A 55,429-nucleotide genomic window follows, 5' to 3' on the forward strand; every position below is an offset into this window, starting at 1 on the left:
TTTCAGATCAGAAGCACATTGACTCCAGTGACCCTCCTCCAGCTTCTCAGAGCCACTGTGCATGCTGCTTCTCCACCAAGGAGGTCTCACTGTAGCAAAGCCAGCTCCTGAGCACCCTAACCACCTCAATGGACTCCCGATCACTATCCCTAGTATAAGTAGCGTGATGGTTAATTTTAAGTGTCAATTTGACTGGTTTAAGGAATACTTAAAGAACTGGTAATGTGTTAGTTTGGGGTGTGTCTATGAGGGTGTTTCCAAAGAAGATTGGTGTGTAAGTCAGTGTACTAGTGGGGAACATCTACCCTCAATGTAAGTGGGATCCATCCAACTGGCCGGGGGCCTGGATGGTGTGAAAAAGACAGAGAAAAGGTGATTTTCTGTCTCTCCTAGAGCTGGGACATTCTCTCCTGCCCTTGGACATTATAACTCCAGACTTTGGACTCCAGGACTTAATATCAGCATCTTCCTGGGTTCTCAGACTTTCTATTGCAAAGTGAGAATTACACCATTGGCTTCCTAGTTCTGAGGCTTTAGGACTTGAACTGAGCATGTTACCTGCATCCCAGGGTCTCCAGCTTGCAGATGGTCTGTCATGGGATTCCTCAGCCTCGAAAATTGCATAAGCTTATTCTCCTAATAAATCCCCTTTCATACAAGGGGTCATCAAAAAGTCCATGGAAAATGCATATTATGAAAAAATTATGCACGGATTTTGAATTATTTTGCACCAAAATAAACTCGTGCTAACTTGTTCTAAGATGTTTGAACAGGATCTAGTTTGAGGCACTAAGAGAGGTAAGACATCAGTTTGGAAAAAGCCCCTCTCAGAGCAACACGAATTCTTCTAAAACTGAAGCAAGAACAAACACCAATTTTATGGTGAAATTTGGGTGGACGAATGGTGAAATCATCAACGGCTTATGAAAAGCTTTTGGGGACAATGCCCCAAAGAAATCAGCAGTTTACAATGGATAATTCATTTTAAGAAGAAGTGAGACAGTATTGAAACTAGCACCTGCAGCAGCAGACCATCCACATCACTTTGCAAGGAAAAAGCTAGTCTTTTTGTGCCCTAATTGAAGAGGACTGAACATTAACAGCAGAAACAATAGCCCATATCATAGACATCTCAATTAGTTCAGCCTACACAATTATGACTACAAAATTAAAGTTGAAGCATGGTAGTGGCTCACACCTTTAATCCCAGAACTTTGGGAGGCCAAGGCAGGCAGATCACCTGAGGCCAGGAGTTCGAGACCAGCCTGGCCAACATGGTGAAATCCTGTCTCTACACAGGTTTGTCAGTTGACCATGCAGAACCCACTTATACAAAAAGTCAGCCCTCTTTATCCACAGGTTCAGCATCTCTCAGTGCTGGTTGGTTGAACCTGCAGATACAAAGCACCAACTCTGTGTGTGTGTGTGTCTGTGTGTCTGTGTGTCTGTGTGTGTGTGCCTAAACATACATCCTACTGATTCTATCTCTCTGGAGGCTCCTGACTAATACAGCAGGGAAGGAAACCTGGCTGCCAGATGCCCCAGTGCTCTGAGCTCACAGTACCTGACATTAGGTCTTCAACAAAAGGAAGCTGAAGTAATACTGTTGATGCTCTGCTCCATACCTTCAACAACCTGAGTTCACAACTGGTGTTGGAGATCCTAGCATCTGTCAGCTTCACACCTCTAGAGCTTCCATCTCAGGGGCAACTTCAGTGAGTGGGGAAAGAAACTGGTAGACAAACGTTCAGCCTCCCCATCCTCTGATATGAGAACAATGAGGTTTCTCAGAGTTGCCCCATAATAGTAACAGGGTCACTAGCATTTTCTCTATTGGATTTCCTGGAACAACCCCCTAAATGAGTTCCCTGCATGCAGGGTCTGCCTTGGGGAGAACCCAAACTAACCCAGTAGTTCAGTGTTCAAAAGCAAAATACTTGTATTCAAAAGATGGTTTTGATTCAAAATTAGATTTTGCAACTTTTGGAATTGTGTCCTTGGAGAAATTCTATCACATCCCTGATCCTCAGATGACTCATATGAAATGCATTACACCTTGCTGGGCTGTCATGTGGGTTAAAGAAGAGCATGAAAACTCCCCATAAGTGACAGCTTCCTGGAGCAACTGACCTAATGAGTCCCCTTTGTCTGTCACCAAGCTCCAGATTGACCTGTTTAGCTCAGTCAGCAATTTTGCTGTGACTACCAATAGATCATCTCGGATCTTGGCTTTTATGCCACTTCATCAATGACCTACCTGGCCAGCAGGAGAATTTCCTCCTGTTTACACCCTATCTCCTTCCCAGGTATTCTTACTACATGGTATGATATAAAAGGCCATTAAAATTTCATCCCAGGTAGCCCCACAGCCATCCCCTCAAGAGTGTGAAATCATGTGTAGCCCAAATTTAAAGGTGTAGCAGATATCCCTGAGTCAAAATTAGAATTTGGAATCAAGCTGAGTTTATAAAGAGGAGCTTCCTCAGGTCTCCATTAGCATAAGATGATTTCCATACTCAAAGAAGAAAGTTTGGAGCCTATGACATCAGCCCCACTCTCTCTACACAGAACTGAACACACATGAATATCTTGGGGGAAGAGGCCCAAGGTCCTTCCATAGGTATGAAGATGCAAACAGCCAAAACATATTGGTCTGGATGCTGCACATATGAATGCAAACTCATTTGTGACAACAGCTAAGATGTAGGTCCTTTAAAATTCTTATTTCATCCCATAGATACTTGGAGCTCTATATGGCCTGGGTACTTAGGCCACAGTGCCATCAGTGGAGGTGATGAGTGCTGTGGAGATACCAGATTGCTCAGGACCTGTACTTATTTCTCTCTAGCATGGAGGAAACATCCTTTATAGCCAAAAGGGTGAATGCTCCTGAGAAAAGACACTGAGCCAAATATGATGAAGGAAACTTCTCGCTCTGCAAGAAAAGAACTCTACGGGAGTAAAGCTTAGAGTTGCAGCCTTATCTCTCTTCAGCTATCCAGAACTAGACCTGTCTTGGGATTTCATTCCTTTGTCCATTCCTATCTATCCTTCATTACTCACTTCAAGGTTTAATATAGTCACCTCTACCCTGCAAATCTTTCCCAAATCTTATAGCACAATTTCCACCTTTTATTTTGGCTGCTATTATTCATGTATTGCCTAATCATTATATAAAATTTTCCTTGTTGTGTACATCTTTAACGCTCAAGGTGTACTTTATGGATGATACATTGGCATTATTTTGAAGCTTACCAGAAATTCAGAATCTCAGGTCCTACGGAGACCTACAGAATCAGGATCTAAAATAAAGGAACAATAAAACCACAATATGCCCTCAGCTGATATAGTACACCTTATGCTCAGTACTGTGGTCACACCAGCACAAAAATAAGGAAGTCAGTGCATAGGGTTGGGGCTGGGGAGGTGACAAGCTCATGAAATCTAGGTTGCCTTTCTCCAACCTCTAAGAACCATGGAGAGGACTGTCTTGGCATTGAACAAAGGAGAAGAGGGAAAGAAAAAGAAAAGAAACCATTTCTGGAGGGTCGTGGCCAGGAACAGACTCTCACAAAGATTTTCACACTGAATACTCATAGCCTCATTGAGCTAAAAACACTTAAACTGTATTTGATTTCATGTAGGTCAAACACTTTCCACAAGAAGCAAAAAGAAAGTCTCTCTAGAGGAGGGAAGAGTCACTTACATACATTTTCAAAGGCACAAGTCACACATAGTTAAAGATTACCAGGCATATGAGTAAACAAGGTCACAAGAACAACAAGAAAAAAGAAACAAAGCAAACAAAACAAGATAGCAGAAATATATCTACACAAACTTCATAGTTTGTAATTTTTTTACACACAGCTTAAAGCAACCATCCTAACCATGTTTAAGAAACAAATGACAAACATGAAAATATTTTTCTAGAACAGAAAACTATGGAAAGTGACAGATTTGAAGGAGTCAAGCAGAGCCTCTATGACTATATGATAAGTAAATTAAATTGAATAAGCCAATAGCTATATTTAGCAGTAAGCATCACACAACAGAAAAGAGAATTAGCAAATTTGAAGACAAATGAGAAGAAATCCAGATTGCAGCACAGACACAGGATAGCAGAAAAATACAGAAGAAGGTGGAAAAATGTGGAGAATAAGGTGAGAAGATGTAAGATATTGATTGGAGTCCTAGGAGGAAAGATAAAATAAGGCAGAGTAATTATTTAAAGAGAGAATGGCTGGGAATATTCTCAAACTAATAAAGACACCAATTCACAGTTTCAAAAACCACAATAAATGTCAAATAACATAATTTTTTGAAAGGTCACTTCCAAACACATTAGATTGAAATTTTATAAAACAAAAGGCAAAAATTAAATGTAAAAGTAGCCGATAATAAAAACTCATTACCTTCAATGGAGCAAAAGACTGACAACTGACTTCTCAATTACAGCAATGAAAGCCAAAAGACAATAGAGTGATATCTCAAAATGCAGAAAAGAAACTCTTCCAGTGAAATTTCATACTCTGCAAAATTTCTTAAGTTTTTCAGATTAAGGGCAAATCAAGAATGTTCTGAGACAGAAACTTGTGGTGGCAGGTTAAGTATATCAGGCCCCTCCCCTCTTGGAAGGAAAGCAGTTTGTCCTCACAGGGATGAATACATAGTCTGGGTTTGGGTTTGCTCTCCTACACTCAGAACCTCAGCTGTAACCACTATCCAGGGGCCTATGGAATCCCATACAATACAGCATCCAACCAGGGAGTCCAAAACAACATAGCATCTAACCAAAACACAAACCCTATAGTGAAGGAAGAGCTGAAGCAGGTCCATGATCATTAAGTGAACTTAATGGTATACTGGTACATTTTTGATAACTGCCTCTTCAGGAAAAAAAAAAAAAAAAAAAAAAGCCCTGATTTGTAGTATTTGTCAATTTCCTTGATGTAAATACTTCTATAATGGGCAATTTCAAGCTGCCAACCAACTCAAAAAATCCTGAAAATGTAGTAATTGACCCCTCAAAGTCAGTATAAGCCTGCTCCACTACTTCCCTGGACTCACTGGTCAACCCAAAAGCAGCAAACATGATGGAGCATTGAATGGCCTCCTGGAGGTATACCTGGAACACCATGTAAGTGGTAATACTCTGAAAGGATGGGCTGCCATCCGTCAGGATGCAGTATATGTAAGAGGAGGTATAGCTGCTTTTACATATGAAGACAGGGAGGTATATGTGTGTAATATTTGTGGAACCTAGGTGATCCATTTGGACACCTCTTGGTATTCCCTTGACTAACTAACTGTGACTAGACATGCAGTAACCCCAGCTCAAAAAGTATAGGACTGCCAGAGTGAGGGGTTTGATCACATCCCCAGGAAAGCCACTAAGACCTGCCAAGCTATTAGTTGAGGGTAAAGGAAATTTAGAATAGACAGTGGAGACAAAAGATGATGAGAACAAACTGTTGGCCCAACTATAGAAATGGGTGCCGTAGTCCATTCACTAACATTCCTCTGCTAAGTTTCCCTTCTGGTAGACACCCATGGGAAGCATGGAGGATCTGCTCCCAAACATATATAGAGGATGGGGTCCATGCAGTGTAAGAGTGGATTGTGAGCATGGAGGGTGACTCTCAGACTTCCCTTTAAGAGAACCTGTTACAAGGAGAACAGTTGGAAGACAACCTCAGCTGCCAAAATTTTGGGTTCATGGCAGTGCTCCTGCCAAGAACATTCTTTTCTTGGACTGCTCCCAGCCAGTGATGGCAGCCTTTCCTACTGATGTGGAATGCCTTTACAGACAAGCTTTTGCTCTAGGGCTCCCCCATGTGCCAGTGTGAGACTTTCTCAGAGCTTTACAGGTGCACTGTGGTCTGATGCTCTTCCTACCCACTCCTCCTTCCTTCTCTCTGTCTCTGTCTCTCTGTCTCTCTCTCTCTCTCTCTCTCTCTCTCTCTCTCTCTCTCTCTGACAGAGTCTCGAGATGCTCTGTTGCCCAGGCTGGAGTGAAGTAGCATGGTCTCGGCTCACTGCAGACTCCACTTCCTGGGTTCAAGTGATTCTCCTTCCTCAGACTCCCAAGTAGCTGGAACTATAGGCAGGTGCCACCATGGCTGGCTAATTTTTGTATTTTTAGTAGAGGCAGAGTTTCACTGTGTTGGCCAGGCTGGTCTCGAACTCCTGACCTCAAGTGATCTGCCTGCCTTGGCCTCCCAAAGTGCTGGGATTGCAGGCGTGAGCCACCGCACCTGGCCTTTCCTTTTCTCTTTTTTGTCATTGGTGTCAGCCCTGCCTCACAGTCTGAATGCTCTCCCTGCCTACTCCTGATCCCTTTTTTGCCCTTCAGGCATGTCCCCCATTAAATCTCTTAACATCTTCTCATCAAAGCACCTAAACTGACATGACATATCACCATGAATCTCAAGAATGTGAATAAGCAAGATGTAAAAGAATGCATACAGTATTATTTCTTTTTTTTTTTTTTTTTTTTTTTTTTGATTTGGAGTCTGGCTCTGTCGCCCGGGCTGGAGTGCAGTGGCCGGATCTCAGCTCACTGCAAGCTCCGCCTCCCGAGTTCACGCCATTCTCCTGCCTCAGCCTCCCGAGTAGCTGGGACTACAGGCGCCTGCCACCTCGCCCGGCTAGTTTTTTGTATTTTTTTTTAGTAGAGACAGGGTTTCACCGGGTTAGCCAGGATGGTCTCCATCTCCTGACCTCGTGATCTGCCCGTCTCGGCCTCCCAAAGTGCTGGGATTACAGGCTTGAGCCACCGCGCCCGGCCTAGAATGCATACAGTATTATTTCATTTATATAAAGTTTAAAGCATATACAACTAAAGAATATCTATTTTAGGGACATATACATAGATGGTAACACTATAACAAAATTTACGAGAATAGTTGCCATCAAATTTAGGATGACAATTACATCTGTGGGAAGGAAGAGAAGAGGATAGGATAGAGGATGGGCATACAGTTCTTCCAAAGTTCCTAGTTCTGTTTATTCAACTGGGTGATGAGTTTATATAGGTCCCTTTTATTCAGGCCTTGGATATATTTGTTACAAATATTCCTTCTTACCTACTCAAAATTTATCTTACACCATAGAAAGAAAATGGGTTCTAAAGTAATTTCCTGGATTTCCTGGAGATGATCAGGACAATACAACAATAAGTATTATTGTTTATTATCTTTTAACTGTTTTTGATATTTACCTCCATATTTATTTGAGTTTATTGCTATTCTTTATTGAGTGTTTACATAATCTCATTACGTCATTAAATTTCTATAGAACCTTTTCAAAAAGCCATATGTAAATCTAAAAAATAAAATAAAATAATAAATATTTAAAAGACAGAAATAAATCAGACATCAGTAATAAAGATGAAAAAATAAAGTCAGTTATATGAGAAAGCCAGAAAGTCTTTTATCTAAATCTTACAGAAAGAAAAACTAAAATAAAATCCTTTATGACCATTTTAAGTGTAAGTATACTATATTAAAATTTAAAGACATGGACCCACAAAGAACGAAAACACGTAGTCCCTCTGCATAGACTTGGATTCCAATCCAAGGCAACATCAGAGCGGGGTCCCACAGGCAGAATGATGGTGCATCCTTCCAGTGCAGAAAAGGAGGGTTGCTTTCTCAGGCTATGGCCTCCAACCCATTGGTAAAATTGACAATCACAATTTGCTTAAAACAGAAAGAGTATTAACAACAAAAGGAAACTATCTTAAATTCAAATATCAAGGGGTAGACAACTTACTTGAAAATAGTTCACTCAAAGACTATGAACACAGCCTGAGTTTTCCATATAGTACAACAATGAATTTTTTCATCAATCCTCTTGGCTCTGCTATTTTCATCTCCAGAAACAAATGCTTCACATAAATGTAGTCTGTTTTCTCAGGCTTCAAAGTCTTGTTACAAAACAGAATAGTCACCCATTATTTCCTGCTGCTCAGAGAAAACCAGTTTTTACTCTTTTAATTGTTTTTGATACTTGCCTCCATTTTTCAAAGTACTATGGGTATGTTGCTACTTTTTTATTTTTCAGTTTGAGCCATTACGTGTTAACATCCTTCCATGGAAAATAGTTTTAATTATCATACACAGCTCATCTAACTCACTACTACACACACACACACACTTTCATCCATGCATTCTTCCAAAATGTTTACATCATGATTTTGTATAGCGTATACACTATTGCAATATAAACATTACTGATAATTAGGCCACATAGTAAATTACGATTACATTTTGTCTCCTGAATAACTTAATGTTTTCTCTAGAATTAAGAACTGCTGGTGGGAGCCAAGATGACCAGTTGGAAGCAGCTACAGTGTGTGGCACTCATGGAAAATAACAAAAAGGGGTGAGTAAATACAGCATCTTCAACTGAAATATCCAAGTACTCACATCGGAACTGATCAGGGAAACAACTCAACCGACAGAGAACAAAGGAAAGCAGGGCGAGGTGACGGTCCGCACCAAGGGAAGCAGGAAACCACACTTCTCCCATGAATCTTTGCAACCCTCAGATCAGGAGGTGGAGTGAGCACACCACCAGGACCTGGGATCTGACATAGAGCTGCTTGAAGTCGCTGCTCAGCAGCTGCTCAGGCATGGACAGAGACCCAGGACCTTTACATACTCCACTAGGCCAGGTGCAGTGGCTCATACTTGTAATCTCAGCAGTTTGGGAGGATAAAGCAGGAGGATCACTTGAGGCCAGGAGTTTAAGACCAGTCTGGGCAACATAGTGAGACCCACCCTCTATTTTAAAAAAAAAAGAAAAAAGAAAAAAGAAAAAAATAGCCGAGATTTGTGTTGCACACCTGTGTCCCCAGCTATTTCGGAGACTGAGGCAGGAGGATTTCTTGAGCCCAGAAAGTTGCAGTGAGCCATGATTGCACCATTGCCCTCCTCCAGCCTGGGCAACAGAGTTAAGACCCTGTCTCAAAAAAAACAAAAACAAAAACAAAACAAAACAAAAACTCAAATAATAATAGTGGTTTAATTCTTCCTTTGGTATCTAATAAAACTGGTCTTTCTCTATAAAGTCTGCTATGTTCTGGTCTAGTTTCAAAAAGTATAAACACACTGAAATTAAAACATGAAGTATTAAGAATACAAGATGGCATGGGGGTCAAAAACCATGAATGAGGGAGTCAACAGTATGGCTTATATGACCCCCCACCCTGCACCTCACACTTCCCAGAGGCACACTCAGGAAGCCACTGGCAGCCACTGCACAAGGCTGCTCCAAGATTACATATCACCTGGACCTAAGAGTGATTTGAAACAGCAACCTAACCCACCACCAAGCTGGGCTGTTTTCTCCAAAGGAATTCCCAACTGTCTTCTGCAATAGAATTTCTGTGCAAGTCAGCCACAGACCCTGTGGGGACATAGTTTCTCCAAGCAGCAGTACTGTTTAGAGATTAATACTGAAAGCTGTGCTTTGTCTGGCTACCATCAAGAATCTGCTACAGCTCCTCATCTTCAAATCACCTCTCCAAGCTTGGAATTAGAGCCTTGGACTCCTCAGCAGTCTCTGGGCAAAGGTTGGCCAAACAGACCAACTTAAATTTATGAAGCTTTTTCTGGAGTAACAAGCTACAAATACTGGCAATGGTCTCTCTGTTTTCGAAACCACTGAAACAGTTTGTGTAGTTTCTTTGTTTACACGAAGACTTCTGAGAGTTCCTGTTCATCCTCTGCACTCTCGTTCTATTGCTTTCGATGTTCCAGAAGCATATGAATTTCTGAATTTACAAGTGTCTTCGCTGTTTCAAACTCTTCAGGAAACATGAGCTGTTAAGTGTCCTCCTCTACATTCCCAGCCTGCGGATCGCCACTGCCTGCTGCCATCACTGTGCCACCACCCACATCCTTAATTTCTTTTTATTGCTGAGTAGCACTGAATACACCACAACTTGTTTATCTATTCACTGCTTGATGGAAATTTAGGTTCTTTCCAATTTGAGGATATTATAAAATTTTATTTGAGGATGTGAACTTTTTATACAAGTCATTTTCCTTCAATTTGCTTTTAAATCACTCAAGGGAGAACTTTACAAAAGTAAATGTCAAAAAACAGCAGGAGGTATGTATTTTTACATATTTCTATAGAAGCACATAGATCATTCCAACCATGATTAATTTGTGTCTTTTTACACACAAAATTCCACTGGATGGTCCAGAAAAGTATTTCCCATGTTTACTTAATAATTAGCACTCCCTATGGTCTTCATTAAAATGTTCTTTAGGTCCCACCATAAACTTAGTAAGTTGCAATTTCTAGAGGTGGGGGTTTTAATCTACTAGGCATGGAGTGAGCACGAGCACCCTAGTTTTTCAGTGAATATCCAGGTGATTCTAATGTAGTTTCAAGTTTGGGAAATACAGGTGTGCTAAAAATTTCTGTACTTGTGTCACTACGTAATGACATTTGGGTGGCCACAGGTGCTCCACCTTGGGTGACTCCACCCTGGGTAGGTCATTTGCTGACACCCTGCTAGATAGAGACAGCCCTAATGATGACATGTTTCAGACTTTGCTCTGCCATCTTGCTCAAGGTGATTGTTGCTGATCTCTCACAGCAACAGTGTAAGAAACAAAACAATATTTTATTGACATGTATTATTAATTATGACCATTGTTTTCAGCACACTGTGGGCAGCATCTTCAGTCCCCATACCCAGTTGTTCATGAATTATGAGACAATGTCTTTCTGTCCAGATTCAGGAAACAGCCATTACCGTTCAGCAGTACTGACATGAGAATATATCAGCCCCAAAGCGACTTGACAGAGAAACATCCCACTCAGCTGTTTTATCTACAGTTGTGATCTTTGGTGGCATGGTTACAAGACTATTAATTCACCCCCTGCTGGAATCCCCCTTCCCCAAGTGCATCAGACCTTCTATAACACCAATTGCTAAAGGCCCAAAGAAACCAAATTATTCAATGAGTATTAGCCTAGAGCTTGTGCTTCCCAAATGCAAAAGTATTTGCTATAGCAAATGTGTAAAAACCAGGTGTGGACCAGACAATTCACCTGAAAATGAGGATATTACTCCTTACAGGGATCCTCCACAATTTCATAAACTATGGCATAATATACTATTTCTCATGGGTAAGGCAGGGAGCCCAGAGAAATTTGTGTTTTCTGGGCTCCACGTGCTTTCTATGAGATTACTATAAATTGGTGTTTTCATTTTGATTATACTCTGTCATCATAGCCTCTTCTGTATCACTAGAATGAACACCTTACCCTTGAGTCCAGCCACATGATGTCAGGACTCATATTTGGGCTTTTGTTTGAGGTCACATTTGTGCCAAGTGAAAGTCCAAGGTATCAGTGGCTGAATAAACAAAGTTTTTCACAGTAGAGAAAAGAGGTGGGAATACCAAATCATCACACATCCTGTAGCAGGATGGAGATGCTGTAACACTTACAACCATAATCATGTTGCAAGCTAATGTGTCATCAGCTTCCAATTAATAATGTAAATTGGCAGATGTTACAACCTGCCACCATTTATTAGCATAGTATGAGTATACGAGTGAATATCCAATGACTAATTCTTCTATTGGATATTCCAGAATTAATTAACTTTAACGTTCATTTTAATGTTGATTTTTATAAAACTGCAACGCCAACATTATATTCAATTGAGGAAGAAAACTTTAGAGGAGAGTGGCAGAGCAAGGAGGTAAAGTAGGACTTTGCATTAATCATCCCACACAGAAACTTTGATCAACTATCCATGCACAAAAAAAAAATCACAAGAGCAAAGGAAACCAGGTGAGAGATCACAGTACTTGATTTTAGCATCATCATATTAAGAGATGCATTGAAGAGAAGAGAAAGGACAGTTTTACATTACCCACATCACCCCTTCCTTAACCCCAGGCAGTGCAGTACAGAGAGAGACATTATCTCTTGGGAAAAGGAAAAGGAATTAAGAGTAAGACTTCACCTTGGAACTCAGTATCAGGCCTGCCACAGTAAAACCACCACTGGGTGAACCACTTGATCCCTACCACCAGGCTTATACCTGTAGATGGAGCCTATAGATATACCTAGCACCAGACAGAAACCTGTGGCACCAGTGAGATGGATTTGAGTTTGGCACAAGTCACTGCCAGCAGTGGGCAGGCCATAGTGGCCATGGTCTTGAGCATGCCCTCTTTAATGCTGTGCTGGTTTCAGAGACTTTAAGCTTTGGATGTGACCCAGTGCTGCCTCAGCCTCTGCTGCCAAAGGATTCTGGCCATCATGGTCCTGGACTTAGAGCAGCTCCTAGTGCTGCAATTGCTGAAATGGTCACAGGCTTACAGACCTCCCTAGTGAAACTTCTCTGAATCTCTGGACAGGCTTACTGCTAAAGAAAGTTATCAAACAAAGCCAGATTGCAAAGACTAGATAAGGTACCTACATCAATGCACAGACATCTACAAATGGCTACAAGAGTCAAGATAAATCAGATCACTTCACCAAGCGGGCAAAATAAGGTACCAGTGACTGACCCTAAAGAAATGGAGATGGAAGAACTGCCTGACGAAGAATTCAACATATCTGTTTTAAGGAAGCTCAACAAACTTCAAGAACATACTGAAAAACAATTGAAAGTTTTGTCAGAGAAATTTAACAGAGATAATGAAATAACTTTCAAAAACTCAAATAGAAATTCTGGAGCTGAGAAAAAAATTAAAAAATTAAAAATACAGTAGAGACCATCCACAGCAGAACTAAACAAGAAGAGGAAGAGAATCTGTGAATTCAAAGACAGGGTAATTCAAAATATACAGTCAGTGGAGAAAAAGGAATAAAAATAAATGAAGAAAGCTTATAAAATTTAGGGAGTAACATCAAAAGAGCAAATGTATGGGTTACTGGTACTCAAGAGGGAGTAAAGAAAGAGAAAGGAAAAGAATAATAATGGAAAACTTCCCAAACCTGGAGAAAGATATAAATATCCAAGTACAGGAAGATCAAAGATCTCTAATCAAACTCAACCCAAATAAGACTACCCCACAACATATAATCATCAAACTGTCAAAGACAAAAAGACTATCCTGAAAGTAGCAAGGGAAAAGAAGGAAATAACATATAATAAAGTCTCTATATGCCCAATAGCAAACTTCTCAACAGAAACCTCATAGGCCAAGAGAGAATAGAATGCTACATTTAAAACGCTGAAGGAAAAAAATCCTGCCAACCAAGAATATTCTAGTTAGCAAAGCTGTCTTTCAAATATGATGGAGAGATAAAGATTTTTCAGACATACAACAGCTAAGGGAATTCATCACCACCAAACCTGTCTTACAAGAAATGCTAAAGGGAGTTCTGCAAGATGAAAAAAAAGATGCAAATGAGTAACACGAAAACATCTGAAAGAATATAACTCATTGGTAAAAGTAGGTACATAGTCAAACTCTGAATACTCTATTAACATAATGGTGGTATGTAAATCACTTATATCTTTAGTATAAAGGTTAAAAGACAAAACTATTATAAATGATAACTACAACAAATTCTTAAAGAATATGCAATATAAAAAGATATAAGCTGATATCAAAAATTCACAATATTGAGAGAGGAGTGAAATTAAAAAGTAGAAATTTTTGCAATCAAATTTAAGTTGTCATCAGTTTAAAATAATCTGTTGCAACCATAAAAAGTCTTTGTAAGCCTCATGGTAACCACAAAGCAAAAACCTACACACCAAAAATAAAAATCAGGAATCAAAACATAGGACTAAAGAAAATTAGCCACAAAGGAAGACAGGAAGAGAGAAAGAAAGGAATAAAGGATCCACAAAACAACTAGAAAACATGTAACGAAATGGCAGGAGTAAGTTCTTACCATCAATAATTACCTTGAATATAAATGAACTAAATTATCCAATGAAAAGACATAGAGTAACTGAATTTAAAAAAACAAAAAATAAGGCCCAACTTACACAGCCAACAAGAGACCCACTTCATCTATAAGGATACATGTTCAATGAAAGTGAAGGGATGGAAAAGATGTTCTATGTAAATGGAAACCAAAAGACAGCAGAAGTAGCTATAGCTATATTGGATAACATAGATTTTAAATTAAAAACTTAATTTTTTATTTAAGTAAAAATGAGACAAAGGAGGTCATTATATAATAACAAAGGGGTGAATTCAGCAAAGAAAATATTAATAGATCTACAGAAAGGGACAGATTGCAATACAATAATTGTTAGGGGTTTCAGCATCTCACTTTCAGCAATGGAAAGATCGTACAGTCAGAAAATTAACAAATATCAGCTTTAAATGGCACGCTAGACAAAATAGACCTAACAGAAATTTACAAAATCGATTGCATTTAACCGCTACAGAATACACATTCTTTTCAATTGCACATGGAACATTCTTCAGAATAGGATATATGTTAGGCCACAAAAAAAGTATTAACACATTTTAAAAGATTGAAATCATATCACGCATCTTATCTGACCACAATGGCATAAAACTAAAAAGAATTAACAAGAGAAACCTGGTAAAATATGCAAATACATGGAAATTAAACAACATGTTACTGAACAACCAATGGGCCAATAACGAAATTTAAAGGAAAATTTTAAAATGTCTTGAGAAAAATGAAAATGGAAACACAATATACCAAAACTTATGGAATACAGCATTAGCAGTCCTAAGAGGAATGTTTACAGTGATAAACACCTACGTTTAAAAAGAAAGATCTCAAATAAACAACATAATGTTGCATCTCAAGGAACTAGAAAAACAAGAACAAACTAAACAAAAATTAGTAGAAGAAAAAAATAATGAAAATCAGAGCATAAATCAACAAAATAGAGACTAAAAAAAGATCAAAAAAATGAAGAGCTGATTTTTAAAAAAGATAAATAAAAAAACTATAAGCTAGACTAAGAAAAAAAGAGAATATTCAAATAAATAAAATCAGAAATGAAAAGGGAGATGTTACAGCTGATACCACTGAAATACAAAGAATCATAGAGACTATTATGAACAATTATATGCCAACAAATTGGAAAACTTTGAAGAAATAGATAAATTCTTGGACACGTAAAACCTATCACTATTGAAATATGAAGAAATAAGGAGCCTGAAGAGATGAATAATAGGAAAGGAGATTGAATCAGTAGTTTAAAAGTCTCCCATCAAAGAAAACCTCAGGGCCTGATGCCTTCATTCCTTAATTCTATCAAACATTTGGTGAAGAACTAACACCAAGCCTTTTCAAACTATTTCACAAAGTTGAAGAGAATGGAATTCTTCCAAACTCATTCCATAAGGCCAGCATCATCCCAATGCCAAAATCAGACATGAACACAACCAAAAAAGAGAACTACATACTAATATCCCTAATGAACATAGATGCAAAATTCCTTAACAAACTACTAGCAAACCAAACTCAACAGCACATTAAAGAGGTTATTCACGATTGAGACGGGGGGGCGGAGCAAGATGGCCGAATAGGAACAGCTCCAGTCTCCAACTCCTAGCACGAGCGACACAGAAGACCAGTGATTTCTGCATTTTCAAATGAGGTACTGGGTTCATCTCACGAGGGAGTGCCGGACAATCGGTGCTGGTCAGCCGCTGCAGCCCGACCAGCAACAGCTGAAGCAGGGTGAGGCATCGCCTCACCTGGGAAGCGCAAGGGGGAAGGGAATCCCTTTTTCTAGCCAGGGGAACTGAGACACACAACACCTGGAAAATCGGGTAACTCCCACCCCAATACTGCGCTTTAAGCAAACGGTCACACCAGAAGATTATATCCCACACCTGGCTGGGACGGTCCCACGCCCACGGAGCCTCCCTCATTGCTAGCACAGCAGTCTGCGATCTAACCGCAAGGCAGCAGCAAGGCTGGGGGAGGGGCCCCCGCCATTGCTGAGGCTTAAGTAGGTAAACAAAGCCACTGGGAAGCTCGAACTGGGTGGAGCTCACAGCAGCTCAAGGAAGCCTGCCTGTCTCTGTAGACTCCACCTCCGGGGACAGGGCACAGCTAAACAACAACAACAACAACAAAAGCAGCAAAAACCTCTGCAGAGGCAAAGGACTCTGTCTGACAGCTTAGAAGTGAGCAGTGGATCTCCCAACACCAAGGTTGAGATCTGAGAAGGGACAGACTGTCTGCTCAAGTGGGTCCCTGACCCCTGAGCAGCCTAACTGGGAGACATCCCCCACTAGGGGCAGTCTGACACCCCACACCTCACACAGTGGAGTACACCCCTGAGAGGAAGCTTCCAAAGTAAGAATCAGACAGGTACACTTGCTGTTTGGGAATATTCTATCTTCTGCAGCCTCTGCTGCTGATACCCAGGCAAACAGGGTGTGGAGTGGACCTCAAGCAATCTCCAACAGACCTACAGCTGAGGGTCCTGACGGTTAGAAGGAAAACTATCAAACAGGAAGGACACCTACACCAAAACCCCATCAGTACGTCACCATCATCAAAGACCAGAGACAGATAAAACTCCAAAGATGGAGAAAAAGCAGGGCAGAAAAGCTGAAAATTCAAAAAATAAGAGCGCATCTCACCCTGCAAAGGAGGGCAGCTCATCACCAGCAACGGATCAAAGCTGGTCAGAGAATGACTTTGATGAGATGAGAGAAGAAGGCTTCAGTCCATCAAACTTCTCAGAGCTAAAGGAGGAATTACGTACCCAATGCAAAGAAACTAAAAATCTTGAAAAAAGAGTGGAAGAATTGATAGCTAGAATAATTAAGGCAGAGAAGGTCATAAATGAAATGACAGAGATGAAAACCATGACACGAGAAATATGTGACAAATGCACAAGCTTCAGTAACCGACTAGATCAACTGGAAGAAAGAGTATCAGCGATTGAGGATCAAATGAATGAAATGAAGCAAGAAGAGAAACCAAAAGCAAAAAGAAGAAAAAGAAATGAACAAAGCCTGCAAGAAGTATGGGATTATGTAAAAAGACCAAACCTACTTCTGATCGGGGTGCCTGAAAGTGAGGAGGAAAATGGAACCAAGTTGGAAAACATTCTTCAGAATATCATCCAGGAGAACTTCCCCAACCTAGTAGGGCAGGCCAACAGTCAAATTCAGGAAATACAGAGAATGCCACAAAGATACTCCTCCAGAAGAGCAACTCCAAGACACATAATTGCCAGATTCACCAAAGTTGAAATGAAGGAAAAAATCTTAAGGGCAGCCAGAGAGAAAGGTCGGGTTACCCACAAAGGGAAGCCCATCAGACTAACAGCAGATCTCTCGGCAGAAACTCTACAAGCCAGAAGAGAGTGGGGGCCAATATTCAACATTCTTAAAGAAAAGAATTTTAAACCCAGAATTTCCTATCCAGCCAAACTAAGTTTCATAAGTGAAGGAGAAATAAAATCCTTTACAGATAAGCAAATGCTTAGAGATTTTGTCACCACCAGGCCTGCCTTACAAGAGACCCTGAAGGAAGCACTAAACATGGAAAGGAACAACCGGTACCAGCCATTGCAAAAACATGCCAAAATGTAAAGACCGTCGAGGCTAGGAAGAAACTGCATCAACTAACGAGCAAAATAACCAGTTATTATCATAATGGCAGGATCAAGTTCACACATAACAATATTAACCTTAAATGTTAATGGACTAAATGCTCCAATTAAAAGACACAGACTGGCAAACTGGATAAAGAGTCAAGACCCATCAGTCTGCTGTATTCAGGAGACCCATCTCACATGCAGAGACATACATAGGCTCAAAATAAAGGGATGGAGGAAGATCTACCAAGCAAATGGAGAACAAAAAAAAGCAGGGGTTGCAATCCTAGTCTCTGATAAAATAGACTTTAAACCATCAAAGATCAAAAGAGACAAAGAAGGCCATTACATAATGGTAAAGGGATCAATTCAACAGGAAGAGCTAACTCTCCTAAATATATATACACCCAATACAGGAGCACCCAGATTCATAAAGCAAGTCCTTAGAGACTTACAAAGAGACTTAGACTCCCATACAATAATAATGGGAGACTTCAACACTCCACTGTCAACATTAGACAGATCAACGAGACAGAAAGTTAACAAGGATATCCAGGAATTGAACTCAGCTTTGCAGCAAGCAGACCTAATAGACATCTATAGAACTCTCCACCCCAAATCAACAGAATATACATTCTTCTCAGCACCACATCACACTTATTCCAAAATTAACCACATAATTGGAAGTAAAGCACTCCTCAGCAAATGTACAAGAACAGAAATTATAACAAACTGTCTCTCAGACCACAATGCAATCAAACTAGAACTCAGGACTAAGAAACTCAATCAAAACCGCTCAACTACATGGAAACTGAACAACCTGCTCCTGAATTACTACTGGGTACATAACGAAATGAAGGCAGAAATAAAGATGTTCTTTGAAACCAATGAGAACAAAGATACAATATACCAGAATCTCTGGGACACATTTAAAGCAGTGTGTAGAGGGAAATTTATAGCACTAAATGCCCACAAGAGAAAGCAGGAAAGATCTAAAATTGACACTCTAACATCACAATTAAAAGAACTAGAGAGGCAAGAGCAAACACATTCAAAAGCTAGCAGAAGGCAAGAAATAACTAAGATCAGAGCAGAACTGAAGGAGATAGAGACACAAAAAACCCTCCAAAAAATCAATGAATCCAGGAGTTGGTTTTTTGAAAAGATCAACAAAATTGACAGACCGCTAGCAAGACTAACAAAGAAGAAAAGAGAGAGGAATCAAATAGATGCAATAAAAAATGATAAAGGGGATATCACCACTGACCCCACAGAAATACAAACTACCATCAGAGAATACTATAAACACCTCTACACAAATCAACTAGAAAATCTAGAAGAAATGGATAATTTCCTGGACACTTACACTCTCCCAAGACTAAACCAGGAAGAAGTTGAATCCCTGAATAGACCAATAGCATGCTCTGAAATTGAGGCAATAATTAATAGCCTACCCACCAAAAAAAGTCCAGAACCAGATGGATTCACAGCCGAATTCTACCAGAGGTACAAGGAGGAGCTGGTACCATTCCTTCTGAAACTATTCCAATCAAAGAAAAAGAGGGAATCCTCCCTAACTCTTTTTATGAGGCCAACATCATCTTGATACCAAAGCCTGGCAGAGACACAACAAAAAAAGAGAATTTTAGACCAATATCCCTGATGAACATCGATGCAAAAATCCTCAATAAAATACTGGCAAACCGGATTCAGCAGCACATCAAAAAGCTTATCCACCATGATCAAGTGGGCTTCATCCCTGGGATGCAAGGCTGGTTCAACATTCGCAAATCAATAAACGTATTCCAGCATATAAACAGAAACAAAGACAAGAACCACATGATTATCTCAATAGATGCAGAAAAGGCTTTTGACAAAATTCAACAGCCCTTCATGCTAAAAATGCTCAATAAATTCGGTATTGATGGAATGTACCTCAAAATAATAAGAGCTATTTATGACAAACCCACAGCTAATATCATACTGAGTGGGCAAAAACTGGAAAAATTCCCTTTGAAAACTGGTACAAGACAGGGATGCCCTCTCTCACCACTCCTATTCAACATAGTATTGGAAGTTCTGGCTAGGGCAATCAGGCAAGAGAAAGAAATCAAGGGTATTCAGTTAGGAAAAGAAGAAGTCAAAGTGTGCCTGTTTGCAGATGACATGATTGTATATTTAGAAAACCCCATTGTCTCAGCCCAAAATCTCCTTAAGCTGATAAGCAACTTCAGCGAAGTCTCAGGATACAAAATTAATGTGCAAAAAATCACAAGCATTCTTATACACCAGTAACAGACAAGCAGAGAGCCAAATCAGGAATGAACTTCCATTCACAATTGCTTCCAAGAGAATAAAATACCTAGGAATCCAACTTACAAGGGATGTAAAGGACCTCTTCAAGGAGAACTACAAACCACTGCTCAGTGAAATCAAAGAGGACACAAACAAATGGAAGAACATACCATGCTCATGGATAGGAAGAATCAATATCGTGAAAATGGCCATACTGCCCAAGGTTATTTCTAGATTCAATGCCATCCCCATCAAGCTAAAAATGAGTTTCTTCACAGAATTGGAAAAAACTGCTTTAAAATTCATATGGAACCAGAAAAGAGCCCGCATTGCCAAGACAATCCTAAGTCAAAAGAACAAAGCTGGAGGCGTCACGCTACCTGACTTCAAACTATACTACAAGGCTACAGTAACCAAAACAGCATGGTCCTGGTACCAAAACAGAGCTATAGACCAATGGAACAGAACAGAGTCCTCAGAAATAATACCACACATCTACAGCCATCTGATCTTTGATAAACCTGAGAGAAACAAGAAATGGGGAAAGGATTCCCTATTTAATAAATGGTGCTGGGAAAATTGGCTAGCCAATTTTCAGTTTCAATTCCAAAGCTGAAACTGGATCCTTTCCTTACTCCTTATACGAAGATTAATTCAAGATGGATTAGAGACTTAAATGTTAGACCTCGTACCATAAAAACCCTAGAAGAAAACCTAGGTAGTACCATTCAGGACATAGGCATGGGCAAGGACTTCATGTCTAAAACACCAAAAGCAACGGCAGCAAAAGCAAAAATTGACAAATGGGATCTAATTAAACTAAAGTAAAGAGCTTCTGCAGAGCAAAAGAAACTACCATTAGAGTGAACAGGCAACCTACAGAATGGGAGAAAGTTTTTGCAATCTACTCATCTGACAAAGGGCTGATATCCAGAACCTACAAAGAATTCAAACAAATTTACAAGAAAAAACAAACAACCCCATCAAAAAGTGGGCAAAGGATATGAACAGACATTTCTCAAAAGAAGACATTCATACAGCCAACAGACACATGAAAAAATGCTCATCATCACTCGCCATCAGAGAAATGCAAATCAAAACCACAATGAGATACCATCTCACACCAGTTAGAATGGCAATCATAAAAAAGTCAGGAAACAACAGGTGCTGGAGAGGATGTGGAGAAATAGGAACACTTTTACACTGTTGGTGGGATTGTAAACTAGTTCAACCATTATGGAAAACAGTATGGCAATTCCTCAAGGATCTAGAACTAGATGTACCATATGAACCAGCCATCCCATTACTCGGTATATACCCAAAGGATTATAAATCATGCTGCTATAAAGACACATGCACATGTATGTTTATTGCAGCACTATTCACAATAGCAAAGACTTGGAATCAACCCAAATGTCCATCTGTGACAGACTGGATTAAGAAAATGTGGCACATATACACCATGGAATACTATGCAGCCATAAAAAAAGATGAGTTTGCGTCCTTTGTAGGGACATGGATGCAGCTGGAAACCATCATTCTTAGCAAACTATCACAAGAAGAGAAAACCAAACACCGCATGTTCTCACTCATAGGTGGGAACTGAACAATGAGATCACTTGGACTCGGGAAGGGGAACATCACACACCGGGGCCTATCACGGGGAGGGGAGAGGGGGGAGGGATTTCACTGGGAGTTATACCTGATGTAAATGATGAGTTGATGGGTGCAGCACACCAACATGGCACAAGTATACATATGTAACAAACCTGCACGTTATGCACATGTACCCTAGAACTTCAAGTATAATAATAATAAAAATAAATAAAAATAAAAATAAAATAAAATAAAAAGGTTATTCACAATAGCCAATCATCCCAGGTATGCAAGGATGGTTCAATACACACAAATCAATAAATCTAATATACCATGTTAACAAAATGAATGAAAAACATACAATCATTTCAAAAGATGCAGAAAAAAACATTTGACAAAATTCAACATCTCTTCATGATAAAAACTCTCAATGGATTAGGTATAGAAGGAATGTATCTGAACATAATAAAGGCCATATACATACACATATACATATACAACAAACCCACAGCTAACATCATACTGAATGGAGAAAAGTTTGAAGCTTTTATTCTAAGATTTGGAAGAAAAAAAGAATGCCCACTTTCACCACTTCTATTCAACATAGTACTGGAAGTCCTAGCCAGAGCATGTCAGGCAAAAGAAAGAAATAAAGGGTATCCAAATTGGAAAGGAGAAAGTTAAATTGCCCATGTTTGCTTTTGACACGCTCTCATATATTAAAAATCTTAAACATGAACGAAAAGCTGTTAGATCTAATAAACTAATTCAGTAAAGTTAAAGGTTACAAAATGAACATTCAAAAAACAGTAGCATTTTTTTTTCAACTTTAAGTTCTGGGATACACGTGCAGAACGTGCAAGTTTGTTACACACATGTGCCATGGTGGTTTGCCACACCTATCAACCCATCATCTAGTTTTAAGCCCCGCATTAAGTATTTGTCCTAGTGCTCTCCCTCCCTTTACCCTCCATCCCCTGACAGGCCCCAGTGTGTGATATTCCCCTCCCCATTTTCATGTGTTCTCATTGTTCAACTCCCACTTATGAGTGAGAACATGTGGTGTTTGCTTCTCTGTTCCTGTGTTAGTTTGTGAGAATGATGGTTTCCAGCTTCAACCATGTCCCTGCAAAGGACATGAACTCATTCTTTTTATGGCTGCATAGTATTCCATGGTGTATATGTGCCACGTTTTCTTTATCCAGTCTATCATTATGGGCATTTGGGTTGGTCCCAAGTCTTTGCTCAAAAAGCAATAGCATTTTTATACACTAATAGCAAACACTACTCTAAGCAAATTATTAAGCAAATGACACTTTTTAAAGCAAGTGATCAGGTAATTCTACAACATGAGATTTAATGGTGAAGACCTACTGCCAAGACACTAGGGACACTGATGAATTAGTCATGGCTCCCACCATTGTGAACATGATATTAACAACAAGCTTTGTGTTAAATAAATATATGCCTCTATTATATATTTGTTATATTTTAGCCATAAGTCTTAATGGTTTGATGAAATGACATTGAGAAAAAATGAAATATGAAAAACTTTAGCATCATCATAACTAATGCTGCTAAACAGAGTTAATAAAGGTGTGGGCATTATTACATACTTAATTAAAGAAAGGATCTCTAAACATAGTGGGCAAGATTATGATATATGCTATAATATAACATCAAAGTCTGAGGAAGATTTACCTAATCAAAGTAGATATTGTTTTGTCCCCAAAAAAGAAGGGAAACATGATTTAAAACAAATAAAGTTTTTTGTAAGTCTCTTTTAATTTTTAATTCATGAAATAGAAAATTAATTTGCTCTGTGACAATTTTAAATGATTTTTGTCAAGACTATAATAATTGCTTTACACTAAAAAATACTGCATCTTCTATGGGGTTAGAGTGCCTTTGTGACAATTTGTAAAATATTAAGACACACACACACACACACACGCACCTTAGAGTATTAAAAGTCATTATAGTATATGCTATAATTGTCATTATTATTATCAAAAAATAATAAATAAATGATGTTGCCAAATACAAAAATTAACTTAAAATGGATTAAATACTTAAACATAAGACTTGAAACTATGAAACTACTAGAAGAAAACATAGAAGAAACATTGTCTGGGCAAGGATTTTTTGGATAAGACCTCAAAATCACAGGCAAAAAACAAAATCAGAAATAAACAAACGTGATTATATAAAACAAGAGAGCTTCTGTGCAGAAAAGGAAACAATCAACAGAGTGAAGAGATAACTTACAGAATGGGAGAAAATATTTGCAAACTATACATCTGGCATGGGGTAAATATCAAAAATACATAGTGAACTTAAACAACTCAGTTGTAATAATAATAATAAATAAATAACCTGTTTGAAAAATAGTCAAAATACCTGAATAGACATTTCACAGAAAAAGACACACAAATGACCAATATGTACATGAAAAATGCTCAATATTCCTAATCAAAGAAATGCAAATCAAAATCTCAGTGGCATATCACTTCCCCCTAGTTAGAATGGCCATTATCACAAAGACTAAAGATAAGTGCTGTCAAGGATGTGGAGAAAAGGGAGCTCTTATATATCCTTGGGGAGCATTTTAAATTAGTGCAGCCACTCTGAAAAACATTATAGAAGCTCAGAAAATTAAAAATAGAACCACCATATGATCCAGCAATCACACTATGAAAGGAATTCAAATCCTTGTATCAAAGAGATATCTGCACTCCCATGTTTTTTGTAGGACCATTCACAATAGCCAAGATATTGAGTCAACCTAAGTGTCCATCAACAGATGAGTAGATAAAAGATAAAGAAAATGTGGTATGTACACATAATGGAATACTATTTAGCCATAAAAAGTGATTGAAATCCCACCATTTGTGACGACATGGATGAACCTAGAGAACATTATGCTAAATGAAACAAGCCAGGCACGGAAAGACAAATACCACATGATCTCACTCATATGTGAAATAAAAAAAAAAAAGTTGATCTCATAGAGGTAGAGAGTAGGATGGTAGTTACCAGAGACTGGTGTAGTTAGGCAGGAGGAGGGACGGGGGGATGTTAGCCAAGGGCTACATAATTACAGTTATGTAGGAGAAATACATTTCAAGAGACCTATTGTACAGCAAGGAGACTATAGTAAATGATGATATAGTCTCTCAAAAAATGTAGAGAGTGGATGTTATGTACTCTCACCACAAAAAATGATAACCATGTGAGGTAATACATTTGTTAATTAGCTAGATTTAACCATTCCACAAATGTATATGTACTTCAAAACATCATGTGGTACCCAATAAAAACATACACTGTTATCCGTGTATGTTTAAAATTTACATTTAAAAAGATATATAAAAATTGAGCTTTAAAAATTATTTTTAAATTTTTAATTAAAAATAATCAACCCCCCCAAAAAGAAAAAGTTAAAGAATAAAGAGATATCACATTAAATCCATGCTTGCCGATTGCTTACTGTAATTATTAGTAGTGGATGCAGTCTGACTATCCAAAAGTAGAAAAAAAAATAAGTTGCTACGCGATTTTGAAGAATATACTCAAGCAAACAGAATGTTCTGCATTTTCAGTGTTAGAGTAAAAACAAAGAAATCTATTATATACAGAATCAGATCTGAGGTATATATTTCTACAAGTATACCCACAGTCAGTGTGTTAGGTTGTTCTGATATTGCTATAAAGAAATACCCAAGACTGGGTAATTTATTAAGAAAAGAGTTTTAATTAGCTCGCAGTTCTGTTCCACGGGCTTTACATGAAGCTTGGAATTGGTATCTGCTTGGCTTCTAGTGAGGTCTCAGGAAGCTTCCAATCATTGCTGAGGGTGAAGGGGGAGCAGGTACGTCACATGGCAAAAGCGGGAGCAACACAGAGAGTGAGGGTGGAGGTGCCACACACTTTTAAACAACCAGATCTTGTGAGAACCCACTAACTATGGTGAGGAAAGCATCAAGCCACAAGTGATCCACCCCCGTGACCCAAACACCTCCCACCAGGCTCCACCTCCAACACTGGGGATTACATTTCAACATGAGATTTGGACGAGGACAAACATACAAACTATATCAGTCAGTTATTTAATTTTGTCAGAATATATCTTCTAAAGGTGGCTATTGGGAAAGCAAGGCTTTCTCTTCCAAGAAGAAAAAAAACGACACTTTTACTGAAGTTTTTGAAAAGGGTATGTGAATGGTGAGGTGCTCTAAAAGGAAAAGACTAGAGGAAGCAGGGAAAACCAAGGATATTCGACCATAAAGAAAGGAGCCAAACAGCGGAGCCCTGTTATATACTGAATTTCTCACCCCCACCCCATCACTATCCAGCAACAAAGGCCCTTTTGTCCCCAGCTAAGCCCCAGTCCCAGGCTTACCCACTGCGATGGCTTTATCCAACTACTCTTGCTAATTTCAGTTTACTCTTTATTTTATATCAGTTTTAGCTTTATTATTATATAAATATACAAAATTTATTTAACTTTGAGATCACACATTACAATTAGGACAAAAATGATTTAACACCAGAATTATTTTTGTTTACAAGGTCTTAATGCTAAGAAAGTTCTATTACACACAATGAGGTATACTGGCAACATATAAAGATTATGGATGATATCATCCCAAAAGGAAATAAAGCAAAACAGAAACAGAGATCAGCTCCATGCTAGTCATGCCATCGTGGGTAAGACACAGGAGTTCTGAAGCATCTTCCTACCCACCCCTAGGAGAAAGCTCAGTGTTTGGTCTTTGAGTCTTAAAGTAACTCATGCAGTTGTCTTGTGGCCTACACAGCATCAGCTTGAGAGGAGAGCTTTATACCACCCAGCTCTCCTGCTTCTGAGCCCACATCCTGTTCTTCAGTTGCTATGAAGTAACTGCTTCTTCTTCATTATAAAATGAGATGATAACAGCAGCCTTGCTCCCATCTCAGCACCAGTGTGAAAATGACACTAAGAAAATGTAGACGAAAACACACTGGGAACCAGAAACTTTAAGACAAAGACGAGCCTGCCACCTCTAGGCTGAGTTCAGTTATTTATATTTAATTCAAAGGCAGTGTTGTATGACTTCCCAAGTTCTGAAGTCAGGATGATGGGCTGGTCTCTCGTGGAAGAGGCAATGAACCAGTTTGGGAAGGCCACAGACTCAAGGGTGGAGGTCCTACCAGTCTTGACACGGTAGAAAAGGAAGGGTTTCACAGGCTCAGGTTGGCCATACAAATCCATGATCTTCTGCTCCTGAAATGTGAGAACAAGTACCCATGAGGAGAAACAAAAGCTGTTTGAGATATTCAAGGTTATTCATAATAATTCAATAAATGTTCCAATGTTCCAGAAAACCTTATCTATCTATTAGAGCAGGCCTAGAGAAACACACATTTTGAAGGGGCAGCAGAGTAAACATACACGAAATTTTACCTTCCAGGCCCCCACCCTCAAATCTAGAGATGGTATAGGAAGTTTACAAGTGAGAGTTTAATGAACAAGCAGCCACACTTGAACAGCAAGTTAGAACTCTTCTCGCACAAGAGGCTGAGGGGACCCTTAGGAAAAGGAAGAAACTGGAAATTACCTCCCTTACCAATACCACAACAGTGAGAGCCACTACCCTGCAAGAACCACTGGTATGACAAAGGACAGCCAGGTTAGGGTATGAATTTCTGACTAATTGCCAAATACATGAGAAAGATAAATATCAATGATAAAGACACAAGAGGGTCTAACAAATCAAAGGATTTGTATCAAACGAAGAAAATAAATAGAGCAATCAGAAAATGCCTTCTATATTGTATATGGAACTATATTCTATATGTCTGTATATTTGTATGTACATGCATTGTATATTTAGGCAAAATAAGTATTTCTAAGTAAATTACATGTGTTCAAGATCTCAAGAAAGACACAGAAATGATCTGTAATTCAGCTACATTCCACTCTGAGTGGGAAGCTCTTCTCCCATAGGGAGAATAGTAACTCTCCCAATTAATGGCTCATAAATTGAGCCATTAATTTACTCAATTAATGGCTTCCAGTTAATCTGATTCTTTGAGTGACCAGAAACCTAGGAGTCATTCCTGACATTTCTTTCCCCCCACCCCCGCCCCCCGCCCCCTAACATCTAACCCAGGAGCAAGGCCTGTGGACTCTATTTCCAAAATACCAAAATATTTCCTGAATCGAGTCACTTCTTGCACTCCACATACAACGTCAACCTCAGTCCCGGCCATCATTCTCTCACCTGGACAATTAGGGTGACTTTTTTTTTTTTTTTTTTTTTTTTAAGATGGAGTCTCGCTGTGTCACCCAGGCTGGAGTGCAGTGGCCGGATCTCAGCTCACTGAAAGCTCCGCCTCCCGGGTTTACGCCATTCTCCTGCCTCAGCCTCCCAAGTTGCTGGGACTACAGGCGCCCGCCACCTCGCCCGGCTAGTTTTTTGTATTTTTTAGTAGAGACGGGGTTTCACCGTGTTAGCCAGGATGGTCTCGATCTCCTGACCTTGTGATCCGCCTGTCTCGGCCTCCCAAAGTGCTGGGATTACAGGCTTGAGCCACCGCGCCCGGCCAGGGTGACCTTTTAAATGTTCTCCTTGAACCTACTCTGTTCTCTAATAATCATTCTCTACAAGGCAGGTAAGCGAACTTTAAACTGAAGTAAATAAATAAGGTTATGATACCCTTTTGCATGATTTTCTATTGCTATTGCAGTGAAACTCCTCAGCAAAGCCCACAGGGTCTACGCCACCCAGCTCCTGCCTACCTGCTGCCCTGCCCTCTTACCACTCTCCTGCATGCTCATTCTGCCCCCACAACACTGGTCTTCTTCTTTGCCTTCCAAGACACCATGCTGTTCCCAGCCAGGGTCCTGGCACTTACTCTCCCTGCACCTCACACCAGCCCCTCATCTTCCCATGGCCAGCTTCTCCCCAACACCTGGGTCTCCTCCTTGGGGAGAGCTTCACTGGACATTCCATCCTAGCCAAAATCGGTTTGGAATCGCCCACTCCCACTCATTGCGATCACATTCCTGCATTATTTTCTTCACTAGCACCAACTGCTATCTAAACTTAGCATACTTATTTATCAATCCCAGAATGATTGTTAGACTTGTTCATCACTGTATTCCTCAACACAGAGGAAAGCCCCCAGCATTCTACTCAACAGAGATTTGCTGTTTAATAAATGGAAGAATGCTTTCTCCTTTGAAATTTCCATACCTCCTCCATCATCACCTTCAACTTCCTACCCACTGAGAAAACTGAAGTAATTAGAAGAAGACTTGTACAAACCACCCCATAACATGGGCTCCCGGCACATGGCACCCACATCTGCACCTCCCCGCTTTAGGAGTACTGGGTGAAAGATCCCATCTGCACTTGCAACTTGAGGACATCGCTCTAGCCGTTCTCCCTGCTCTCTTGTGCTCCATTAATTTTGCTTGCTCTTCTTAGTCATTTCCATCAGCATATAATGCTGTCATTTCTACCATCTTAAACAAAATAACTACTTTGCTTACCCACCACCACCGCCAGTTCCCCTTTGCAGAAAGCTTCTTGCAATTGCTGTCTATATCTGCTGTCTCTGATTTCTTTCTTGCAATTTCTCTCTTTAAACTTACTCCATCCAGGCTTTTGCCCCCACTACAGCACCAACACTGCTCCTGCCAAGGTTCCCAAAGACCTACACATTGCCAAACGCAATGGTCAATTCTTAGTCCCTATCTGAGAACAAAGGCACAACATTAGGGTGACTTAGCTGATAGGACAAAGTAGAAAATGTCCTTCTCAGTCCTGACCTTATTGATAACACTCACAGTCCTGTTTCCTCCACTTAAAATACTACCAGAATCTGGATCACTTCTCCCTACCTCTGCTGCTATGTCCTGGCCCATCAAATCATACCTAGATCACCTCATAGTCTCCTGAAGGACTTTCACCTTTTCCCGCCACAGTCTAAGATCAACAAGCATCCAGAGAGATCCTTTTTAGACCTAAGCCCCTTCACACCATTCCTCTGTTCAAAACATTCTGGTATTTCCCATTTCACTCAGACTGCAAGGCTGAGTCCTTGAAAAGGACAAGCCTTTCATGTCTGCCTTTGTCTCTCTGGACTCATTCCTCGGTTCACGCCTGCACACCTGTCCTCACTGGTCCTGGGACGTGCCCTTACTAGACAGCTGCTGACTAACTTCTCTAGCTCTTTCTACTCCCTGCTAACATCTCACCTAGGCAATGATGCCTATTGCACTATTCACCACTGCATCCTGACCCTTCCTGTGTTCCTGGTTCTGCTGGTCTATCTATCCTGCTTTAACCATTTTTTTAAAGACCTCGAACATAGCACAAATTTAGCTACTATTACATTTATTGTTTGCCATTTCTCTCCTTTCACTAGAATCCAAGCCCCATGTGGTCAGGGTTCTTTGCATTCTGTGCACAGCTGTATCTCAAGCATCTATGCAGTGCTGGAGGCCAGGAAGTGCCCGTTCATGTGCTTAATTGAATTGGCTTGAGTTGAATCAAATTGAATTAAACTGAAGTTTGTAGAACAAGGACAAACAGTCATTAAAAAAATAAAAGAAGAACAAACCAGAGAGCTTGGGAGTTAAACAGTAAAGATTGAAATTTCAGGAAATGCTATAAAAGGATGATTTCCAGAAGGGACAACACTGAAAATGTAACCATGAGCTGGCAGAGCAAAGCAAGAAATTCTTCCAGATGCAATGCCAAAATTTTAAAAAGCAATGAAGGGATAGAAAGTATAAAAAATTAGATGAGATATCGTGAGATATTGAAGTGAGATCCATAACTTTCAATGATGGATGAATAGGAATTCCAAAAGGAAAATAAGGGTGAGAATACACTCGAAGAAATGATGGCCAAGAATATATCAAAGGTTGAGAAAGACGGAGCAGTGTGAAGAAAAGGCGAGAACGGCCCCCAGACTGACCAAAACCCGCACGCTGCTGCATCCCTCACCCAGTGCCTACATCCCCTCAGGGTCGCCGCCACCATGCCCAAGAGAAAGGCTGAAGGGGATGCTAAAGGAGGTAAGCCAAGGTGAAGGAAGAACCACAGAGAGGATCCGCAAAGTTGTCTGCTAAACCTGCTCCTCCAAATCCAGAGCCCAAGCCTAAAAATGCCCCTGCAAAGAAGGGAGAGAAGGTACCCAAAGGGAAAAAGGGAAAAGCTGATGCTGGCAAGGAGGGGAATAACCCTGCAGAAAATGGAGACGCCAAAACAGGGCAGGCACAGAAAGCTGAAGCTGCTGCAGATGCCAAGTGTAGTGTGTGCATTTTTGATAACTGTGTACTTCTGGTGACTGTACAGTTTGAAATACTATTTTTTATCAAGTTTTATAGAAATGCAGCTTTTGTTTTACTTTTTTTTAAGCTATGTTGTCAGCACACAGAACACTTCATTGTTGTTTTGGGGGGAAGGGGCATATGTCACTAATAGAATGTCTCCAAAGCTGGATCGATGTGGGGAAGACGCCTTTCCCTTCTAGTTTTGAGAGTTCCTCTTGGCTCCCAGGAGGAGGGATTCTCTGACTTTGACACACGTGGCCACGTTGGCACAAAAGCCTTGTGGTATAGAAAACAAATTCTTTTTATGTCCTCTTCTCCCTTTCCATATTTCAGCATAGATTTAACTCCCTTAAGCCCCGACATCTGTTAGGACCTGACCCTCAATCCAGTGTGTCAGGCACTCTGGACTTTCCAGTGATGCCACTGAGATGGCACCTGTCAAAAGAGCAGTGGTTCTGTTTCTAGATTGTGGATCTTCAGATAAAGGCAACCATTTTCATTTCACTTCCTGAAAGTCAGGGTTGGCTCGTGAAAAGTTGTTAAACAACATGCTAAATGTGAAATGTCAACCCTCACTCTAAACGTTCCCTGTTCAGAGCATCAGATGAAGACTTCTTTGAGTTTTATAGTGGCTTTCTGATTTTTGGTAGTCCATTAAAGAAGGGAGTTTGAAGGTTGCTGTATACTGTTAATGACTCTCTGCCCATATCCTGCCTGAAATACTATGATTGTTTATGGAAAGTATATTTAATAAAGCTAGATACAGTTTGGCTTGAAAAAAAAAAAAAGGCAAGACAAGGACCTCAACTACTGACAGCCAGGATATAAAGAAAAGTGTATTGCATGCACATAACTTAAAAGAGGCTGGGAATAAATACGCTTAGGAAAATGAGACTATTTCTTTTTTAATACTAAAATTAGGTATTCAACCAAACACTTCTAAAAGAAAAGGCTTTTAAAATATTTTCTTAGTTACTCACTTTTAGCTGCAACGTGGGCTGTCCTCCAACCTTCTCACAATACAAACACATTTCTGGATTCTGGATTCCCAAATAAATGGGATCCCCTCTGCTTTGGTCAAGAGCCTCTGGATACTTGCATGTGATAACAGCGACAGTGACTGTAAAGATAGGAGGAGAGATGGTATCAGTTTCCTTTTGAAGTCGGAAAAGATTATTTGATTTAGCAAGGTAGTATCCTCAAGTGGATCTGGAAGAGAGCTGAAGAGTGTAATCCCAACTAGACCCACCAAATGGCCAACCTCCATATTCATTCTTCTTTCATTCATTCATTCATACCATGTGCCAATCAGTGCCCTAGTAAATGAGCAAACACAGAGAGCTAAGCAGACAGCAGAGTATGCTCTTGAGATTCTCACACCTCTGCTTGAGCACATGGAGATGGGGAGCTCCTACACCAAGTAGCCCCTCTGATTCTTGGAGAGCTCGGTCCTTTTTGCAAGTTTTTCCCAATGTGATGCTGAAACCTGCCTTTCTGTGGTATTCACCCATTTAGTCATTTTAGGACACCTTGAAGTCATGAGAACAAGCTACTCCTCTTCCATAAGACAGGGCTTCAGATGACTGAAAGCAGCTTTCCTATTCCCTAAGAGGCTCCTCCACCATCTCTGGCTTCTTCATCTTAGTGGAACACAAAGTTCTCCCTGACTTCTCTTCCCTATTAGGTGTGAAATTCTCCCCACTCTAGGTAGGCCCCATTGTAAAGTCACACTTTTACAAAAGGCTGGTGCCAGCTTCCCAGTCACAGCAGTGCAGACAGTGGGGCAGACACAGGGTGACCACTCACCTGGAGTCACACTGTCACTTCGTGGAACTGCCACAAGGATCTGACCCCGAAGGGTCCACACTTGCTGATTCAAATCATTAACAGTCCCAGTAATAGGTGTACGCACTGATTTTGGGATAGAGAAAAAAATGAAGAAATATTGTAATCAAGGCTGCTTTACTAGACCCAGAAGAAAAGTATCTAACCCAGGCCATTATGTAAGGAAGGTGTGGGGTTTTCATCCCCCAGCTGGCAACACTCACACCACCCACCAGCCCAGCCTTTCTTTCTAGTGAAGTTGTGAGCTCTGGTGAGGAAGGCAAGGGGTACCAAGGGAAGTCACTGGGTTAAGAGGGCAAACTATCAAGACAGAGGGCAATGGGCAGTCTCACAGAACCTGTGTGCCAAGGCCCAGCTACCCTCTTTTGTGCCTATTCTGTGCTTGGCCCAATGCTGGGGACTGGAGCTGGAGCAGTGACTAAGCAATAGCTCCCACCCTCCAGAAGCCCAGGGTCCAGTGGTAGGTGAGCAGCACCAGGTGGGAAGGGCAGTGCACAGAGAGGAGAGAGAAGGCTGGGGCTTCCATAGGAGATAGCGTGAGTGCAGAGGGTCTAAGCCTCCAGAGCCCCATCCCAACAGCACATGATTCACTTGACTGAGAGACGACCCTTCCTCCACCAGCAGGGTTTCCTGGAGTGCCTCTCATAGTGTGGTTGTCTCAGCACCTGTGAAGGCAAACATAGGAGAGATGAACCACAGGAGATGTTTCCAAGACCTTCCAGGACACTAGTTCCTCAGGCCCTCATTCTAGACAGGGAGCTGGGAGACCTAGCCTGACATGAAGCTCTGGTCAAGAAGTTCTGAGCCACATCTGGGACAAAACTTGAAGGAAGCATCAGCAAAGGCAGAGCAGGTACAATTTTCCTCCACCTGGAGATCCAGATAGGATGACAGTGTCTCCCCTAGGAGTATGAAGGTCAGGCATAAAATTTGACTTTGAATAACCCACAGACACCTGATGCCCATGCTTCCTCTTCTCTGAAGCCTCCACCCCTTCTTGGGCATTGTTTTTGCCTAGGAGCAGAGGAGGGTCCCATGCCAGGGCCAATCTGCCAGGATGCCAGCAACTCCCCAGTGAGAAGCAGCCCCACACGGGACAAGGCACAGAGCCAGCCTGATGTGGCCCTTCCCTTCGTTAAGCCCCAAAGCACAGGTGAGAGGAAAGACTCCAGAGGGCCGGAGAAGAGGCTTTCCAGCTATTGACTATACCTGGCAAGAAAGGGCCTTTATCTACAGTCCAGGGGACCGAAACGTGGCTCCAGCAGCTTCCAAGGGCAGTGATGGGCTCTAACGGAGCCTGGATCATTTATCTGGATGAGCAGAGAGGGAGGCCCCAGCTTCCTGGGTGGGGCATGAGAAACGTATGACGTGAAAGAAAACCAGCTCCTCCTACCAGAAGATCCTGTGAGGCTCGGAGGAAAATCACAGAATTAGCACAAGTATGACCCATCCGGGTTCCCTGAGAAATAAGTGTTGAGCCAACCCACACAAAATCAACCACAACGAAATGAGGTTGATGACAGATCCTAGGTTTCTCATAAAGAGGAAACTAAGGGACTTCCCTGGAGTTCAGCTCTCCTTTCATGTCATTCTGGAGCTAGAACTGGAAATGCCAGGCACTCTTATGTCAGGGATTCCACCTCCTGGGACTGGGAGCCTTTCCCTCTGCAGTCAGGCTAAAGGCATCCTGTAAGAGCCAAATTAGCCACAAGTCTCAGGCAAGGTCCCTATGGCATTTCTCAACTACCCCACCTAAGGCCACACCTGAATGGAGAGCCAGGCAGTAGAGCTCCCCTACCTAACACTCTTTCAGCTCCATCCACATGGGGAGCCACAGGGACTATGTAGACTGGTCTTTTAACTGAGGCAATCCTGGTCTCAGGCACCCTCAAAATGCAGTGGATTCCAGAACTGCCTAAGGAAGTAAAGAGGTGGGCAGTGATTTCTCCCAAATCTGAGCCTCAGATGCCAACTTGTCACCCACCTTCTGCCCTATTAATGCAGGACATTTCTAGGTTCCTGATCAGTGGTAATTGTTATTTTTGTATCTTGTTTATATACCCCATCCTATTTTCTGTAGCCAAACCTAAAAATTTACTGAGGTACAAGTTAACTACTAGAGTGAAGTGAGTTTTAGGAGACAGACCTGAAGCACTAACAGCTTCAGGTTTACCCATCTGTAAGGAAGAAAAGCACAAAGAATGAGACAGAACCTTCCAGATAAGCTCATCCATGAGCCCCTCTTCCCAGCCCTGCAAAGAGTCTCCTGACTCAATATCTCTTACTTTTCACCCTTATCTCCTTTTTGGCCTTGGAAGAACACGATCCTTTCCTGCCATAGTCTCAATTCTATCACTTATGGCTTCCAGTGTTTCTGTGACCCCAGGAGAGAGTGTGGTAATGTCAGGTGCACTTATGTTCGAAGTCAACCTGAGCCAATGCCACCTCACTTGAGTCTCCTCTGCCCTGTTAAAGATCCCCTCCATTACACATCAGTCAACATATTTCCTTTCTTGGGATGTTCATCACAAAACAGCATCCAAAATCCCCATCATTTGACACCCCAAATCCCTTAAGCCTGAGTTTCCAATTGGGATCCCTCTGAAAGCAGAATCCATGCTAGGAATTGCAAACAAAGGGAATTGAATAAAAGGAACTAGATACACATGTGTTGGAAGGCCAAAGAAGATTAAGGGATTGATGTGGTATCCCGGATAGTAACAACTATAGGAAGGAAACAAAAGGGAACAAAAGAACCTAGGGTCTCAAACGAGAGCTTTCACGGGACTTATCTCCAGACATGAGTCGTGGGTGAGGGGTTCTCTGCCTAACTGATGCTCAGACCTGAGGAAAGGGTCTAGGTTAAATGCCTAGAGTTTAAAATTCCTAGACAAAGAACCAAATGACAGAGAACCCTTAGCCTTCTTTGCCCCAAATCACACAAAGTGCAAAATCCATGAAAAAAAAAAAAAAAAAGATGATAAATTGAATGTCACCCAAATTTTAGAAATTTGGACAAAACACATCATGAAATGAATTTAAAAAGACAGACTACCCAAGATAAGATATCTGCAACACATCTAACAAATAATTAATATCCACAGTTTATAAATAATTCTTACTAAGCAGCAGGAAAAGTGCAAATAATTCCATAGGAAAATGAGCAATTGACGTAAAAAGTATTTCACTGAGTAGAAAATATAAATGTCCAATAAATATAGGTAATTATAGTAAACCACACTGGTAATTAGCAAGATGCAAATCCAAGTAATACTGAGATTCAGTTTCCACCCATCAGTAAGGCACAAATTAAAAAGATGGTAGGCCATAGTGTGAGAAAATATTCACTCACCACATGAATGTCCGTGTGAATCATTGCAGACTTTTTGGAAAGCAATTTTGTATGGGCTATTAAAAATGTTAATGTGTTTACCCTTGACCTCGTATGTATACTTATAAGAGTCTATTAATTTAAGTTATTTTCAGCTTCAAAACTTGAAAAATCCTATTCAAAGTGGCTAAAACAATAAAAATATTTACTAGGTTACATAATTGGAAGTCCAAAATTATTAATTATCAGAGTTGCTGACCTGATAATTCTATGAGGTGAGCAAGGACCAGCATTTTTAAAAATTCTCTCTGGCCTTAAGCTTAATTCATAACTTAAGGCCAGGTTTCTCCAAGGTCATACGAGGGCTGCCCGTGTCAGACAGAACTGTGTGCTCAGTCATTCACATCTTGTAGAAAAAGGAATGGCTCCCTGACAACTATCAAAGTCTTTCTAGTCTGTTTGGACCAACTTGGGAGCCATGCTGTGTCAATCGGGGTCCTAACAAAAAACAGATGAGATGTTCAAATGTGGCAATTGGAGGTAAATGTAATGAAGGAGTTATTTATAAAGATATGGGTAGAGTACAGGGAAATCCCAAGGCATAGTACAGAACCTCAGGCTACTAAAAGTGGGGTATAACTCTGGCCATCCCTAGACCTGAAAGGACAAGAGGAGGTTATTAGAACCCAGAGAGAGAGAGAATTTTGTGAACGAGGCTACCTAATAGGAGTTGTGAACTTCATCAAGAAAAATAGCCTGCAGTGACCCCATAGGAAAGGAACCAGGGAATACAGTCATGCATGGCTTAATGACGTTTCACAGTGCAAACATCATAGAGTGAATTTACACAAATCTAGGTGGCACGGCCTACTACACACCTAGGCTATATTGTACAGTCTATTGCTCCTGTACAAACCTGTGCAGCATGATACTATACTGAATACTTCAAGCAAATGTAACAGGATAGTAATGATTTGTGTATTTAAACATATCTAAACATAGAAAGAATATAGTAAAAATATGGCGTTACAATCTTATGGAGCCACCATCACCTGTGCAGACTGAAATGTCATTACGTAGCACCTAACTGTAAATACTCTGACCTCATTTTCTTCTTAATATATAAATAATGTATAATGTTTTGTGATCCTAGATGTTTTAAAATGGAGTCACCTGTGACAAGTGACTCAGCCTGCAGTGAAATTGCTGACCCCTCAAAGTGATACACATATGCATCTGAGGGGATAACGTTATATATACGTGCTGTGGTCAAGAAAGCAAAGCCAAAAGCTGCTGAGATCATGACTATGGACACTCCTGCACAGGGCCATGAAAACCACAAAGAAACTGACCATGGCGAGATGCCTGTAGAAGCTCTGCTCATGAGAACTCAGTCCTCTTTTCTATCTGGCATCGCCACCAGGAGCCCTACGGGGAAAAGAGCAACGACAACCACCTCTCTCTAACACCCTGCAAAATATATTAGCATGATTGCTAGTGTATGAAAGCCTTGCAATAAGCCATGAATTTGTAAGCTTCTAATTGGCCACTGAGTCACTGTGAAACCTCTTTCCCTCACCCCCACTCCCATTCAAGTTAGCACAAGTACGCTGATTTGAACCTGACATGACACTTCCCATTCTCCAAGTTCCTTTCACTACTCCCCCTCGGCCAAACTCAGAAGCCAAGGGCAACCAGAAGCCAGAAGGCAAGGAAGCCCACAGATGCAGGTCAGCTTCCTGGGCAGACAGCCAGGAGAGAAGCATGGAGAATGGATTTGGAAAGGTAACTGGAAATTATCCAGCATAGTCCATGCCTCTTGCCCCTGAGGTCCATATTCTTCTTTCTGGGGTAAGACATTTGTGTTCTCTCTCACAGGTGAAATTCTGAATCATCACATTAGGTCAATGTAATCATACTCCTATCTGAAACTTTTAAAAGTCACTCCCAGTGTTACTCATGTAAGATGGTTAGAGAAAAAGGCAGGGATAGGGAGGAAACAGTTAAATAGAACATCGAGACTCCTTGATTCTATAGTTACTCACCAAAGCCAAGTTTGGTAATCACAGCTGCCTTCTTCTACCACCCATCCCATGTTCCCCTCACCCTCTGCCAGCACCTCTGCTGGATGCTGTTCTTCACTTTACAGTTGAATCAAGCCTCCATTTCTGCACAATCCAGGTCCTCAGTGCTCTTCTTTATTGGGTGCTTCAATTATCCATTGACTGAAACTACCAGACATAAAAGAAGCAAGAGATTCCCTGGAGTAACAAGACATGCTCCAGGGGAGCTCCTGGGCTCCAGACATCGTCCTATTTACCTCTGTTGAGTAGCAGTGATCCAGTTTTCCCCTGAGCAATTAGGATCAATCAGCCCAGCCAGTAAGGTGATCCCTTTCTGCTCTTCTACATAAAATTAAACACTGCATGCTCTCATTTATAAATGGGAGCTAAACAATGGGTACATTATGGACATAAAGATGAAAATAACAGACAATTCCACAGTGCAGTGGGGTGGGAGAAGGGCAAAAGCTGAAAAATCAACAACTGGGTACGATGTTCACTGTGTGGGTGATGGATATCCAGAAGCCATACCTCACCATTATGCAATATGCCCAGGTAACAAACCTGCACGTGTGCTCCTTGAATCTAAAATAAAATAACCAAAAAAAAAAAAAAAAGAAAAAAATTTTAATGATTTACTGGCATTCTCCACAACCTATGTTATGTAGTATCTGTACCAGCAAAAAGGCAAATTAAGTGGAGATATGAAATTAATGCCCTAATATCTTTCAAGTCTGTGATGGTGACCCTAACTCTAGTCACTCCCCCAGGGATGGAGTTTTACTTTGGGTTTCTGGTTTATCATCTCAGCAGAGGGTCAGGAGAAATTCTAGGGGCTTCCCCTTTACCCTCTCTCCATAACAACTTTTACTTTATAAGAAGGAACCCAGTGTGGACATGCTGCCAGTCACTAAATTTATCTTGTTGCACTGTACATTTTGCGCCCAAAGAAATAATCTCAGGCTGCCTCTTCAGGCAAAATTAGACCCAGAGTCCATCTGTCTCCTCTGCTTTATAATCCTTTGCTGTGATTGATGGACCATTGTGGCATTTTTTTGCCCCTGGAGATTTCCATCAATACAGAAGCAGTATCTGAAACCCTCAGATACTATTTTGCTCTCTCAGTGCACAGCCCTGATAAATGGTATGTCTGGGGAAGGCTTGGGGAAAGATTCTTACTATATTCCAGTCACCATGTATTAGTCTGCTCAGGCTGCCATAACAAAATGTCACCGACTGGGTGGCTTAAAGAACAGAACTTCATTTCTCACTGTTCTGGAGGCTGGAAGTCCAAGATCAAGGTGTCGACAGGTTTGGTATCTCCTAAGGGCTCTCTCCTTGGCTCACAGGTGGCCACCTTCTCTCTGTTCTCACATGATCCTGTGTGCATCCCTGGTGTCTCTTCCTTGCATTATGAAGTCATATTGGATTAGGGATCTACTCTTATAACCTCATTTTACCTTAATTACCCCTTGAAAGGCCCTATTTCCAAGTAGTCACCTTGGGGGTTAGGGCATCAACGTATGAATTAAGAGGGGGACACGATTCAGACCATAACATGCCACTATGCAAAGCTCCCCCTCAAACGGACCTGAACTTCATCTTAGGAATCCAGGGCTTCGATCTTCCTTAGACCTGGAAATTGGGTTAAAAGCCATACATTTCCACTACAGCAATGTGAGTTCTTTTCTGTACACCAGACCTAAAAACCTTCCTCCCATATGTGTTAAGTAGCACCTTAGAAGCTTTTCCATGTATTTCATTTCTACAGACCCTAAGATGAATTTGTCATTGCCACAGGATCCTGAAGTTCAAATACTCTAGTTATTATCCTGCCCCTGTGGTTAACTGTGATCATTTCACTCACCTTGCTTTTGATGAGAGGTGCCACCATCTGGCCTCTTCCACTCTGCAATCCTGTTCATTCCCATCAGAGCTGAAAACCTGCTGCAACACCCACACCATCACCTCCAGCCTAGAGAGGGAAGCCCAGTGAGCTCTCCTGGATGCCAGTGTGCCCCTCGCCAATACATTTCTTCTTCATCCCTTGGTCATCCTGAGATGTGTGATTAATGGACAGCTGTGTGGATTGTACATAATAGATGTACTCCAGCATTCTCATCCCTGAGTTTCCTGTATAGAAATCACTCAACCTTAGCAACATGTGAAAATCACCTGAGGATTCTTTAAATCCCTCTGCCCACATGTCAACACAAACCACTTAAATAAGAATCTCCAGGGAGTCACTCAAGCATCAGTGTTTTTTAAAGCTCCAACTTTAAGGATCATTACATTATGTCAAAGAAATGATAGTATTTCAGCCTTACTTATTGTAAACCACCACCATATCTAAGCTTCCATTAGTCAACCTAGCAGACAATAAACTAACATCACCTCCAGGTACTCAAATCAGTTCATTGCATCCCAAATCCTTGATGGGCCCACCCTTATTGACAAATTCAGTCCAATCTTGATTGAACACATTTACAATATATTTCCGTGAACAACACCCAGTTGACAAGTTTCTTTAACTTTTTTGGAGTTTAGGCCATTTCCTTTCACAGTAGCCTTGCAAATTCCCTGTCAGGGCTCTATGGGGGTCATGAGGAGAACTCGCATTAGCCTGTGAGGCAACTTGGCTCAGGTGCAGACACTGAAATGCTTCACATGCAGTGGGAAAGGAGAGTGATTGTCTACCTCAGTTGTCAATGGAGCCTCAAGGACATATGAAGGTTCAAAGTTCTCAACTCATATATATATGTCTGATCAAATGTCCCCATGTGGTGTCTCAGAGTCGACTCCTTCCCCATCAGCGCCCTGACTTCGGCATAACAAACCTGGCAGGTTAAGTGATTAATCGGTCCTGCACAACTGTAGCACTTAAGCAGGAAGAACTAAGCTCCATTTTCATTTATTTCTTCCCTGGAACTGCAAGAAATGAGGGATTCCTTCTGCCATGAAGTCTTGCTGATTGTCCACTTTGTTCTCAATGAGATATTCACAGTTTCAATTTATCTTTCTCTCCTGCATGGTCTTCATACCTGTCCAAAGAAGCCAGCTGGCTCCATCATCTGTAGAATCACCATTGTCACAGAGCACTTGACTTCCTGGTGCCCTGCAATCCACCTGCACTTTTTCTCATGCCACCATAACAATGTAGTGTTACTGCATTTTACAGTCAGCTGTAAGAAATGTCACATTCATTTACCTAAATCAAATTAAGTCTGCTCACTCAGTCCCCCACAGTGACCAACCTATAAAAGGGAAGGTAAATTTCAGTCATCACTGGGGGTTCTCTCTACCACTAGAAAACTGAGGAAAGGTCTAGAGTCCACAATGGTTAACATCGTTGCATCTGTTTTTTCTCCTACTCGATGCAACTGTCCAAGGTTACTCACAAATTCACAAAGAGAGGTCTTCACCTCTGCTCTCAAGACCAGAGGGCTGGGTTCCAGACTCGAAAGCCAATGTTCCCCAACTTTTTGCATTGTCTCAACATGGGGGCAAACTCAAGGGGATTCTAGAATGGCCATATAAGCTTTGTGGGAAAATGTATTTTTTTTTAATTAAAATACAAAGTATTATGAAAAGCACTAAATATTGAATTTATATAAATATTCCAAATATTTTTCTAAATGTTTAGTGAGAAACTTGAGCTTGCTTCTGTGAGATATTTATTTTAAAACAGATTGTGCACTTAAAATGTCTACTCAAGCTTTTTAAACCATGATCTATCTCTTCAAATTCTTTGGATGCCACCATCAATAAAAAACTCTGTTCACACAGGTAAGTGGTAGCAAATGGCAGGGTGTGTATCATTTTTTTCCTGATGAAATCTTCCTTGCCACTAGTCTGGATGGTTTGATACATTTAAATTGTGCTTCCAGAGTACAATTATCCTTTAAATCTATACCTGTTTCCTTTCTTTTATTGACAAATACAATGTTACACTTTTCTGTTATTGCAGCCACACAACCAGAACACAGATCCCAACAGAGCTGTAATATTTTATTAGTTTCAGAGTTTCAATATTTTATCACTTTCAATACTTCACATGCAGGAGTTTTATTTGGTACTTCTTTACAAAATAAATGATGTGCTTCCAAGCATTTCTTTTCAATAATTCCAATCAGTGTTATTAAATGAGTAATGCTAATATCTGTTTATTCATAAATTCACAGGAAATGCTTTTTTACTTATTAGTCTTTGGAATTCTATTGTTTGTATAAACATCTTTCATGATGGCTTTGTGTCTACCAATAGCACTATTGCCAAATGGCACCTTTTTCTTGTTCCCTTACTTCATTGGTCCCAAGCATGGTACCAACAACTACCACATAGGCTGGGAAATGAGCACTTTTGCCATGTGCCTTTAGCTATTGATGGTGGCACTCTGTAATTAGCACCTTAAGCTCAATTTCATGAAAGAAATGTGTCTCTTATTTTGTACTTGCAGGTAGTTTTTAAACTTATAATCTTTTATTCATACTTTAAAATTAAAACAGAGTAATAGAACCCATAGAAGGAAAGAAATACCCATGAGCCCATACTGATATGAATAAACAGTTAAATAAATAAACGGAGGGAGAAATAATGGCTCTTCCTTACAGAAAAATTTCGATTAATAAATGAAGAAGGAATCAGGGAAATACAACGTTACCATTAAGCAACCACAGTAATAATCATTACAGGCAATATCCAACAATAAATTCCAAAACCAGTAGGCAAAAGTTTGAGGAGATACAGGACATTAACATAGTCTCCAAATATCTCATGCTATTTGTAAATTACAAAAGGAAACATAACAACTGTATAGTGAAGAAACTCAGCAGCACCACCTTAGCCAAGTGATCAAGGTTAACGTCACCAGTAATAGGGCTTGTTGACATGCTGGACCCCAGTCTGATACGCTGATAAGGACACATGACTTTTGCAGTATTCTTACCAAAAACAGACTTCTAATGTAATTAAGAAAAATGTCAGACAAACCTATTCTGAGGAACATTCTATAAAACAACTAACCAATACTTCCAAAATTGTCAAGGTCATAATGACAAATCAGACAATAGTCACAGATGAGAGGAGACTAAGGAGATACAACAACTAAATGCACAAATGGAACCATGGGATCCTTGACTGGATCCGGAAACACAAAAAGGACATTACAAGGAAAAACTGGTGAAATTCTAATACATTCTGTAGTTAAATTAATAGTATTGTGCCAATATTAATTTCCAGGATTTAATCATTATACTATGGTAAAGTTTTTAACATTAAAGAAATCTGGGAGAATGGTATATGTAAACTCCTTTTCACATATTCATTCAACTTTTTCAATAACTATTATTTCAAAATAAAGTTAAAAAAAGAAAACACAATTAATGTATTATAGTAAACTGCTAGACTGGTTTGACATATTGATTGTTTTGATAATTTTCTATGCAAATAAGATATTTAGGCTAAAGAGGAGAAGAACTATCAGGATAGGCAGATCCATACTGAGAAATTCTTTAGTATATCACCTAATTTCGTCTTGGTTTTCTCCAAACAAAACAAACAGTGGTCACCTTATAAACCTGAGACTCCCAACTTTAATAGAAAGTTATCTATTATACTGGCCAGAAAACAAATATCCATAAAACAATATGTCTATTTACATATAAAGTACATAAAGGCCTTTATGGCTTCAGATAATTCCTAAAAATTTAGGATTTCTCTATTCTTAAGGACATTTCAAAGCAAATCACATAAAATATTTGAAAAACAAAATATGTAAATACATTTGTTTAATTCAACAATAGAATTTCTAAACTATTCACAAGATTTAAATACAATAACATTTTGGACAATGTTTTCAAAGTAAACTATATTCCGAAGCCCTAAGGCTATCAGTCCCCCCACTTAATGACTTCATTAATATGTCTCTCTACTTACTCTTTCTTTTCAAAATTGACTTAGCTTTTTGGAGATCTTTAGAATAAGTTTATTGAGTTCTTAAAGAATTCAACTGTGGTAGGCCGGGCGCGGTGGCTCAAGCCTGTAATCCCAGCACTTTGGGAGGCCGAGACGGGCGGATCATGAGGTCAGGAGATCGAGACCATCCTGGCTAATACGGTGAAACCCCGTCTCTACTAAAAAATACAAAAAACTAGCCGGGCGATGAGGCGGGCGCCTGTAGTCCCAGCTACTCGGGAGGCTGAGACAGGAGAATGGCGTGAACCCGGGAGGCGGAGCTTGCAGTGAGCTGAGATCCGGCCAACTTACAAATTAATTTGGGAGAAATATTTAAGTACTTGATACTACAGTTGGCCCTCTGTATTCATGGGTTTCACATCTGTGGATTCAACTAACTGTGGATGAAAAATATTTGGGAAAAAAAGGAATGGCTGCATCTGTACTGCACAAGTGTGTGCTTGTATTCTTGTCATTATTCCCTAAGCAATACAATATAACAACTATTTACATAGCATTTATGCTGTATTAGGTATTATAAGTAATCTAGAGAAGATTTGAAATATACAGGAGGATGTGCTTAGGTTACGTGCAAATACTATGCCACTTTATATAAGGGCCTTGAGCATCCTCAGATTTTGGTATTCATGGCAGTCCTGAAATCAATTCTCCTGCGACATCTGCATTTGTTCAGATGCTCTTCTATATCATTTTTATATCAGAAAATCTACATAGGACTTTTTAATGTGTCCATTTAGGTTTTGTGTATTTTTGGTTGTTAATCCCTAGATATATGCAGTATTTATTGCTATTATGAGTAGTATATCTTTACCACATTTTCTAGTTGGTTATCGCTGACAGAGAGAAATGTTGCTGGTGTTTCTAAGTTACCTTGTTTCTAACAACCTTGCTGAACTCTTATTAGTTCTCACCGTTTTTAATTAATCTTTCTTTGTTCTGATAACATAATCTGCAAATAATGACAATTTTATATCTTTCTTTCCCATGCTTATATCTCTCAGTCCTCTTTATCCCAAAGTATTTTCCAGGATCTCCACTATAACATTAAATAGTAATAAGAATTTCTGTCTTGTTACTGATCTCAAAGAGAATAAATTTAAATTTCCTCTATTAGGGTTTTATGCTTGATACAGATTTGTGATATACAGCTTTTCACAGGTTAAAAAAATGCTTTCCTACTAGTCCTAATTTTTTTAAAAAAAATCATCATAAACAGATGTTGAATATTATCAAATGCTTTTTCTGCATCTATAGAGATAATCATGTGGCTTTTTACTATTTATCTATTAATGTAATAAATTAGAACAATTTTCTAATGCCAACCCTTCCTTGTATTGTAGGGTAAATCCTACAGGATTATAAAATACTTTTAATACATTGTTAGATTTGAAGAATTAACACCTTATTTAGAACTTTTTAGTCACAATCATAAGTGAAATGGTAATTATAGTGTCTATTACTATTATCTTTTTCTGGTTCTGAAATCAAAATTATACTCACCTCATACAGTAAGTTGGGCAACTTTTGTTCTTTTTTTTTTCTGGAACAATTTGTGTATAGTAGAAATGAACTGTTCCTTGAAAGTTTGATAATAATCATCCACAAAATTATCCCCATCTAGGGCTTTTAGAAAAAGGAGACTCTAGAATACCATTTCGGTTTATTTGATGTGTATTGGCCTCTTTCATTTAGGCTTTTGAATTTTTGAGGGCATTTTTTCACTATCTCTTTTTTTCTTTTTCTTTTTCTTCTTCTTTTATTTTTTATTTATTTATTTATTTATTTATTTTTTGAGATGGAGTCTCCCTCTGTCACTCAGGCTGGGGTGCAGTGGTGCAATCTCAGCTCACAGAAACCTCTGCCTCCCAGGTTCAAGCAATTCTCCTGTCTCAGCCTCCGGAGTAGCTGAGATTACAGGCACACACCACCATGCCCAGCTAATGTTTTGTATTTTAGTAGAGATAAGGTTTCACCGTGTTGCCCAGGCTGGTCTTGAATTCCTGAGCTCAGGCAATCCATCCGCCTCAGCCTCCCAAAGTGCTGGGATTACAGGCGTGAGCCACCACGCCTGGCCTGTTTCTGAATATCTATTGATACTGTAGTCTTGCCAGTGCCCTAATGTCAAACAGAACATTTGAATAAATGGCTCTTTTCCTAATGACACCCACCTTTTCTTCACTAAATGATTCTAATACAGGTCCAACAAGAGTTGACCCAGAGATAAATCTAAGATAAACACACTGAACTATGTACAGTGTGTTCCAAATCACTCCTCTGATTAAAAAACGTTGCTATTACTAACGAGGTAACCTCCCCAACCCGTGTTTTTTCTTCAATTTAACTGACTGCTCTCCTGAAAATAGGGTTCTAGTGAACTCATCCTACTACTTGGTCATATATAGCTAGAAATGCCTGAATCTCAGGTTAGATTCAAATTAGAAGCTCCAACAATACCCACATTTTAGAACTGAACAAATAGGAGTGCAAAAACTTTCTCACTGTCAGGCAAACTTTCCACTTTTCCTAGTCCCTGATTCCTTCCTTGACCCAGGGAATGTCCTGGGGGAAGGATCTCAAGACAGGAGACTCATGGGGAGCGTGAGAGACAAGTTTCTAGAAGGCCATTACATATTTAAAGAATTAGAAGAAGCAGAAAGCTGGATCAAATCTTCTAATCACACAACAAACCAGGGAGTTAACCTGGCTGGCTCAGTTCACTTTGAAACCACTCAGAAGGAAAGAATTTGGGGGCAGTAAAAGTCACTGTGTAACCATTATTTCTGATGTGAAATTCACTTCAACTTAATACATATCAGTACCTCACTTACCTGACCTGGATTAATTATATCTGTCCATTCCATCACTCATACATGTTTCCACTGGAACGATCTAATACATTGCTACTCAAAGTGTGGTCCATGTGTTAGAAGGGCAGAATGTCAAGCTCCACCCCAGACCTATTGAATCAGAATCTGCATGCATTTTTAATAAGACCCCTACGTGATTTATACATGGAGCTTTTAGAAGCACTGCTCTAGCATCCATTTTAATCCATTAGTTGCTATGAAAGGACACTTATTCAGGTGGCCATAGACACTGTGTGCAGAGGGGAAGGCTGCACACAGAGACATTTCCCTGGAAAATGAAGGCAGCCTCAAGGATGGAAGCTGAGGCTCACGTTGTTCCATGTCAGTGCTGCTAATCTCTGCACTATTTCCCCAAATCCCAACCTAGGAAACAAGAATAGAAAGGCTGGGGATGACAGACTCATTGTGTAGCTCGGATTCTGCTGCTAAATGTCAATGAAGCCCACTAGAAGTCACTTTACTTCTCTGTGCCTTTGTTTATTTACCCGTAGCTGAGGAAAACATCTCTGTAATCACTTAGAGCTCAAAGTGTCAATGATTCTAAACAACCATGATGCAACTCAACGACTCCCAACTCTCAGTAACTGCCATTTTGATTTTAGGGTCCATCAATAGAGATGAAGAGTTGTGATGTAAGTAACCATCACTCCATCTTACCATTCTGTGCTGTCACTGGTCCACTATATTTAGCCCCCAGTATTATTTAAGTTTCTGCTACAAAAATGCTACATAAACAAACCCCAAATATTAGAGACTTATACATGATTATTTCACTCTCAGGTCAGTAGGTAGCTGCAGTTCAGTTGACCTCATGTGGGCTCAGCTGCCCTTCAGCCTTTGAGTCAAGTTCATTATTCTCCATGCTTGTATTCTAGGACATGGGCTGAAGGTACAATCCAGGTTTTTCTCTTTTCATGGCCAAGGGAAGGAGTTCTGAGGAGGCTGGCATAAGCTCGCCATGCTTCCCAAGGCCTTAGCTTGGGACTGGCTCCCAGTCACTTCTGCCCACATTCCCTTGGCAAAAAAGTCACATGACTAAACCCAAAGTCAAAAGGACAGGGGACTACAGCCCATCAGTGGGGAAGAGAAGCCATGGCAAGAGCAGAGGAAGGAATCCTCATAGGTGCACACACACACTCACACACACACACACACACACACACACACATAAGGCATAATCATAAAGCAAACTAAGGAGCCACCTAATATCCTTGTGGACTTTGGTAACATATATAGACACAAAATGGGGATACAGCTGGGAAGGCTGGCTCACTCAAACGTGAGAATCAGATTATTTCTGTACATGCCTGGTCCAGCTATCTGTGGACTGACTAGAAACCTTCCCCAGAAGAATGTGAGGAGAATTCTAAGAGAGAAATCACTCCAAGGGAAGAGAAAACAAGGCTTGGTGAGGTTAACCCAGGGACAGCATCTCAGTTATTAAGCAAAAGAAGGGACTTTGAGTTTACTATGCTCTCTGGGACTCGATCTCTGTGACTTGGATTTGTCTCCTGAAGCAGCTCCCATTGGCCTCCCATCTGAGAATCCCTTTCCAACTACACCCTGGCCACCACGCAAGTTGGTGCTGTGAAGATACAGGTGCTTCAGGCACCAGAGCTGGCCAGCCTGTGCAGAGCTGCAGCAGCAGCCTTAGCAAAAGCAGAGGAACAGCAGGAGTGGACTCGTTGCGAGTCCATGTCCACACTCAAAGATGGAGCACCTTACAAGTCTGAAAAGTAACCCCATCTCTAACCCATGGGCTGGTGAGACCTGACATGGAACTTATTTTAAGGTCCACTCAGAATTACTGTGAATGCAAAGCACAATGTACATCTATGTAAAGACTGATTACTATCCCAGGGGCTAGGCCCAAATGACATTTTTGGGACAATGACAGTGACACTAACAAAGGATGATGTAGACCACAGGTTTGGGAACCACCGATGAACTGTGGTCAGCCAGCAGGACTCCACAGCCTGCTTCAGAGCCCTTGGAAGTATATTCTGGAGGTAAAGCAACTCACTCTTACACTCAAATATTTCCTGAATGCCTCCCATGACCCAGGAGCTAGATTGAACAATGAGAACTAAGCGTTAGTAGAGCTATCCAGAGACATTGATTTCCTTGATGCCAGTGGGGAATTTGGAAATAAAAGTACCTGGAACATGCCATTTAAGCCTTTGCCATGGATACCAAGTTTCAAAAGTAGCTGGAAAGAAAGTCAGGCAGCATTAGAATGACCCTGGGCACCCTACCCAGGAGGTGGCTTAGACAGTAGGACAGGCAATGGGAGAGCCTAGTCAACCCAGTGTGAGAATCATTTAGGCCATTTGGTATCTGTCAGTTCAGTGAGATTACAGACCAGAGGGTGAGCCTAGAATGTCAGTAGGTAAAGCAAGGAATAGAAAGAGGTAATTGCCCAAAGATAACTTTTCTTGCTTCAACTTTTTTTGGGATTACGGTAAAACCTAAGAGGGTGGAGTCAAGATTTAGCCACATGCAAGCTGTGAAACTTTGGAGACAGATGTCATTAGCCCCTCTGTGGCCTTGTCTTAATTTAGATTCTAGGCATAGTCCACACAAGGACATTGCTGCCAATTTCCATATGCTACAAGGTTGCCTCTGACCCCTTGTGAGGGTCAGCTGGATCCAAGTTTGTTGGAAAACCTGATATTGGATTCTCCCACCCAATATTCATCCCAGACTTTATGTCTCAAATATTACACAAGTCTTTGTTTCTTCTAAAATTAGGGAAAACAAAGGCAGGCCAGCCTGCAATGACATGCCGATGACATGGAGATGATACATACATGGAAGCACTTTGAGAAGTAGAGAGTTCAAAACTAGAATGAGCTCTCCACCCCACTCATCTCCAGAGGGGCTCAATAATCCATGATATCCAAATTAAATCAGTGTTGTATGTGGTCTCCAGTTTTGATGTCACATAGGCAGGCTGGCCTCTACTGCAGGGGGCCACAGTGAACCAACAGAGTAAGGCCACAGACTCAAAGGAGGGGGTCCTGCCCACCTCCTCAGCTTGCTGTGCCCTGCATGCTCGGCCCTCCTTCTGTTAAGGCACTGCCCACACCGTGTTGTTACTCTCTTCTATATTCAGGCCCAGGCTTCAGCAGCCCTGTCTCCACATCCCCTGGCGGGTACTGGAGCATCCAAAGGGCTCTGCAAGAAATGAACACTCACAGTGCCCAACACAGTGCCAGCGACAGTCAAGGAGGCCTGGAAAGAGCTAAGACCTTGGAATCAGGCACTTCTGGATTTGAACTCTAGGTCTGATTCTTATGGGTCCTATGACCTTGAGCAGATTACTAAACCTCTCTGAGTTTCAACTTTCTCATCTGTAAAATGGTGAGGATGCCTGTCTCAACACATTACTGCAGATGCAACCTTGTAGCATATGGAAAATGGCAGCAAGGTCCTCAGCACAGGGTAGGGGCTGACGCTGTTTTTTTCCCCAGCAACTGCTGCCGGTGAGAAGTAGAACCTTCTTTCCAGTTGCCCTATGGAAGTTCTTAGTGCTTTCTTGGGAGGAGTCAAGGCCCCTGGTCACCTGACAGCTTGCTTTTCTTAGGCTTCTTTGCATCTGTGTAGACGGTTGGGAAACAGTTACAGGACTGACCAGCCACAGACAAGGCCTCCTACCTCTGGGACTCAGTTGAGAAGAGACTGGGACAGGAAAGCTCTGGGGCCAAGTCTCCCCAGGATGCCATTCTCCTCTCTAAAACCCAGCACAGCTCTCCTCACAGAGCCCAGTGCCTGGTGACTGTCCCCAGATCTCAAGGATTCCAGGTCAGTTTGAAAATTGCCCCACCTACTGGGAATACAGCCATTAGCATCAGCCATAGTCTCTAAACAGTTGTGCTTAGAACTGTGTTCTCCAACTTCTAAGACTCCATGCCCTTTGGGAATATAGTCAACAAATACTTTTGAACACCTGCTATGTGCCAAGTACTGTTCTAGGTGCTAGAAATGCACTACAAAAAGAAACATTCCTTCCAGAGATTACATGGGTATAGATACGAAGTAAACAAAAAAAGTAAAATTAGAACTAGAAAGTAATTAATGTATTTCATTCGAAAGTGACAAATGCTTTGAGAAGAAAGCAATGGAGGGGGATAAGAAGGCTAGGGGTGGGGGTACATACTCTCAAATCTGGAAGAGGTGGTGTGGGAAGGCCTCCCTAGAAGGTGATATTTAAGCAAAGACTAAAAGGAGAAGAGGGAGAAAAATTATGTGAACACTGGGAGAAGTGCATTTTGGGCAAAGAAAAGAGCAAACGCAAAGGCCCTAAAGCAGCAGCTCACCTGGTGTGGACAACATGCGAAGCACACACTGCCCACACCCTCTTCAAGGACGAGCTCCCTGCCTAGTCACTGGAGCAGTGACTCAAACCAGGACGGTGTCTCATTTACCTCAGATAGTCTCACAATGGCAGGTCCTACTAAAGGCAAAAAAAAAAAAAAAAAAGAATTCAAACTGACCTGGTGGTTTAACACTAAAATGTTTTCAGGGAGCCAATGTTCCAAGAAACAGGGTCAACCGCCAATAGCTCACTAGCACCCAAGCTTCCAGTTACGGGCACTCAGCTCACAGCCCACCTGCACGCAAGCATCCCGTCTGCAAGCATTCAGCCTAAGCAGCCCTACGTCATCTGTAGCCCTTGCCTCTTTGCAGACAGCCTTCCCTCTGCTGTATTGCCCGTTGCTCCCTTGCAACGTATCTCTCCTTTTCTCTAAATAAATCTGCCTTTCTAAATTCATTATTGTCTTAATTAATTCCTTTATCACCATGAGCTGGCTTCACACAGCCGTTAACCACGACAAATTGCATCCTCAAAGATATTTAACCCAAGGAAAAAACTGCCACAAGATGGCGCCACATTACACCAAGGGAACAGATGGATTTGTCTTGCACGTGGTCCCCAGAATTGCTCACAGGCTAGCTGCAGATGCCTTCTGATAACACAATTCTACATTTTATGCTAACTAAGTTTGGGACCCAATTTATTGCCTAATTTGGGATTTTAAATGTTAAACCAGAGGCTAGAAAAGATTCCTAAGGAGGCAGATACTGATAAAGGAAAGAGAAGGGCCTTCAGCATATGCTAATATTTGAGCAGAGTTTCTTGATCTTGACATTATGGATACTTGAGTTACGGGGACTGTCCTGGGCATTAGCAGCATCTCTAGCCTCTCCTCACTAGATGGCAGTAGCAACACCCTCAAACACAACCAGAGACCTCTCCAGCCATTGCCAAATGTCCAGACATTGCCAAATGTCACCTGGGTAGCAAAATCAGCCCGTAGTGGAGAAGCAATCATTCAGAGGACAGAGGACGCAGCAAAATCAGAAAGGAGACCAAAGACAGCGGCCAGAGGGGAGGAAACCAGGAGAGTGTGGATAGTGCAGCCAAGCGAGGAAAGGTCCTAAGGAAGCGAGAGTGACCGATTGCATCCAACAGCGAGTACCTAAAGGTAGGATGGCTGTACCTCTGCTTTCCTAAGACGGCCTCAATTTATACCTCTTGTCCGGGTACAACTAATAATATGCTTCCTTTCATTTCTTAGGAGTGTTGCAGTTAGGATCATTTATGTGCTCACATAACTCACAAGTCAAATAAGAGGAGAGCAGAGACAGCACTGGGTTTCGCCATGTGCAGGCTGGTGATGGCCTCAGCAAAAACAGTTTAGGTGCAGTGGCAAAGACTACAGCCACTTTGGTGTGTACTTTGGGAGCGAGTTTAAAATAGAATAGAAGAAATTACAGAAAGGGGGCCTCTATAACACTTTCTATGGGATTTGCTATAATTAGGGATAGAGCAACATGGAAAGAGGGATGGAGAGAGTGGTGGAGATGGGAGAAACAGCTGTATGCTTTGTGCCAGTATAACTTGTCTGCTGAAGAGGAACCATGATGATGCCGGGGCATGAGGGGACTTGCTAGAGGCACGTCCTGAGCAGGTGAGAGGGTACAGGATGAGTGTAAAAGTTAAAAGGACTTGGATAGAGCATAGTCAGCTCACCCCAAGGGACAGCAGAATAGGCCTAGGTTGGGGGGTGCCATGCTGGCAGATGGGCAGAGTGGTGGCAGTGTGTGGCATTTGTTTATGTTTGCTTCTGTGTTTCAAGTGAAATAGGAAACAAAGTCATCAGCTGAAAATGACGTGGAGGTGTTGGAGGTTTGCAGAGAGAGAAGAACATATGAGATACTCACCTAGGAACCCAGGAGACTGAAGGAACCAAGGAAAACACATAATGTGTTGCCAGGCAGCACTGAGGCATATGCAAGTATATTGACACATAGTGCCTTGTGCGTGTGTGGATTTTTCCGACCTCCATCAGCCATGCTGTGTGGGTGTCGGCACAGAGCAGGGATAAGGCTAGACTCAACCAGGGCTGTGGTTTTGCCACATAACGATGATGAAGTAAAAGGAGCAGAATTGTTGACAGTGGCTGCAAGGGAGTGATTCCAACAGGCCTTGGAATTTCATCTGGGTAATAAAGGAATGAGAACCCTAGTAGGGTGAATACTGGTGAAAAGGTAGATGGCTTAATGGATTGCATGGATCAAAGGATTTTTTGACTCATGGGATAAGAATGAAGAGGTTGGAATGTGAGGTCACAGATTAGGATATTAGAAACTAGAATTAAGGAGGGGCTGGAGTTATTGGTAATGATCTGGCAGTAAGTGGCTAAGCTGGGGGATCATTGCAAGGTTATTGGAAGGAAGAAAATTAAAGATCTGAGAGGCTGCCCTACTGGAAGGAATGTCTATGTGTGTATTGAACCATCAAGGATTGGGACAGGGTTCTGCTGCAGCAAGTGACAGTCACCCTCCAACAAATGAAGGGGAGGGACAGGAAGATGGTGAATGACTGCCATAAGAGGACACACTAGAGGGCGGCAGGAGTTGGAGCTACCACAGTGAATTGGAGGAGGAAGAATGATCTGGAAGCATCAAGGAGGACCTTACTCCATCCCTGGGCCCTGTGACATAAGAGTTAAGGGAGGAAAAAAGACAGCCACCCCTGGAAAGGACTGAGATAAAGCAGTACCCTCAGGCAGAGCCAGGTTGCAGTAAAAGCAGGAGGGTGAAGGGAAGGGTTAAAGAAGAGGTACAGAAACATGCTGAAGATGAACCAAGCATTCCAGAGACACCCTGGAAGAGCCCCTGGAGGTGGAGAGGAGTGGATGGAATTGGAGCAGAAGATGCAAAAAGCCATATCAAAATTACAATGCAAGAGATGAGGATGGCCTGGGTGATTGATGCAAACAAGGATAAAGAAAATAGTGAATTTTGCCCCCATTTTCAAAGACAGATAGCAGCAGCAAGACTGAAACTCTGAGGAAAGTCATATTCCCTCCTCCACCAACATAGCACACACACTTACAAAAACAATACACAGACTCCGGGCCAATGGGCTTCAAAACTGAGGAGGATCATTAAATTTAAATGTTCACCACTGTATGAAATCTCCCTGGGTCCTGCCTTTCCTTCCCTACCCTCCTGTACTTGGGCCGGGGCACGGCAGTGATTCTCTCACCTCTCAGAGTGGAGCTAGTGTTGGCTGCATTGAAGGCTCCAGGTACGCACACAGGACAGACATTCCTGGACCAGAGTGCACAGAATGAGGCTCCAATGCACCCTGTTAACTGCAGGAAGAATGAATGGGCCTCTGGTATGGGCTGGGACAGAGAAGGGGATTCAAGGGGCCCAGGAGGGTTTGGGTGGAAACTACCAGGAGTGGCAGCACAGACTCCTTGGGAAAGTGGCCAGGATTTAGCCACATTCACCAACAGGACAATCTGGAGAATTTTCTAGCTTGAGTTTCTGGGAGAAAGCAGATTTCTGGATTATCTGGTAACAGGTAATAGGGCCGAGTTCATCCACAGCCATCTGCAGTGTTAGCACCTTAAGCTGAGTTCCTTGCACTGGGATGCTGTCACTGCCAAGTCAGTGTGAGAAGGTCCTTGGCTGAAGGACTGAAGAGCTTGGGTAAGTGATTTCACCTAAGCCTCTATCCCTTACTCCCGTAAGTCAGAGCCCTTTATGGCTCCTTGCAGGCTTGACTTCAGGGTTAACAAGAAAATGAAGGTACAAGTGCCTTGTGAACTCTAAAACTCCAGACCAGTCATTCTCAAAGTGCCATCCACCAGTCCAGCACATCAGCATCACTGGAAGCTTGTTTGAAATGCAAATCATAAGGTCCTGCAGAGCTATATATGAATTAGACACTCTGGAAATGGGGCCCTGCAATCTATTTCAACAGGTCCTCCAGGTGATTTTGATGCAAGTTAAAGCCTGAGAAATTCTGTACTATACAAATGGATGTCAACTCAAGCTGCTCTTCAGAATCATCTATAGCACTTGTTCACCTGAATCCCTGAGAATGGAGCCTCAGGACTGCTATTTCTCAAAGTTTGCCTGGTGATCCTGAGATGGGGTTTGGGGGACAGAGATCCAAAGTGTTACCAGGTGTGAGGAATTGTTAGAAGGCAAACCTGGCTGTCATCTAGGGTGCTTAAAGGGTACAGATCCTAGGATTCTGCCTCCTACAGCTCAATC

General features: G+C 41.1%; 1 protein-coding gene and 1 pseudogene across 3 annotated transcripts; both read right to left on the reverse strand.

Moving 5' to 3' along the window:
* Positions 1 to 9,454: 9,454 nt before the first annotated feature.
* LOC115894181 lies at positions 9,455 to 9,884 on the reverse strand (annotated as a pseudogene).
* Positions 9,885 to 25,889: 16,005 nt separating this feature from the next.
* On the reverse strand, positions 25,890 to 33,911 carry IL36G (interleukin 36 gamma). Of its 3 annotated transcripts, none has more exons than XM_010376354.2 (5): positions 33,825 to 33,911; positions 33,207 to 33,280; positions 32,577 to 32,681; positions 31,751 to 31,890; positions 25,890 to 26,705 (listed from the first exon to the last, which is right to left on the reverse strand). In XM_010376354.2, the coding sequence occupies exons 2-5, from the start codon at positions 33,259 to 33,261 to the stop codon at positions 26,496 to 26,498; spliced, it is 510 nt and encodes a 169-aa protein (XP_010374656.1). In that variant the 5' UTR covers positions 33,262 to 33,280; positions 33,825 to 33,911; the 3' UTR covers positions 25,890 to 26,495. The 3 variants fall into 3 exon arrangements, with proteins under 3 accessions (XP_010374656.1, XP_010374655.1, XP_010374657.1); XM_010376353.2 differs by having other exon boundaries at positions 33,198 to 33,280; XM_010376355.2 differs by having other exon boundaries at positions 33,212 to 33,280; positions 33,825 to 33,843.
* Between the last annotated feature and the right edge of the window lie 21,518 nt (positions 33,912 to 55,429).

The sequence above is a fragment of the Rhinopithecus roxellana genome, chromosome 17 (assembly GCF_007565055.1).
Source record: "Rhinopithecus roxellana isolate Shanxi Qingling chromosome 17, ASM756505v1, whole genome shotgun sequence".
Lineage (NCBI taxonomy): Eukaryota > Metazoa > Chordata > Mammalia > Primates > Cercopithecidae > Rhinopithecus > Rhinopithecus roxellana.

Bases quoted from the DNA above. Each gene is read 5' to 3' on its own strand.
- IL36G (XM_010376353.2), bottom strand. From the start codon at position 33,261: ATGAGAGGCACTCCAGGAAACCCTGCTGGTGGAGGAAGGGTCGTCTCT. The intron at 31,891-32,576 runs GTGAGTGGTCAC...CTATCTTTACAG, and splicing joins AAGTGACAGTGTGACTCCAG to TCACTGTCGCTGTTATCACA. The intron at 26,706-31,750 runs GTGAGTAACTAA...CTCACATTTCAG, and splicing joins AGCCCACGTTGCAGCTAAAA to GAGCAGAAGATCATGGATTT.